This window comes from Rutidosis leptorrhynchoides, chromosome 4, assembly GCF_046630445.1.
Source record: "Rutidosis leptorrhynchoides isolate AG116_Rl617_1_P2 chromosome 4, CSIRO_AGI_Rlap_v1, whole genome shotgun sequence".
Lineage (NCBI taxonomy): Eukaryota > Viridiplantae > Streptophyta > Magnoliopsida > Asterales > Asteraceae > Rutidosis > Rutidosis leptorrhynchoides.
In genome coordinates, this window is record NC_092336.1 from 610,699,639 (window position 1) to 610,771,727 (window position 72,089).

Consider the following 72,089-nt stretch of genomic DNA (forward strand, 5'->3'; position numbering starts at 1 on the left):
CTTGCAATTATTGCATATCTACTTATGTGGACCCATGAGGATTTCTAGTCTTGGTGGCCGGAAACATGTGCTTGTCATTGTTGATGATTATACCCGATTTACATGGATTTTCCTCCTACGAACAAAGTCAGAAACCCCTGCCATTATCACTGAGTTCATTAAAAAGACTCAACGCTCTTTTAACAAACATGTTAAGAGTATTCGAACTGATAATGGGACGGAATTTAAGAATGACCTGCTTGATAGTTATTTGAAAGACCAAGGCATTGAACATCAGTTCTCTGCTACATGAACCCCTCAACATAATGGAGTAGTCGAACGACGTAATCGTACATTGTGTGAAGCAGCTCGAACGATGCTTGCTTACTCCAAACTACCTCCAAAAATGTGGGGGGAAGCCATTTCTACTGCATGTTATACCCAAAATTGCTGCATCATTAATAAACGTTTTGATAAAACTCCTTATGAGTTACTATATGGTAGACGCCCGAATGTCAAATATTTCTGTGTCTTTAGTTGTATATGCTATGTGCTTAACGATTTTGACAGCCTCAGAAAGTTTGATCCTCATGGTGATCAGGCCATATTTCTTGGCTATTCTTCGAACAAATTTTCCTATCGTGTGTATCATAAATGGACAAAGATGATCATGGAAAGCATTAATGTAAGGTTCGATGAATTATCGGGAATGGCTTTTGAACAACTCATTTCAAAACTCGATCCTAACCTGGCTATTACTTTTTCCGCGCAAAACTCAATTTTCTTGAAGAAGGGTGTTCCTACGGTAACAACAAAGGAACTGGATGTCTTGTTTGATAGTCTTTATGCTCCTCAACGGCATATAAATGTTCAAACTGTACCAGTTACACCATCACAGTCAACTACTGTGGAGACTCAATCAAGTCTTTTTAATGAAGGTACAACACCAACTGATTCACCCGTTGCTTCTTCATCCTCCCTCCCACCTCTAGATACAGATAATCTTGAACCAATTCAAGATTCATCAGTTGATACAACTCCAGTTGTTTCTCCAGATACTCAATTGAATCCATTATATGGTGTTACATTAGATCAAACAGATCAAGGCTCAACGTCAATGACGGTTGATGTTTCAATGGATACCACTGATGTACAACCTCTTCCACATAACAATCGATGGACTAAAAGTCATCCAATTGATCTTATCATTGTTGATGCATCTGCTCCAGTCTCAACTCGAAGGGCGACTCGGAATATGTGTCTATACACTGCCTTTCTTAGTAAGATTGAACCAACAACGGTTGCTTAAGCTTTACTAGATCCGAACTGGGTAGTAGCAATGCAAGAAGAGATCAGTCAATTTAATCGTTTGAAAGTATGGCGATTAGTTCCAAGACCAACGGGTCAACGACCAATAGGGGTTAAGTGGATTTTTAAGAACAAGAAGGATTCTGATGGAATTGTGGTTCGAAACAAGGCACGTCTTGTGGCCAAGGGATATCGACAACAAGATGGTATTGATTATGACGAAACATTTGCTCCGGTTGCTAGGATTGAGGCTATTCATCTTTTCCTTGCATTTTCTTCTCATATGAAGTTCACGGTGTTTCAAATGAATGTCAAAACTGCTTTTCTGAACGGTCATCTTCAAGAGGAAGTTTATGTTGATCAACCAGAAGGCTTTGTCGATCCCATTCATCCAAACCATGTCTACTACTTGGAGAAAGCTTTATATGGTCTGAAGCAAGCACCGTGTGCATGGTACGAGACCTTAACAAAGTATTTGCTGGACAATGGCTTCTCTCGTGGAACTATTGATACAATGCTATTCATCCGTAAAAACCACGGTCACATTCTCTTGGTTCAAATTTACGTTGATGATATTATTTTTGGTTCCACATCCCCGACCATATGCAAAGAATTTGGTGACCTTATGGCCAACAAATTCTAAATGAGCACGCTTGACCAGTTAAATTTCTTCTTGGGGTTACAAGTAAAACAATTACCAAATGTGATTTTTATTAGTCAAATAAAGTATATCAATGATATGCTAAAACGTTTTAAAATGACTAATTTAAAACCAATGACAACCTCAATGAGGACTTTACTGGATACTGATGTTAATGGGGAACCCTTTGACGTTACGCTTTATCGAAGCATGGTTGGTTCTTTAAAGTATCTTACTACAAGTCGACAAGACATTACACATGCTGTAACTGTCTGTGCCCGCTTTCAGTCCAACCCTAAGAAATCTCACTCCAAAGCGGTTGTTAGGATTTTTCAGTACCTTAAAGGTACACCTAACCTTGGGATCTGGTATCCTCATGGATCCGATTTCAATCTCACTGCTTATACGGATGCGGATTATGGCGGTTGCCATGTTGATAGAAAAAGCACATCTGGATCAATTCAGATGTTGGGGAATATGCTAGTTGGTTGGTCTTCCAAAAAGCAGAACTGTGTGTCTTTATCAACAGCTGAGTCTGAGTACATTGCTGCAGCTCACTATTGTTCACAAGTTTTGTGGGTGCAAACTCAACTTTTGGACTATGGCTTTAAGATTTCTAAGACCCCAATTTACTGTGATTCACAAAGTGCTTTTGCAATTACGAGCAACCCGGTCCAGCATTCTAAGACTAAACACATTGATATTCGTTATCATTTCATTAAGGACCATGTAGAAAAAGGGGATGTAGAGTTATACTTTGTGCCTACCAAAGTGTAATTAGCTGACATGTTCACTAAGCCCTTAGATGAACTTCGGCTAAAGTTCTTGATCAAAGAGACTGGCATGGTAGAGTATAGTGCTTGACATTCCTTAGATCTGTTGGGAATTATACTTAGGATCTTGTGTTTAGGGGGAGTAGATACATTCTAGAGGGAGCAACTACTTCTTATGCTTTAGATAACATCTTTCAAGGGGGAGCCTTACTTTTAGAATTCTGTTAACTTCCTGGGATTAAATTTTAATGGTTACGAAAGGGGGAGGTAACTCATTGATATCATATTTCAAGGGGGAGTTAACTCATTTTCTTGGGAATATATCAAAATGGTGATTTACTTTCTTGTATATCACATTTTGAGGGGGAGAAAAAAAGGGAGAAAAAGAAAAGAAAACTGTTTTTCAAAAGTGAATTTCATAAATTCCTCGTTTTTATCTGAAATAATTCATTAAGGCTTGTATACATCTCAGTATGCAACCTGTTTTAGCAATTGGTATCACTGAAGATTTGTACTTTGTACATAATTCAAAATTTTCTAAAGTACAAATCTTGTTTTGATAAAATTCATAAAAATTGGAAAAGATAAAATCCAAAAAGATTTGAATTTAAATGAATAAATGCTAATTTTAGCATTATTCCGAATCTGACAACCAACAGTACAGATTCAGTAAGTTTAAAATTTTCAACAATTGTCTCAAAAATGTTTTTCATCAAAAATGTGATAATCTTAAATGATTTTTGATAAAGATTTGTCAAAGTTTGAAGTGCAATGTGTCTAAAAAATGAAAATGGACTGCATTCGGTACTTAAGGCCTATTCGGTAAAGCCCATGTCTTCAAAACATTCGGTATCTATAAATAGCAGGGTCAAAGTCAAACTTTCTTTTTACTTTTACCTAATTGCATACCGAATCTGATCTAAACTACCGAGTCTGCCTAATCTACCGAATCCGTCTCTCTGTATCTTCAAATCTTTGGTATATTCTTATTTTAATTGAATTTAAGTATCACATGTTGTAGATATGAGATAATTGAACATTTATAAACCAGAAAATCAAGCAAATAACATGATTGTGACACTTAATTTTGAAAAATGTTGCTTATACCGAATCTGAGTTGTATTTCTTAATTCTTTGATTAAACTCATCTGATTTGGTTGATTAACATGAAATCTTGTCAAATCCATGTTAAATTAGTTCATCTATCAATTGACCGAGTCCGATTACATGTTTAATTGAGTATTTGATAGATTCTGTACATACCGAATGTGTTCTTGCTACAGTATCGAGTCTGTTCAAGTCATTAACATGTTTTTCTAATTTGTTTGAGTTGTTAATTGATTGTAACTATATTTTTGCATGATATAAGACTGAATATGCATGTTTGGGTGATAATATGTGATTTTTGAAGATACCGAATCTGTTCTTGGCATTATACCGAGTCTGCTATTTGGTACTTTCAAAATTTGAGATTTTCAACTTGATAAATCTTGCATGCTTTATTTAAGTCTTTGGTATGAAAACTCAAGCTTATTTGGTTTCAGAATATCAAGTTTTCATGACTACCGAATCTGCTTGATTTGTGCTTAAAATTGACTAAGTGTTGTTTTGATTCTTTGTGTTATATAATTGACTTTGCATGATGACTTTATACTGTGATGAATATCATATGTATGTCATGTTTGTCAATTACTTGTTCATATTTGGAATAAATGATGTTTTTAACTTAGAAAAATCATAAAAATTATAAAATTTGAAAAATACAAAGGATTTCATAGGCAAATAAGAATAGAGATATGTGCTTTATGTTAAATATCTTGTGGTCTTCTATTTCTTATTTATACAGCTAAATAGCGAACAATCACTTCATCAATTCTGAAACCAACATTCCTTGCAATTACTGGACTGCAATTCTAGAGAGGCATACACTATGGCCTGCTCTAAGCTCAACTGTCAGTGTACCTGTGACAGATCTGGAGCTACTCAATAGAACCATTAGGTTTGTGGAAGCTATACAACCTACTGCTGCAAATCCAGAGGGTACACAAGCTCGATTTGAGTTTGAGCTAAGAGGAGTTCAAGGGATGAGGAGTATCACTAAGGCTGATTTTAGGAGGATCTTTAGGCTTCCTCTTGTACAGAATGCTCCTGCTTTTCCTGCTACTCAGCAGATGATGTCATCAATCTTTGATCTTGGTTATGTTAGAGCAAACAATGTTCCACCGGCTAAGTTTCAGAAGAAATACCTGCACTCAAGGTGGTATGTGATCTTCTCAATCATCAACAGATGCTTGCTGATGACCAGGAGTAGATCCGACATCCTAACTGTGCCAATGCTGAGATTGTTCTACTCTTTCACAAGAGTAGAGACTCCTGATTATGCAGAACTATTATGGGATTTGGTTTAGGAACAAGTTGATAAGCCAAGGGGTTCATACATCCCTTGTGAAAGGTTTTTCTGTATCTTTATCCATGATGCTATCACTGCTTGCAGAAATGCAAATATATTTATTCCAGGTACACATGGATTACAGATGAAAAGATTTGGAGAGCTGAAGATGAATAACCCAATGGTATCTAATAATCAATTCACTGCGCCGATTCTAAATTGGCTTGTGGGGCTAGCTGCACCCCAAGACGTTCGGATGCGTTCTTATTTTGAGGCTGTAGGAATACCTCTTCCGAACCCGGCACAACAAGAACAAGTTGAACCCGCCGCGGTTCCAGCCCCAGAGGTTGTAGAGGAACCTGTTGTACAACCACCCGGTCCAGCTAATCCTCCACTTAGGGTGAACCTCAAATGTTCTAGGGCAGCACAGCAAGCTCAACCCGTGAGGATCAAGGAACCTATTCACCTAGGATTGAACCAACCCTTTCAACAACACCCGAAGTGAGCAGTGACACTGATTCTTCAGCAACTGAGTTATCTCCTGAACATTTTCCTAAGAGAACTTGATTTATACCTGATGAGATGATTCAGACTCCGCCAACCCAACGAGTAACTAGATCTAGGGCTTCGACACCCATCGTCCGCCAAACAGTGACTCCAACCGTTGGTGATACGGATCAAGACCTAGAGCCAATTAGGTCACCCTCACCCATCTCTGTATCACATCCAATAATAACAGTAAGCCCTACACTAAATGAAGCGTAAGCTTCGGTAGGCAAGAGAGCTAAATGCAAGGATGGTAAAAAGACCACTAAGCCCATCCAATCTAAACAGGACTTAATAATAAATCTTACACAGCAAGATGCTTCGGCATCTAAGGAAGTAAAGTCTTCCTCTGCAGTAAATTCTGCGTTGACTCAATTGATTAAGGAAACTCAATCATTGAAGTCCAGAATGGCCGAAGGGGAGGCGAAAAGTCTTGAAAAGGAACCCTGCGTATCGGCTGGAAATCCTCCTGTGCCTCAACGTACAACAGGGTCTCGAGGTACGGCTTATCTTGATGAAGGAGATCTGCCGCGTCTCATGGAAACGAGTCAGCATGACAATCCTTCGGGATATTTATCAGACTTCTAGCAGACTGATCTCTTGGTTCATGAAAGTGATCCATTGGTTCAAACCACTTCTCTTCTAGATTCTGAATCTCAGGGTCTGGAGGAAGAGTCATTAACTGAAAGAGATAAACCACCTCATGGTATATTAATGATTTTAGGAGTCGGAAATAGCAATATCTCTGTGAGATCAAAACCGACGGGTAGTTCTACTACTTTATCAGAGTCCCATGAGACTAAAGTCATGGAGGTGGATGCTTCGAAAGAAACTTCGCCGGTGACAACTCCGGTTGTTGCCCAACCTCCATCAGAAGGGGATATCACGAATCTGACTAGTAGTATGTACAGCCCTATATATAAGAATAATACCGCACGTATATCCTCACCTGTACTCACGACAAATCAAACACTTCCATCAACATCGCCTTCAACAGTTGCTGCTGATGCTGATGTTGTTCATGGTTACACCGTTGTTTCACCAACTGGGTCACCTTCTCAGATTTCAAATAGATATGGATTGCAATATCTCTCTGACAATGAGGTGGAGGAACTATATCTTGCTGAATTTGCTAAATGAAATGATCTTGATGAAGTTTGCGAGACTATGATAATTTATCTTGAGCAAGCAAGGATAGTATATCCTTTATCTCCATGCAAGTCACCTGGACCAATTCACATGCCTGATCATGATGATTTCGATCCCGACAATCTTCATGAGGGGGAGAATAGACAAGGTGGTTATCGGTCCAGTGGTTTTCAAAGATCAACGAATGAAGTTGGTACATCTAGTTAACATAAGGATCAAGATGTTGTTGATATATCTGATTCTGAAAGCAATGAAATTGAGGAAATTCAGTGTGAAAGTTTTCTAGATGAATCAGAAGGTCAGAGAGAAGGTGACTCGGGGATGCTTATGATTATGGATTCAGCTGATCAAGTAGAGAATAAGTCAGCTCAAGAGGATAATCAAAACTTCGATAATATTGAAGATATTTTGAAGGGGTCGTCGAGTGTCGCCAATGAATTCAATAATCATCTATTTGTTAACTTGTCATCTCCAACTGATGAATTTGGGATACACTTTGAGAAGGAGATTTTCTCTAATGGCGAGGAAGATAGTAAGACTCCTCCTGATCTGAATGTTCTATTTCAAATTGCAGAGATTGTTCTTGAGCATGATGCTGATTTTCAATTAAGTGAGGAAGAAGAGAAGATGATTCTTCATTCACCATTCATTGAACAACAAGCGTATAGAATCTATGGTGATTCTGATCTCGTCCTTTCTACATCAATGAGTGTTCTGGGTGCATGGAAATATCATAAGAAACCAGAATATCTCAAAGCTTATCTGAGTGTTCGTGACAAATATAAATTGAAGAATGAAGAGAAACTTCAAGTTCAGCGAAATTCAGAGATCAAAAGCATAAATAAGATTTTGATGATTAACATGGATGGAGTGAATATGCCATTGTTTCAGGTAACAAGAATGGATGATGAAGATTATCAATTCTCTGAAGCAGATTTTGATAGATTGAAGATGGATGACATTATTTTCATTTACAACTACTTGATTAACTTGAATGAATCTGCAACAATTTATCATGCTACTGCAATGAAGGCAGTCTACATATTTATTCTTGACTCGATGAGATGGATGTCCGTTCATGATTTTCAGATGGGGTTAGAATCTGGACACCAAAAGCTCAGAATCAAACCGCCAAATCAAGTAATCGAAGAGCTAAGATATATGTCCTTACTTGAAGTAAGTGACAGTCCTTATGGGTTTATGTTTGTCAATTCTCACTATACAAAGATCTTCATCAGAGTCTCAGATTTCAGAAGATACTCAAACGCAACTTTGATGTATGCTTTCAAATATTTGAGATGGAGACTGATCAGTAACTGCTATTCAACTGAAGATAATGAGATTGTCAAATACATTCTCACAAGATTGAAAAGTCGTCTAAAGACAAGAGTGAACATATGAAGATATGAGAATCTCAAGGGATTCAAATCCAAAGTTCACTTCAGAGGAACAAAGTTCCTTTAGATGTTTTCAATAGGATTATATTGTAAAAGTTCACATTTAACACTAAGGGGGAGATTGTTAGGACCCCGAAGTTGTATAGTGTTAATGTGAAATAAGCTTAATTGATGGTTTCTTAGAAGAGGGCTATATAAGGAACCTAAGTAGTCCTAATTAGATAGCCATTGCATTGTAACTGAGTTCTAGAAGATGTGGAATGTAAATCTTGTTAATTCTCTCTAATACCGAATCTCCTTCATACTTACCGAATCTCATTCTAACTTGTCTTTTCTTCTAATCTCAACATGATCTAACCTATCAGCATCTAAACTGTTTTGAATGGGGGAAAGCCTTAAGGAAGTCTTGCTCGTAGCACTGTTTTCTAGTTATCTTGCAAAAATGGGCCTAATCTGTAATTGAAAATTTTTCGAAAAATTCTCCACAAAATTTTGTCCGATTTTGTGGGGAATGTAGTGACTTAAAATATGTGTTTTGCGGCCATTAATTATCATCAAAATGAAACTAAACTCTCATATATTTGCATTCAATATGAAATTTAGAAACAAAAACAAAAATAAGGTTATGAATCTAGAGAAATAAAAAAGCGATTAAAAATACTCAAACATTAAAACCAAGACGTTATAAAAGTAGCAACGTTTTGTAGCTAGTGGTGAGATAGAAGCCCAAACATGATTTCCGATGTTCCAAAATACAATATTAAATAAAAATAAGTATCATAGTGATATTTAAACAGGCACAACAATTCACATTTGTAAGTATTACTTATCGTAAGATCTAAAAGTGCAAAATTCACATTCAAAAATAGGAAAATGTCATTTTCGGCATCTAAACTGCTTCGAATGGGGGAAAGCCTTAAGGAAGTCTTGCTCGTAGCACCGTTGTCTAATTATCTTGCGAAAATGGTCCTACTATGCAATTAAAAAAAATTTCAGAAAAATCTCCACAAAATTTTGCCCGATTTTGTCGGGAATGTAGTGACTTCAAATATATATTTTGCGGCCATTAATTATCATTAAAACGAAACTACACTCTCACACTCAATATGAAATTTAGAAACAAAAATAAAAATAAGTTATGAATCTAGAGAAATAAAAAAGCGGCTAAAAATACTCGAACAATAAAATCAAGACGTTATAAAAGCAGCAACATTTTGTAGCTAGTGGTGAGATAGTAGCCCCAACATGATTTTCGATGTACCAAAATACAATATTAAATAAAAACAGGCATCATAGTGGTATTTAAACAGGCACAACAATTCACATGTGAAAGTATTACTTATCGTAAGATCTAAAAGTGCAAAAGTCACATTTAAAAAAGTAAAATGTCATTTTCGGCAACTAAACTGCTTCGAACGGGAGAAAACCTTAATGAAGTCTTGCTCGTAGCGCCGTTTTCTAGGCATCTTGCGAAAATGAGCCTAATCTTCAATTGAAAATTTTTCGAAAAATTCTACACAAAATTTTGCCCGATTTTGTGGGGAATGTAGTGACTTCAAATATATGTTTTGCGGCCATTAATTATCATCAAAACGAAACTACACTCTCTTATATTCGCATTCAATATGAAATTTAGAAACCAAAACTAAAATAAGATTATCAATCTAGAGAAACAAAAAAGCGGCTAAAAATACTCGAACAATAAAACCAAGACGTTATAAAAGCAGCAACGTTTTTGTAGCTAGTGGTGAGATAGTAGCCCCAACATGATCGATGTCCCTAAATACAATATAAAATAAAAAAGGTATCATACTGGTATTTAAATATGCACAACAATTCACATGTGAAAGCATTATTTATCGTAAGATCTAAAAGTGCAAAATTCACCTTTAAAAATTATAAAATGTTATTTTCGGCATCTAAACTACTTCGAACGGGGGAAAGCCTTAAGGAAGTCTTGCTCGTAGCGCCGTTTTCTAGCTATCTTGCGAAAATGGGTCTAATCTGCAATTGAAAATTTTTTGGAAAATTCTCCACAAAATTTTGCCCGATTTTGTGGGGAATGTAGTGACTTCAAATATGTGTTTTGCAGCCATTAGTTATCATCACAACGAAGCTACACTCTCATATATTCGCATTCAATATGAAATTTAGAAACAAAAACTAAAATTAGGTTATCAATCCAGAGAAATAAAAAAGCGGCTAAAAATACTCGAACAATAAAACCAAGAGGTTATAAAAGCAGCAACGTTTTTGTAGTTAGTGGTGAGATAGTAGCCCCAACATGATCGATGTACCTAAATACAATATTAAATAAAAAAAAGTATCATACTGGTATTTAAACATGCACAACAATTCACATGTGAAAGCATTACTTATCGTAAGATATAAAAGTGCAAAATTCACCTTTAAAAATTATAAAATGTCATTTTCAGCATCTAAACTACTTAGAACGGGGAAAAGCCTCAAGAAAGTCTTGCTCGTAGCACCGTTTTCTAGTTATCTTACGAAAATGGGCCTAATCTGCAATTGAAAATTTTTCTGAAAATTCTCCACAAATTTTTTCCCGATTTTGTGGAAAATGTAGTGACTTCAAATATGTGTTTTGCGGCCATTAATTATCATCAAAACGAAACTACACTCTCATATTCTAGTATTCAATGTGAAATTTAGAAACAAAAAACAAAAATAAGATTATAAATCTAGAGAAATAAAAAAGCGGCTAAAAATACTCTAACAATAAAACCAAAACGTTATAAAAGCTGCAACGTTTTATAGCTAGTGGTGAGATAGTAGCCCCAACATGATTTTTGATGTATCTAAATACAATATTAAATAAAAAAACAAGTATCATAGTGGTATTTAAACAGGCACAATAATTCACATGTAAAAGTATTACATATCGTAAGATCTAAAAGTGCAAAATTCACCTTTAAAAATAGAAAAATGTCATTCTCGGCATCTAAACTGCTTCGAATGGGGGAAAGCCTTAAGGAAGTCTTGCTTGTAGCGTCATTTTCTAGCTTTCTTGCGAAAATGGGCCTAATCTACAATTGAAAATTTTTCGAAAAATTCTCCACAAAATTTTGCCTGATTTTGTGGGGAATGTTGTGACTTCAAATATGTGTTTTGCGGCCATTAATTATCATCAAAATGAAGCTACACTCTCTTATATTCGCATTCAGTATGAAATTTAGAAACAAAAACTTAAATAAGGTTATCAATCTAGAGAAATAAAAAAACGGCTAAAAATACTCGAACAATAAAACCAAGACGTTATAAAAGCAGCAATGTTTTTGTAGCTAGTGGTGAGATAGTAGCTGAAAGGACCCGTCCTAATCCATCCGGACGAATAAATTACAATTGGTTATATCGCGAGGTACTTGACCTATATATGATACATTTTACAAACATTGCATTCGTTTTTAAAAGACAAACTTTCATTACATCGAAAGTTGACGGCATGCATACCATTTCATAATATATCCAACTATAATTAACTTAATAATAATCTTGATGAACTCGACGACTCGAATACAACGTCTTTTGAAATATGTCATGAATGACTCCAAGTAATATCTCTAATATGAGCAAATGCACAGCGGAAGATTTCTTTCATACCTGAGAATAAACATGCTTTCAAGTGTCAACTAAAAGGTTGGTGAGTTCATTAGTTTATCATAAACAATCATTTCCATTATTTTAATAGATCACAAGATTTTCATTTCATCTCTCATAAACATCATCTCATATCAGGCATTTCTTAAACTGCATAGAGATAAAAATCATTAATATGGTGAACGCTTGATAACCGAACTAACAGGATGCATATAGAATATCCCCATCATTCTGGGACTCTCATCGGACATGATAATCAAAGTACTAAAGCATTCGTAACCCGAATGGGACTTGTCAAGGTCCATAGATCTATCTTTAGGATTCACGTCAATTAGGGGCCATTTCCCTAATTCTTAGGCTACCAAGCTAAAAAGGGGCATATTCGATTTCGATAATCCAACCATAGAATGTAGTTTCGATTTCTTGTGTCTATTTCATAAAACATTTATAAAAGCAGCGCATGTATTCTCAGTCCCAAAAATATATATTGCAAAAGCATTTAAAAAGGGAGCAAATGAAACTCACCATACTGTATTTTGTAGTAAAAATACATATGACGACATTGAACAACTAATCAATGTAGGGTTGGCCTTGGATTCACGAACCTATATCATTTGTATATTTATTAACATACGTAATTGTAATCGAACTAATATATGTATCATTATTTGTGAAGTGATTTATATATGATAATTTAACAAGTTTCATTATATATATTTTCATTTTATCTATAGTAATATTACTGTAGTTAAGTTATATGTGTTAAATATATATTTATATATAAAAATCTTTATCTCTATGCTTATAACTTTAATTGCGTCATTAAAACTCTAATTTTTTTTATATTCATCATTATTAATAATAATGATATAAATAATAATGTTAACCATAAAAATGATAGTTTTAGTGATAACAAAATATTAATTTTAGTAGAAATGATAATAATAATAATAATAATAATAATAATAATAATAATAATAATAATAATAATAATAATTCTAATATTTATATAATAATAATAATACTAATGATAATAATAATAATCAATAACTATAACTATAATACTTATATCCATAACAATAATAGTAATAATCATAATAATTAATAATATTAATAATATTAATAATAAAAATAAGATAATTGTGTATACCCTTAAAAGCTTCCTCTAAAAAGAATATTCTCAAGACAGGGATCGAACCCGAGACCTCCCGCTAACCCAACACTTGCCCAAACCACTGCTCCATTTTTCTACTTTCTGATTTAAATCACTCATTACATCCTTTTAAACATTACTTAATTGTTCTCTTCTTCTTCAAATCAAACAACCAGGGTAATAACATTTATAATCTAATACATCATCGTCATTACTTTCATTCATCATCGTACATCGTCGAAGCATCATCATCATACATCATCTCTATCATCTTCGTGACCATCATCGTACAACATCATTAAGGCTTATCACCATCATACATGAATCATAAACCATTATCATAACAACTATCTTATTCGTCATCATGGAACTCGCCATCTTCATATCATGATCATCATCTCATATTCGTATTATCATAACCATGATTTCCTATCATCATCATGACATACTCACGATCATCATCTTATCCTCATCCGAAATTTTGTCCCGAAATTTGATTGGGATGGTCATTGCTAACAATAAATATGTTTTTATGACGCATATGAGTTGAAAATTAGAGTTTTATCACCATTGAGTAATAAATATAAAATAATTCGATTATTCAAAGAGTACGAGTGAAACTATCACAAAAGATTGAGATATATTTAACTTTTGACGTAGTCACTGTTGAATTTAGAAAATAAGGTGCGTCTTAACTTTTGACGTTGTCTTGGTTGAATTCCGGAATTCAAGGGATTTAAAAGAAAATCTTGGAAATTTATAAGATCTGCTTCTTCGAAATTTATGGAAATTAAGATCTCTTTAATTAAATGCGATCATCTATCCCGATTGCTTTGTCTGGTATTTCCACTATAAATGAACTTCTTCCGTTCCATTATTTTCATCATTCCTATACTTTCATTCTTAATTCTTACTTCTAAAAGATTGTGAAAATGCTTCATCCAGTTCTAATCATTGACATTTTCCTAATTATCCTTTCTGTCATCCTTCTTTTTAATCTTCCACCAGAAGAATCTGTTTACTTCTACTATTACCTTGGGGTGATACAATTATTAATTCTACCGTGTCTTTATATTGCTATTCGTATTAATATCCACGGGTTGTAATCTCCGTGTTTGTTATTGGACATTATACAACAACAACAACAACAACAACAACAACAACAACAACAACAACAACATACCCAATCCCACATGTGTGGGGTATGGGGGCGGTGAGACGTAGACAATCCTTCTTTTATTCCAGAATAAAGAGAAATTATTTCTCCACCCCGAGTGAAACACTCACAAGAGTAGAGAAAGTCCTCCCTCTCTATGTTCGACGGATAAAGAGATTGCTTCCAAGAGGACCTCCGGCCCAAAAGAAGAAAAATAATAATAATAATAATAATAATAATAATAATAATAATAATAATAATAATAATAATAATAATAATAATAATAATAATAATAATAATAATAATAATAATAATAATAATAATAATAATAATAATAATAATAATAATAATAATAATAATAATAATAATAAATAGAACAAAATAAAACAAAATAAAAATAAATAAAGTAAAAAATAATAATTTAAATAAAAAATAAAATAGATACATACATGATAGAAAAAGTAATAGAAAAGAGACGCTATGAAAATGGTAGAAGCAAATTTTCATGGATTTTAAATCAAGCCTGGAGTTCAATTTAGCCACTAAGCGGCAGTCAAGTCGCCAATAAATCGACGCTTGCTGTTGCCTCAAGTAATAGGGCCATACATATATACAACAACAACAACAGTCCCAATCCCACATATGTGAGAAATAATAATAATAATAATAATAATAATAATAATAATAATAATAGGTATAGACTATATATATATATATATATATATATATATATATATATATATATATATATATACAGTTGAGCGGGGCTCAAGACATATCGAGAAAAGCAACACTAAAAGAACAAAAAACATATATGACCACATACCAATAACCAGAAACACACCTAAACAATAACTACAAAACATGGCCCTATATACTTCCTCCAAACATCCACACAAGCATACATACATACATACATACATACATACATACATACATACATAAATCCGTACCTAAACGAAACATAAAGCAAACATACATGAAACATACGCATAGGAAACATAAACGCACATATACACGCTAACATATACGCGTACATAGCTACATACACACTAACATACCTACATCGCTAAACATACAAAACATAGATACAAGCATAAGCATACTTACAAACGTGTACATACATCCAAACAAAAACATACTTACAAACATCCATAAACATACATCAAGCAAATATATATGCACACATAAAAACAACCATAAACATACATACCCAAAAACATCCAAACCTAAACATGCAAACAACCATACTCGACACCCTAAACACGCGTATTTGGAATCAAATCCAACATCGTCTTACCGCATGTCCACCTAAGCATCCTCATCTCTGCCACGTCCATCCTTCTCTCTTGCGCCTTCGTCATTGGCCAACATTCTGATCCGTATAGCATGGCAGGTCTAATTGCCAACTTGAAGAATTTCCCTTTCAGCTTTAGGGGGATCTTCCTGTCGCATAAGACTCCAGTCGCTGCTCTCCACTTCACCCATCCTACTTTAATACGGTAAGACACGTCTTCATCTATCCTCCCCGACTTGTGGACCATCGAACCTAGGTATCTAAACGAGGTTTGTGGATGCAAGATCTGGTCTCCAATGCAGATGTTCACTCCATCATCTTGTTCATCATTGTTTCTATCGAAATCACATCTGAGATATTCCGTCTTTTGTCTACTAATTTGTAGACCATTACCTTCTAAGGCCACCCTCCATTGCTCCAGTCTTCTATTAAGCTCCTCCTTAGATTCGGAAACAAGCACAATATCATCGGCAAAGATTAAGCACCAAGGGATACACTCTTGTATCCCTCTCGAAAGCTCATCAAGAATCAATGCGAAAAGAAAAGGGCTAAGGGCCGATCCCTGATGCAGGCCTACTTTTATTGGGAAAACTTCGGTATTTCCCACTGGCGTTCGAACGCAAGACTTCGCCCCTTCATACATATCCCTAATAACACTAATATATCTACTCGGGATACTTCTACCTTTAAGGGTCTTCCAAATCAAATTTCGTGGGACGCAATCGTAGGCCTTTTCCAAGTCTAAGAAAACCATCTCAAGGTTCTTTTGCTTTTCTCTATACTTCTCCATAAGGTTCCTAATAATATGGATTTCCTCTATCGAAGAGCGCCCTGGCATGAAACCAAATTGGTTTTCCGACACATTTGTTACGCGTCGAAGTCTAGTCTCGATCACTCTCTCCCAAAGCTTCATAGTATGACTAAGTAATTTTATGCCTCTATAGTTACCGCATGTTTGATCATCCCCCTTGTTCTTATAGATGGGAATAATCTCGCTCTCTTTCCATTCCATAGGCATTTTAGAGCTTCGATACGTCTTGTTGAAAAGGCAAGTCAACCACCTAACACCATCGTCGTCGAGGCACCGCCACGCCTCGATGGGGATCTGGTCCGGTCCCGCAGATTTATTTCTCCCCATCTTTCGTAGTACCGATCTTACTTCCTCTTGGTTGATCCTCCCACCATAAATGATGTTCTGAGATTATTCTATATCAGAAACTTACGAATCTTCATGACATTCAGGTCTTCCTCCAATGAAAAGGGATGAGAAATACCCTTCTCATCTTTTCCGAATTTCATCTTCCTTTACTAAGGTTTGACTAGCTTCATTTTTAATAAACTTGGTGCTATCTAGGTCCTTGCGCCTTCGTTCCCTAGCTTTGGCTATCCTATAGATATCATTTGCTCCTTCTTTGGAGTCTAGTTTCCTATATAAATCTTCATATGCCTTATCTTTTGCACGGAATACAGCCTTCTTCGCTTCTCTTTTGGCTTCTTTATATCTCTCTTCAACCCTAGTTCTACCAGCCAGAGTCCCCTCCTAACAAGTGATGAGCCCCCTAAACCTTAGGTGCTAAAGCGCGACTTTGCTTTGAACCTCGTCACTAAGCCACCATTATTCTCTATCCGACCTATGTCCACTCAATGTTCCTACTGCCACACCTAAGGCTTCCTTTGCTGCCTCTCTAATGGTGGACGCTAGAAAAGTCCACATCTTTTCTACATCATCATGAGATATCATTTCCACATCTGCCTTAACTCTTTCAACAACCAAAGTTTTGAAAGTCTCTGCCTTTTCTCCGTTCAACTTCTTCCATAGGATTTTAGGTTGGACGGGCCTTACGCTCTTGGTGACCCGTCTCTTGAGAACCAAATCCATGACCAACAATCTGTGCTGGGAGGAGCATGTCAAGTCAGTCAGGGCCTTACGGTCCCTACATGTCCTAAGATCCCCTTTGCGAAGTAACAAATAGTCAATCTGGGTACTATTACCCCCACTATGAAAAGTTGCTAACTGAGCATTCGTCTTCTTGAAGAACGAATTCGCAACAACCAAATCGTGAGCAACAGCAAAATCGAGAATAGAAGGCCCTTCCTCATTTCTTACTCCGTACCCAAAGCCCCCATGGGCACTCGGATAACCCTCGACATTCGTTCCTATATGACCATTTAGATATCCACCAATAAGTAATCGATGGTCCAGAGGGCACATCCTCACAACCTCGTCTAACGATTCCCAAAAGTGTCTCTTTTCAGCTGCGTCAAGGCCTGCATGAGGTGCGTAAGAGCAAATGACCGTGTATGTCACCTCCTGGATTACTAACCTAACCTAACCAACACCGTTTCTAGCTACTCTCGATCCCGAGAACCACAACTTGTAATCCTTGATCTTAACCGCCCCTCGACCCTTCCATCTAGTCTCTTTGACACACAAAATATCCACTTTACGTTTACGTAAAGTCTCCACTAGTTCATAACATTTGCCGGTCAAAGTACCCACATTCCAACTACCAGCTCTAATCATAACCAGCTTCGCTAACCTATTGCTGCTTCTAGATCCTACAAACCTACCCGCCCCGGAGCTCGAAGGACATGACCTCAAGTAACCATGAGAACGACTAAAGTCTATCTTCCCCTATGAACTGAGTATGATAAATGAAAGAAAAAATTAAGAATAAAAATACAACAAGTATTAACAGGTTGTAAAAATAATTAATTAATATAAATATAGACTAAAAACACACAGTGGGTTGTAAAAGACTATTAGGGCTGTCTTACATACAAATAGGCAGCAGACAGAGTAGAACGTTCCCAAATTACCAGAACACATAGTAGGTTGTAAAAGACTATTGGACTTTATATTTTCTCTTATATTTCGGAGCTCTTTGCCTTTTTATTCTCTTCTCGACCTCTAGTAAAGCGAGTAATGGTCCAGAATTCATAAGTATGGAGTTTCGAATGAACTTAATGTTCTAAACAAGAAAGAACTTAATAGCACGATTTGATTTGTCAAATTACCAGAATCACTGAGAATAGAACTATCAAGAATATACTTTCTTGATATGTTCAGAAGTTAAGCAGAATGAAATAGTTATGTAACATGACATATGATGACATTATGATCTGTAAATCATCATGTCCCATTAGAAACTCAGCATGACTTATTGTAATATAATCACGTTGATCAAGTGTCATTATATTATACTAACTCATGCTTCAGTCCCCAACATTACTTCAAAAACATTCCTAATTTAAACTTGAATTTTTCAGAATTTAGAAACTAAAACAGTTTCCTTTATGGTGTAATATAGATAACGTGAAAAGATAACTGATTTTAGATAAGGATAGTTATGAAAATATCTTCAGAAATATCGAAGATATTTATGACGATATTTTAGAATTTCGATTCTAAGGTTGATGAATAAAATCCTTTCGCAAGGATTTAGAATAAATAAGGAGCAAGATATTCGTTGAAGAGATCATCAGATACAGAATCATCAGGATTCTTTGAAGGCAGATTTATTCTCTGTGATTTGTCTACAGCTCCTTCTTAATTTGCTCAATCCATTTTCCAGTTTCAACTTTTCTGTGCTTTGCCAACATACTATTCTTTATCATCAAACTCCCGACTATTAAAGTCGTGTACATTTTTTTCTGCTGTATTCAGCTTTTTCAGAATTTGAAGTATTGATTTGTAGACTGGGTGCTTTTAAGAATTTCAGAATAGAAGATCATAATTCTAAGAGATAAAGGTTATATATATACATATAACTGCTGATGTAAACATGCTGCGAGATTTTAAAATACTGATTGTAAATTCCGGGTAATTGGTATGGTCATTCTCGTTATACTCGAAGATAAATGAGGTAGAATGATACGTAGAACAAAGATCATACTCGAAGTACATATGGTGATATTGAGGTGTGTGATGTTGAGGCTTATGTTATTAGTGGTACTGGTGCCGATCTTGGTGGTACTGTTGGTGCCGGTGATGTTGATGTTGATGTTGCTGAAGCTGGTATGTTTTGCACCATATTCTCCAAATTGATTACTCGAGCGCAAAGTTCGTTGACTTCTTCTATTATTCTGGGGTGATTGTCGGTCGGAACGAGCAGATAAATTAAATCTAGAATTTGATGTAGTATATAATCGTGACGAGATACTCTGGAAATGAGAGAGAAAATGGTGTTTTGGATAGGTTCGCCGGTAAGTGCTTCAGGTTCTTCGCCAAGAGGGCAATTTGGTTGGTGGAAAGGATCGCCTTCTTCGCGTCTCCATTGATTATGTCGACTACGAACCCATCAGATGAATTGGAGATTAATGATTGGTTGATTCATTCTAGTGACGCATGCTTTCGGAGCTCGGGTGGATATCCATATCGGAATAGCTGTCGGAATCCGAGGAATTCGAACTTGTTGAGGGATCCATCTCGTACGATCTGATGGAGGATTTTCGATATGAATAAGATTATAGGATGTAGATTAGTATCCTGCAATACATAATTACATATGCATATATAATACTAAAATTCCATAAGTTACGGAGGAATCTACGGAAGCTGTCAGGCAGAGTTTACAGTAACAGATACGCTAAGATACGAATTTATCTATACACTATCTATGCAATAGAGGCAGTAAGACGTGTCTAGACTTTAAGGATGATAAGCAAGTAATTTTCTAAGGATGATAAGTATGTAATTTTCGACATGAAATGATAAGCAAAACTTTTGACATGCAGACACGGTCAAAAATGGGCCTAATTTGCATTTGAAAATTTTTCGGAAAATTCTCCACAAAATTTTGCCCGATTTTGTGGGAAATGTAGTGACTTCAAATATGTGTTTTGCGGCCATTAATTATCATCAAAATGAAGCTACACCCTCATATATTCGCATTCAATATGAAATTTAGAAACAAAAACTAAAATAAGGTTATCAATCTAGAGAAATCAAAAAGCGGCTAAAAATACTCGAATAATAAAACCAAGATGTTATAAAAGCTGCAACGTTTTTGTAGCTAGTGGTGAGATAGTAGCCCCAACATGATTTTCGATGTACCTAAATACAATATTAAATAAAAACAAGTATCATAGTGGTATTTAAACATGCACAACAATTCACATGTGAAAGTATTACTTATCGTAAGATCTAAAAGTGCAAAATTCGCCTTTAAAAATAGAAAAATGTCACTTTCGGCATATAAACTTCTTCAAACGGGGGAAAGCCTTAAGGAAGTCTTGCTCATAGCATCGTTTTCTAGCTATCTTGCGAAAATGAGCCTAATCTTCAATTGAAATATTTCAGAAAATTTTCCACTAAATTTTGCCCATTTTTTGGGAAATTTAGTGACTTCAAATATGTGTTTTGCTGCCATTAGTTATAATCAAAACGAAGCTACACTCTCATATATTCGCATTAAATATGAAATTTAGAAACAAAAACTTAAATAAGGTTATCAATCTAGAGAAATAAAAAAGCGGTTAAAAATACTCGAACAATAAAACCAAGACGTTATAAAAGCAGCAACGTTTTTGTAGCTAGTGGTGAGATAGTAGCCCCAACATGATTTTTGATGTACCTAAATACAATATTAAATAAAAACAAGTATCATACTGGTATTTAAATATGCATAACAATTCAAATGTGAAAGCCTTACTTATCGTAAGATCTAAAAGTGCAAAATTCACCTTTAAAAATAGAAAAATATCATTTTCGGCATCTAAACTACTTCGAACGGGAGAAAGCCTTAAGGAAGTCGTGCTCTTTGCCATGTTTTCTAGTTATCTTGCGAAAATGGGCCTAATTTGAAATTGAAAATTTTTCGAAAAATTCTCCACGAATTTTTTTTCGATTTTGTGGGAAATGTAGTGACTTCAAATATGTATTTTGCGGCCATTAATTATCATCAAAACGAAGCTACACACTCATATATTCGCATTCAATATGAAATTTAGAAACAAAAACTAAAATAAGGTTATTAATCTAAAGAAATAAAAAAGCGACTACAAATACTCGAACAATAAAACCAAGAAGTTATAAAAGCAGCAACGTTTTTGTAGCTAGTGGTGAGATAGTAGCCCCAACATGATTTTCGATGTACCTAAATACAATATTAAATAAAAACAAGTATCATAGTTGTATTTAAACAGGCACAACAATTCACATGTGAAATCATTACTTATCGTAAGATCTAAAAATGCAAATTTCACCTTTAAAAATAGAAAAATGTCATTTTCGGCATCTAAACTGCTTCGAACGGGAGAAAACCTTAATGAAGTCTTATTCGTAGCATCGTTTTCTAGTTATCTTGCGAAAATGGGCCTAATCTTCAATTGAAAATTTTTCAGAAAATTCCCCACAAAATTTTGCCCGATTTTGTGGGGAATGTGGTGACTTCAAATATGTGTTTTGCAGCTATTAATTATCATCAAAACAAAACTACACTCTCATATATTCGCATTTAATATGAAATTTAGAATCAAAAACTAAAATAAGGTTATCAATCTAGAAAAATAAAAAAGCGGCTAAAAATACTCGAACAATAAAACCAAGACGTTATAAAAGCAGCAACGTTTTTGTAGCTATTGGTGAGATAGTAAGCCTAACATGATTTTCGATGTACGTAAATACAATATTAAATAAAACAAGTATAATACTGTTACTTAAACATGCACAACAATTCACATGTGAAAGCATTACTTATCGTAAGATCCAAAAGTTCAAAATTCACCTTTAAAAATAGAAAAATGTCATCTTCGGCATCTAAACTGCTTCGAATGGGGGAAAGCCTTAAGGAAGTCTTGCTCGTTGCGCCGTTTTCTAGTTATCTTGCGAAAATGGGCCTAATCTGCAATTAAAAATTTTTCAGAAAATTCTCCACAAAATTTTGCCCGATTTTGTGAGAAATGTAGTGACTTCAAATATGTGTTTTGCGGCCATTAATTATCATCAAAACGAATCTACACTCTCATATATTCGCATTCAATAAGAAATTTAGAAACAAAAACTAAAATAAGGTTATCAATCTAGAGAAATAAAAAAGCGGCTAAAAATACTCGAACAATAAAACCAAGACGTTATAAAACTGCAACGTTTTTGTAGCTAGTGGTGAGATAGTAGCCCCAACATGATTTTCGATGTACTTAAATACAATATTAAATAAAAACAAGTATCATAGTGGTATTTAAACAGGCACAACAATTCACATGTGAAAGCATTACTTATCGTAAGATCTAAAAGTGCAAATTTCAGCTTTAAAAATAAAATATGTCATTTTCAGCATCTAAACTGCTTCGAACGAGAGAAAATCTTAATGAAGTCTTAATCGTAGCGATGTTTTCTAGTTATCTTGCGAAAATGGGCCTAATCTTCAACTGAAATTTTTTCTGAAAATTCCCCACAAAATTTTGCCCGATTTTGTGGGGAATGTGGTGGCTTCAAATATGTGTTTTGCGGCCATTAATTATCATCAAAACAAAACTACACTCTCTTATATTCGCAATTAATATGAAATTTAGAAACAAAAACTAAAATAAGGTTATTAATCTTGAGAAATAAAAAAACGGCTAAAAATACTCGAACAATAAAACCAAGACGTTTTAAAAGTAGCAACGTTTTTGTAGCTAGTGGTGAGATATTAGCCCCAACATGATTTTCGATGTACCTAAATAAAAATTAAATAAAAACAAGTATCATACTGGTATTTAAACATGCACAACAATTCATATGTGAAAACATTACATATCGTAAGATATAAAAGTTCAAAATTCACCTTTAAAAATAGAAAAATGTCATTTTCGGCATCTAAACTGCTTCGAACGGGGGAAAGTCTTAAGGAAGTCTTGCTCGTTGCATCGTTTTCTAGTTAGCTTGCGAAAATGGGCCTAATCTGCAATTGAAAATTTTTCGGAAAATTCTCCACAAAATTTTGCCCGATTTTGTGGGAAATGTAGTGACTTCAAATATGTGTTTTGCGGCCGTTAATTATCGTCAAAACGAAGCTAAACTCTCATATATTCGCATTCAATACGAAATTTAGAAACAAAAACTAAAATAAGGTTATCAATCTAGAGAAATAAAAAAGCAGCAAAAAATACTCGAACAATAAAACCAAGACGTTATAAAAGCTGCAACGTTTTTGTAGCTAGTGTAGAGATAGTAGCCTCAACATGATTTTTGATGTACCTAAATACATTATTAAATAAAAACAAGTATCATAGTGGTATTTAAACATGCACAACAATTCACATGTGAAAGTATTACTTATAGTAAGATCTAAAAGTGCAAAATTCACCTTTAAAAATAGAAAAATGTCACTTTCGGCATCTAAACTTCTTCGAACAGGGGAAAGCCTTAATGAAGTCTTGCTCGTAGCACCGTTTTCTAGCTATCTTGCGAAAATGGACGTAATCTGCAATTGAAAATATTTCGGAAAATTCTGCACAAAATTTTTCCCGATTTTGTGGGAAATGTAGAGATTTCAAATTTGTGTTTTGCAGCCATTAATTATCATCAAAATGAAGCTACACTCTCATATATTCTCATTCAATATGAAATTTAGAAATAAAAACTAAAATAAGGTTATCAATCTAGAGAAATAAAAAAGCGGCTAAAAATACCCGAACAATAGAACCAAGACGTTATAAAAGCAGCAAGGTTTTTATAGCTAGTGGTGAGATAGTAGCCTCAACATGATCGATGTACCTAAATACAATAGTAAATAAAAACAAGTATCATACTAGTATTTAAACATCCACAACAATTCACATGTGAAAGCATTACTTATCGTAAGATCTAAAAGTGCAAAATTCAACTTTAAAAATTATAAAATGTCATTTTCGTCATCTAAACTGCTTCGAACGGGGGAAAACCTTTAGAAGACTTGCTCGTAGCGCCGTTTTCTAGTTATCTTGCGAAAATGGGCGTAATCTGCAATTGAAAATTTTTCTAAAAATTCTCCACAAAATTTTGCTCGATTTTGTGGAGAATGTAGTGACTTCAAATATGTGTTTTGCGACCATTAATTATCATCAAAATGAAACTACACTCTCATATATTCGCATTCAATATGAAATTTAGAAACAAAAACAAAAATAACGTTATAAATCTAGAGAAATAAAAAAAGGCTAAAAATACTCGAACAATAAAACCAAGACGTTATAAAAGCAGCAACGTTTTTATAGTTAGTGGTGAGATAGTAGCCCAACATGATTTTTAATGTACCTAAATACAATATTAAATAAAAACAAGTATCATAGTGGTATTTAAACATGCACAACAATTCACATGTGAAAGTATTACTTATCGTAAGCCCTAAAAGTGCAAAATTCGCCTTTAAAATTAGAAAAATGTCACTTTCGGCATCTAAACTTCTTCGAACGGGGGAAAGCCTTTAGGAGACTTGCTCGTAGCACCGTTTTCTATCTATCTTGCGAAAATGGGCCTAATCTGCAATTGAAAATATTTCGAAAAATTCTCCACAAATTTTTTTCCGATTTTGTGGGAAATGTAGTGACTTCAAATATGTGTTTTGCTACCATTAATTATCATCAAAACGAAGCTACACTCTCATATATTCGCATTCAATATGAAATTTAGAAACAAAAACTAAAATAAGGTTATCAATCTAGAGAAATAAAAAAGCGGCTAAAAATACGCGAACAATAAAACCAAATCATTATAAAAGCATCAACGTTTTTGCAGCTAGTGGTGAGATAGTAGCCCCAACATGATTTTCAATGTACCTAAATACAATATTAAATAAAAACAAGTATCATACTAGTATTTAAACATGCACAACAATTCACATGTGAAAGGATTACTTATCTTAAGATCTAAAAGTGCAAAATTCACCTTTAAAAATAGAAAAATGTCATTTTCGGCATCTAAACTACTTCGAATGGGAAATGTCATGCTCGTTGCCATGTTTTCTAGTTATCTTGCGAAAATGGGCCTAATCTGCAATTGAAAATTTTTCGAAAAATTCTCCATAATTTTTTTTTTGATTTTGTGGGAAATATAGTGACTTCAAATATGTGTTTTGCGGCCATTAATTATCATCAAAACGAAGCTACACTCTCATATATTTGCATTCAATATGAAATTTAGAAACAAAAACTAAAATAAGGTTATCTATCTAGAGAAATAAAAAAGCGGCAACAAATACTCGAACAATAAAACCAAGACGTTATAAATGCTGCAACGTTTTTGTAGATAGTGGTGAGATAGTAGCCCCAACATGATTTTCGATGTACCTAAATACAATATTAAATAAAAACAAGTATCATAGTAGTATTTAAACAGGCACAACAATTCACATGTGAAAGCATTACTTATCGTAAGATCTAAAAGTGCAAATTTCAGCTTTAAAAATAAAAAATGTTATTTTCGGCATCTAAACTGCTTCGAACGGGAGAAAACCTTAACGAAGTCTTAATCGTAGCGCCATTTTCTAGTTATCTTGAGGAAATGGGCCTAATCTTCAATTGAAATTTGTTCAGAAAATTCCCCACAAAATTTTGCCCGATTTTGTGGGGAATGTGGTGACTTCAAATATGTGTTTTGCGGCCATTAATTATCATCAAAACAAAACTACACTCTCATATATTCGCATTTAATATGAAATTTAGAAACAAAAACTAATATAAGGTTATCAATCTAGAGAAATAAAAAAGCGGCTAAAAATACTCTAACAATAAAACCAAGACGTTATAAAAGCAGCAACGTTTTTGTAGCTAGTGGTGAGATAGTAGCCCCAACATGATTTTAGATGTACCTAAATACAATATTAAATAAAAACAAGTATCATAGTGGTATTTAAACATGCACAACAATTCACATGTGAAAACATTACTTATCGTAAGATCTAAAAGTGCAAAATTCACCTTTAAAAATAGAAAAATGTCATTTTCGACATCTAAACTGCTACTAACGGGGGAAAGTCTTAAGGAAGTCTTGCTCGTTGCGCCGTTTTCTAGTTATCTTGTGAAAATGGGCGTAATCTGCAATTGAAAATTTTTTGGAAAATTCTCCACAAAATTTTGCCCGATTTTGTGGGAAATGTAGTGACTTCAAATATGTGTTTTGCGGCCGTTAATTATCATCAAAACGAAGCTACACTCTCATATATTCGCATTCAATATGAAATTTAGAAACAAAAACTAAAATAAGGTTATCAATATAGAGAAATAAAAAAGCGGCTAAAAATACTCGAACAATAAAACCAAGACGTTATAAAAGCAACAACGTTTTTTATTAATACGGAAGAAGTGCAGGAAGACCCGGAGCTTGTTACGGGTACGTTTCTTATTGACAATAAATCTGCTTATGTTTTATTTGATTCGGGTGTGGATAGAAGCTATATAAGTAGAGATTTTTGTGCTAAACTAAGTTGCCCACCGACGCCCTTGGATAATAAATTTTTACTCGAATTAGCAAACGGTAAATTAATTACAGCAGATAATATATGTCGGAATCGAGAAATTAAACTGGTTAGTGAAACATTTAAGATTGACTTGATACCAGTAGAGTTAGGGAGTTTTGATGTGATAATCGGTATGGACTGGTTGAAAGAAGTGAAAGCAGAGATCGTTTGTTACAAAAATACAATTCACATTATACGAGAAAAAGGAAAACCCTTAATGGTGTACGGAGAAAAGAGCAACTCGAAGTTAAATCTTATTAGTAACCTGAAGGCACAAATACTAATAAGAAAAGGTTGCTATGCTGTACTAGCACACGTCGAGAAAGTCAATTTTGAAGAAAAGAACATCAATGATGTTCCCGTCGCAAAAGAAATTCCCGATGTATTTTCGAAAGAATTACCGGGACTACCTCAACACCGATCCGTTGAATTTCAAATAGACCTTGTGCCTGGAGTGTAGAGACCCGTCCTAATCCATCCAGACGAAGTCCATATCAATTATAAATGATTCACAACAGTTGATTACATCGCGAGGTACTTGACCTTTATATGATACATTTTACAAACATTGCATTCGTTTTTGAAAAGACAATCTTTCATTACATCGAAAATTGACGGCATGCATACCATTTCATAATACATCTAACTATAATTGACTTAATAATAATCTTGATGAACTCAACGACTCGAAAGCAACGTCTTTTGAAATATGCCATGAATGACTCCAAGTAATGTCTCTAATATGAGCTAATGCACAGCGGAAGATTTCTTTCATACCTGAGAATAAACATGCTTTAAAGTGTCAACCAAAAGGTTGGTGAGTTCATTAGTTTAACATAAATAATCATTTTCATCATTTTAATAGACCACAAGATTTTCATTTCTCATAAATATACGTCCCATGCATAGAGACAAAAATAATCATTCATATGGAATGAACACCTGGTAACCGACATTCACAATATGCATATAAGAATATCCCCATCATTCCGGGATCCTCCTTCAGACAAGATATAAATTTCGAAGTACTAAAGCATCCGGTACTTTGGATGGGGCTTGTTGGGCCCGATAGATCTATCTTTAGGATTCGCGTCAATTAGGTTGTCTGTTCCCTAATTCTTAGATTACCAGACTTAATAAAAAGGGGCATATTCGATTTCGATAATTCAACCATAGAATGTAGTTTCAATTACTTGCGTCTATTTTGTAAAACATTTATAAAAACAGCGCATGTATTCTCAGTCCCAAAAATATATATTGCAAAAGCATTTAAAAGGGGATTAATGAAACTCACCATACTGTATTTTGTAGTAAAAATACATATGACGACATTGAACAAGTGTAGAGTTGGCCTCGGATTCACGAACCTATATCATTTGTATATCTATTAAAGCATATATGATATATTAAAGTTTATATATAAAGTTATATTAAAATATATTTATATCTTATATGTAATTTAATCAATAATAAATAATAATATTTTATTTTGAAAACAAAATAGTTTGTAAGCTTAACATAGATATTATATATGTGTTAGATACATTTTTCGTAAGTAAGATATGTTGTAATAATAGTAATGATAATAATAATAGTAATAAATAATAATAATAATAATAATAATAATAATAATAATAATAATAATAATAATAATAATAATAATAATAATAATAATAATAATAATACTTTACTAAATGATATTTATAAAAATAATATTTTTTAACAATAATGTTAACAACAATAATATCAATAATAATAATAATAATAATAATAATAATAATAATAATAATAATAATAATAATAATAATAATAATAACAATAACAATAACAATAATAATAATAATAATAATAATAATAATAATAATAATAATAATAATAATAATAATAATAATAATAATAATAATAATAATAATAATAATAATAATAATAATAATAATAATAATAATAATAATAATAATAATAATAATAATAATTGTGATAATAGTATTAATAATAATAGAGTTCTACCTTAAAAGCTCCAAAAATAAATAAATTGTCTTTGCCAGGACTCGAACCGCAACCTCCCGCTCAACTCCTAACACTCTAAACCCCTCATCAAATTCTGTTTTTCTAATATATTATGAAACCCATTTAATTCAAATCCTCATTATCATCATGGATTTCCATCTCCATCATGTTACATCATCTTATCATCATCGATAAGCACCATCATCATGTACGGCATCATCACTATATCATTTCGATCATCATCTTTATTATACTCGTTCATCATCGATCTTTAAAATCATACCATCATCATCAATCATCGTGTATTAGTTCATCATATTTATCATTATTTATGTACATCTTCACTCATTATCAAACTATCAAAAAAAAAAATATGTTCGGTCCCCTTAATGTTCCATTATGGTCGGCCCCCTCTCACCCACTATGTATCCTCTATATTTTAATATATACAATAATAGGATCAAAGTGATAATAGCTGTATATGTCGACTAAACAACAACATGATTTAACTTTATGCTCGATAGTGGATGGTGGGCTATTCTCAAAGTGATTTTTATGATCGGTTTAAATGGAGACAGAATAGATACGACAGAAAGTAGAAGCAACAACAACTGCAAATTTTAAGTTGAAGTAGAAATCGTAAGTACAGTAGTAGTAACAGCTACAGAATAACCGTTACATGGTTATTGGTTTATTTTGACAGCAAACAGAAAGACGTACAGTAATAGTAGCAGTTAGAGTGTGGACTGTTGTGGTGGTTCAATCGATGGTGTTTGTCAAATAGGAACCAATACAGACCGTAACAGTAGTAGAATTTTCTATATATTTGGTACGGTTTTGAGAGGTTTTCGATGGTGTATTGTAGCCATTGAAAGGTGGTGTGGTGAGGGTGCCGGAGGTGAAGTGGGTTTTGTGTATATATCACCATATACATATGTACCGTATATATACGTATAACCTTGGGGAGAGAGAAGAGGGAGATGGTAGTGATGAGAGTGGTGGTCGTGGCAGCGGTGTATGGTGCTAGTGATCAAGGTGATGATCAAATGGGTTTAAGGTGGTGGTAGACGGTGTTAGGGAGTGGTGGCTCTCGGTGGTCTTTAATGGTGGTGCAAGGTAAAGATGGTGAATGCCAAAAGTGTGATGAAGGTGTTGTTTGTAGTGATTATTTAATTGAGATTGATCCCTAAATCAAAGATGGTCGACAATATATCTAAGGCAGGAGGAAAAAATACAAGAGAAAACAAAATACATAGGTCAGAAAGAAGAAAAAAATATTTGACAGATAGAGATGGGAAACCAACTTCGTACGATTAATATCTCATGTAATATATTTAATATTAATAATAAACAAAAATATATAAATAATAATCTTGTTAATATTATTAATAATAATAAATAGTAATATTAATAATATAAATAATAATGATAATAACAATTATGAATAATATTGTTAATAATGTTAATGTCAATGATAATAATTTCAAATAAAATTGCTAATTGTTAGTAATCTTCTTAATAATAATAATAACTAATAATAATTAATTTTATAACTTAAGTTGAAATTTTAATCCGTTTTATAATAATATTTATATTTAAAAATCTTTATTTTGATAATCATAATCTAAAAATTATTATAATTTTTAATATTTATAACTTTTATATAAATATTCCAATATACAAATAATAATAATTATTACCTAAATCATGTATATATCTGTACATAGATTTATTTTTAATAACAACTTTCTTGTCTTGTATTATATTTTACATGTTTAATTCTGATGATTAAATTTATATTTATTATTTCTCATTATTATATCTATACTTATTTATGTTTATATATATATATATATATATATATATATATATATATATATATATATATATATATATATATATATATATATATATATATATATATACATATACATACATTTATACATAACTAATTACACACAATTGTTCGTGAATCGTCGGGAATCGTCAAAGGGTAATTTGCATATATGAAAACAATTCAAAAATTTTGAGACTCAACATTACATACTTTGCTTATCGTGTCGAAATCATATAAGATTAAGTTTAAATTTGGTCGGAAATTCCCGGGTCATCACAGTACCTACCCGTTAAAGAAATTTTGTCCCGAAATTTGAATGAGGTGGTCATGGCTAACAATAAAAATGTTTTTATGACGAATATGAGTTGATAAATTGAGTTTTATCATCATTGAGTACTACGAATAAAAAAAATAATTCGATTATTCGAAGAGTACGAATGAAGCTATCACAAAGAGTGAAATAAAGAAGTAAAGATTTGTCTTAGTTTTTGACGTAGCCAGGTTGAATTTAGAAAATAAGATTCGTCTTAACTTTTGACGTGGAGGGTTGAATTTAGAAAAATGAGGTGCATCTTAACTTTTGACGTTGTCTTGGTTGAATTCCGGAATTCAAGGGATTTAAAGAAAATCTTCGTAATCCATAAAAGATCTGATTCTTCGGTAAAAGAGGAAACTCGGATCTCTTTAATTAAATGTGATGATCTGCCTCGATTGCTCTATCAAGTAATTTCATTATAAATTAAGCTTCTTCCGTTCCATTATTCTCACCATTCCTATACTTTCCTTCTTAGTTCATACATCCAAAGATTGCGAAAATGTTTAATCCAGTTCTAATCCTTGATATTTTTCTAATTATCATTTCTGTCATCCTTCTTTTCAATCTTCCACCAGAAGAATCTGTTTACTTTTCCTATTACCTTGGGGTGATACTATTCTTAATTCTACTGTGTCTCTATATTGCTATTCGTATTAATATCCACGGTTTGTAACTTTCGTGTTGTTATCGAGTTTTATATCTTCCCTTATGTTTCGGAGCTCTTTGCCTTTTTACTCTCTTCTAGACTCCTAGTAAAGCGAGTAATGGTCCAGAATTTGTAGATGTTAAATTCGGAATGAACATAGTTAATGTTCTAAGAAGGAAATTGTAATAGCACGATATTGATTAGCTGAATTACCAGAATTCAAAAGAAAAGATAGAACTATCAGGAAGATAAATTCTTGATATGTTTGGAAATTAGATAGAATGTAAGAGTCGTGTAACATGGCACATGATGACGTTATAATTTGTGAATCTTCACGTTCCATTTAGAAACTCTGCATGACTTATTGTAATATAATCACGTTGATCAAGTGTCATTATATTATACTAACTTATGCATCAGTTCCCAACATTACTTCAATAACATTCATATTTTAAACTCGAAAGTTTACAGAATATAGAACTAACAGTTTCTATATGATGTAACACTGATAGCACTAGGCCGTAACAATAGAGAGAATGGGTGAGAGAGAGTGTAGAGAGAGAAACTTCACAGAAAGAGAGAGATTCTAGAGGGCGAGCAAGGCAAGAGCTGGGGAGAAGTACAACGACGACAAAGGGCAACGAAACAAGTGGTCAAATCAAAACCATCTAACATCATATATGTTCTTCAACTTCCCGGAGGAGTGGAAGGTGGTAGATCTTTGAAAGTGTTTCAAACCTTATGGGGCAGTCCGGGACGTGTACATCGCTACCAAAAGACTTCGTAACGGCTGCAAATTCGCTTTTGTTAGGTTTGCGGAGGTAGTGGATTGTGATAGGATGTTGAAGAGGTTGGAAGAGATCAAATTCAATGGAACTTACATCAAAATCTTTAAGGCTACTCAAAGAAACCCTAAACCGATGGAGAGAACACAAGCGAATAGCATGGGGCCTGAGAACAGCAGAAATACGGCAAACATGGGTGGGTGGAATCTCAATGATGGTAGGATTTTTGCAGATGTCGTTGGGAACAGAAAAGGGGAAGATCTAAGGCAGAGATTGAATGAGAATAGAAAGGATGAAGATCTAAGGCAGAAGTTGAATGAGATTAAATTTAAAGGTGATAATAACTCCAAGAAGGTGGAGGAGACATCGGGGAATATCAAGGCAAAGACAATTGTGGTAGACGAAAAAGATAACAACGAAGAGCTGCTCAAACAGGCAATTGTGTGTGAAGCACCCAATATGGGTATTTTGAAGAATTTCGAGTTAATTGCCCAGGAGGAAGGTTTCATTGATATCCAGGTGAAGTTATTGGGAGGTCTCAGTTTACTGATTATATTCAAGACCATTGATGAGGCAAATAGTGTGATAGAAAGTGAGAACTACCCACTTCGAAGGTGGTTACTTAAAATCTCAAAATGGGACTCGGCAAGTTGGCCAGACGGAAGGGTTGCATGGATTAGAATTACGGGTGTTCCAGTGCACTGCTGGAATAGTACTACTTTTTGCTCGATAGCCGAATGGTGGGGGACACCGTACGATCTAGATAATTGCTCATTAAACGGAAATCAAATGTTGAATTATGGACGGGTATTAATCAAGTTATTCGAGCCAGGCGTGGTGGATGATTGGGTCAATCGCAAACATAAATCAGATACCTTCTTTGTCAGTGTGAAGGAAGAGGAGAAATACTTCCCCAAGTGGGGAATGTTGGATGATCCAAGCGAGGTGGAGAGTGAATGGTCAGAAGATACTACACAAACATTGGATTCGGATGAATACTCTGGGAGTAAAGGCGAGGGAGACAAAGTTGATAGTGATTCACCTTCAGATAGTGATTTTGATGTTACAAAAGAGAAGGGCTCCAAAAACTGGAACATGGGTGAAAAAGATGAAGGATTGAGTGTTGTCCCGATCAATATTCCGGTAGCAAAAAAATTAGGCAAGGTCACCGGAAATGCATCTTCAGGCGACGCGTTGGTAGAGGAAGATCAAGAGTCTAGGTGTCTGGGGATTAAGGTTCTTTTTGGGGAATGCGAAGAGGTGGTGGCAGAAACATGTGGGGGAAAATAAGGCTAACCCTAGTCCCGATATTAATAATAATTATCCTGGAAATAATAATTTGGCTGGCATGTACAAGGATAATGAATGGGTGTCGGGTAACAGAAACGATGTTACAAATGTTGGGGCCAAATACGATAAGCCCAATAATAATTCTGTGGGGAATAAGGCCCATTCGTGTATTGAAAAATCCATTGGGCCTGATGACAACACTGGATTAGGTAACGGGGATGTCAGCTGTGATGGGCACATGAAAATAAAAAAGAAAAAAACAACAAAAGTGAAAAAGGGAGGTTTTAATCAGAATGATGGTGATTCGAGGGAGATAGCTTCTGATGCAGTTTCTTTCTGTAACACTTGCTACTGGGATGCAATTAGAAACTGGAGGGCTTCATCTAGATTAATGAAAATGAAGGAGATGGCCAAAGGTGGGGTGGATTTCGCGAAAGATAACCGATATAAGTGTAAGAGATGCAGCAAAAAGGGTAAAACAAAATCCAAATCCAGATCGCAACAAGAAAATTCACAAAGGAATCCTGTGGAATTGGAATCAACGGGTGCACAATCGTTCGACAATTCAGAATTGAAGGACTTCGGGAAGAAGATTGGGTTGAGGTGGCCGAACCTTAACCCTCAGTAAGTTGTTTCTTGTCAATTCGTCTGATTTTGTTTAATTATGAAGATCATGTCTTTAAATATTCGTGGGTTTGGGGTTAAAGGCAAATTCGGATGGGTGAAGGATCTTTGCTTTAAGGAGAAACCAAACATTGCGGTTTTCCAGGAAACCAAGTGTAGGAATTTAAAGGAGTTTTGGGTACAATCCTTATGGGGTGATAGTAACTGTGGTTTTGTGCAAAAGGATGCGGTTGGTAGTTCGGGTGGACTTCTTATTGTTTGGGACTTGGCTTGTTTTAATGTGGATGGTGCGGTTAGCAATGAGTTTTTTGTCGCGATTAGGGGGAAATGGGTCGGGTCGGGGCACGAATCAATAATTCTAAATGCTTATGGACCCCATTGTGATGATAAAAAAGCTAGTTTTGGGCTTCGTTAGATGAGATCATAAATAAGATAGACTCGGCATGGGTTATATGTGGGGATTTCAATGAGGTAAGATGGCATATGGAGCGATTAAATTGTGTTTTTCATCAATCAAGAGCGTCTCGTTTCAATAGGTTCATTGCTAATAATAATCTTGTTGAGATCCCGATCAATGGGAAAAGGTTCACGCGTATTAGTGACGATGGCACAAAGTTTAGTAAACTTGATCGTTTCTTTGTAAATGATAAGTTTATGAGACTTTGGGCCAATCTCTCGGTTGTTCCACTTGATCGTAGAGACTCGGACCATTGCCCACTTTTACTAAGGGATCGTATTATTGATTTCGGACCGAAACCCTTTAAAATATTCGATGAATGGTTCAACAAGGAAGGTGTGGATAAGGTAATTATTGAGGCTTGGGGTAAAGGTATAGAGAGTACTAGAGGTGATTGTGTCTTTAGAGATAAGCTCAAAAATGTGAAGCGAGATTTGAGGATGTGGAGTAAAAAGGAATTTGGAAATTTAGATGCGGAAATAAATGAGCTAAAACAAGAGGCGACAAGATTGGAACTGTTGGCCGAATCCGGGTGCATTAGTGATAGTGATCGTGTGGTTTGGTTAGACACTCGTAAAAGATGGGTTGATAAAGAAAGAATTAAAATGAGTATGTTGAAACAAAAAGCCCGTATCCGGTGGATCTTGGAAGGCAATGAAAATTCGAAATATTTCCATTCCACGATTCGAAGAAAACTAAACAAATCCAACATCCGCGGTTTAAACATTAATGGGTCTTGGGTCGAGGATCCGAAGGTGGTTAAGGACACTGTTTTTGTACACTTCAAAAATATCTTCAGTAAGAAAAATATTACCAGGCCATCTTTATGGACTACTGATCAAAACTCCATGGTGGGTCGTAATATGCAGTCTGGTTCATAATGGCCTGCTGGGCCGTGTTCTGCTGTTGGGCCTGACTTGAATTTTTTTAATAGTCCAGTGGGTCAGGAGGGGTCTGGTAACACTATTTTCTCAAGGAGGGATGGTACCGATCTTACAGAAATCTTTAAGTTGTCGAGGTCTGAAACAGTGGCATTGGAAGATAAATTTTGTGAGTCGGAAATTTAGGAAGCGATCAAGGGCTGCGGTAGTTCAAAGGCACCCGGGCCGGACAGTTTTAACATGGGTTTCTACAAAAAGTTTTGGTACGTCATCAAGGATGATTTAATTAATGCGGTCAACCTATTTTGGGAAAAGGGGAAATTTTCTAAAGGGTGCAACACCTCGTTCGTTACGTTGATTCCTAAGAAGACTGATCCTCTTTGCCTTAGTGACTACCGACCTATCAGTTTAATCGGGAGCTATTATAAGGTAATCGTGAAGATACTTTCGAACCGCCTAAAAAAGGTTGTTCCTAACCTCGTGGGACCTGAACAAAGTGCGTTTATAAAAGGGAGGAATATTTTAGATGGTGTCCTTATCGCTAATGAAACTCTTTCTTTTTTAAAACGCAAAAGGTTAAAAAGCTTTATATTTAAGGTGGATTTTGAAAAAGCCTTCGATTCTCTAGACTGGGATTTTCTAATTGAAATAATGGGCATAATGGGGTTCGGGACTAGATGGAGGAAGTGGATAATTTTGTGTTTTAAGTCGGCGTCTATCTCAATTCTTATTAACGGGTCACTAACTAAAGAGTTTAGGCTTGAAAGAGGGGATAGACAAGGAGATCCGCTCTCACCCTTTCTTTTTATCTTGGCTACGGAAGGCTTGAATGTATTAGCAAAAAATGCGATTGAGACGAAGGTTCTTTCCGGGGTTGAGGTAGGAGAGGACAAGGTTACCGTCTCTCACCTTCAATACGCGGACGGCACCATTTTTTTTTATACTTGGAATATGGAGAACATACGATGCCTAATGAAACTTCTTAAGTGCTTTGAGCTTACTTCGGGTCTTAAGGTTAATTACCATAAAAGTAGTCTAATCGGGGTGGGGATTGATAAAGTTGAAGTCGAGAACATGGCTAGACTTTTCGGGTGTAAAGTTGGTACGATTTCGTTCATGTATCTTGGGTTACCGGTGGGGGGGAATATGAAGAGATCCAAATCTTGGAAGCCGGTGGTGGAGAAATTTGAAAAAAGGCTCTCGGAGTGGAGGGCGCGTTCGGTGTCATTTGGTGGGAGTTTGACACTTGTGAAATCGGTGCTTAATAGTCTCCCGTTGTACTTCTTCTTACTCTTTCGTGCTCCGCCATGTGTGATCAAACAACTTAAGAGTGTAAGGCGTTCCTTTTTTTGGGGGGGATCAGGTAATAAATCAAAAATTTTGTGGGTGAAATGGGAAGATGCTATCTTACCATATTGTGAGGGCGGGTTAAATGTGGGTTCTCTTAAATGTAAGAATATGGCTTTGATTGGCAAATGGTGGTGGAGGTTCAAAACCGAAACTAACTCTTTGTGGGTCAAAGTTATATCGAGCATATACGGGTCTTCGGGGGGGCTTTCACTTGATGATTCATCACATCTTGATTCTTTTAAATCAATTTGTAATGACATCATTAAATGCGGTTTTGAAATTGAAGGTTCTAATATTCCTTTTAGGAAACTTTTTGTCAAGATTATAGGTGATGGTGCCTCTACATCCTTTTGGAACGACATTTGGCTTGGAGAAGAGACACTTACCAAAAGATTCAAGAGATTGGCGAGGCTCGAAATCGACTCTAATGCTATGGTTAAAGATCGGCTTGTTTGGGATGGTATTAATTGCACGGGTAATTGGTCTTGGGTAAGAAGTCCTTCCGGGCGTACAAGTAGCGAACTTCATTACCTTAATGAGCTACTTGTAGGCGCGGTTATGGACCCTCTTAATCAAGACTCTTGGAGATGGAGAGGCGGCAACAATGGGTGTTTTTCATCAAAGTCATTAACGGATCTTCTTGTGGAGAGGATAATTCCTAGAGGTAATAACAACGGCGAGACTCTTCGTAACATTTTGGTTCCAAAAAAGATAGAGGTATTTGTTTGGTGTACGAGAAGGAAAAGACTTCCTACAATGGTAGAATTGGATAAAAGAGGGATTGATCTCAACTCGGTGCGATGCCCTCTATGTGATGACGACATTGAATCGGTTGAGCATTGAAAGGACCCGTTCATATACATTATAAACGATTCACAATAGTTGATTACATTGCGAGGTATTTGACCTCTATATGATACATTTTACAAACATTGCATTCGTTTTTAAAAGACTATCTTTCTTTACATCGAAAATTGACAGGCATGCATACCATTTCATAATATCCACTATCCAACTATAAATTGATTTAATAATAATCTTTGATGAACTCAATGACTCGAATGCAACGTTCTTCGAAATATGCTATGAAAGACTCCAAGTAATATCTTTAAAATGAGCAAATGCACAGCGGAAGATTTCTTTAACACCTGAGAATAAACATGTTTTAAAGTGTCAACCAAAAGGTTGGTGAGTTCATTAGTTTATCATAATCATTTATTTCCATCATTTTAATAGACCACAAGAATTTCATTTCCAGTTCTCATAAATATACGTCCCATGCATAGAGACAAAAATAATCATTCATATGGTGAACAACTGGTAACCGACATTAACTAGATACATATAAGAATATCCCCTATCATTCCGGGATCCTCCTTCGGACATGATATAAATTTCGAAGTACTAAAGCATCCGGTACTTTGGATGGGGTTTGTTAGGCCCAATAGATCTATCTTTAGGATTCGCGTCAATTAGGGTGTCTGTTCCCTAATTCTTAGATTACCAGACTTTAATAAAAAGGGGCATATTCGATTTCGATAATTCAACCATAGAATGTAGTTTCAATTACTTGGGTCTATTTCGTCAAACATTTATAAAAGCGCATGTATTCTCAGTCCCAAAAATATAAAGGGTAAAAAGGCAAATGAAACTCACCATACTGTATTTTGTAGTAAAAATACATATAACGTCATTGAACAAGTGCAAGGTTGACCTCGGATTCACGAACCTAAATTAATTATATATATTTATGTGTTGGTCAATATTTGTCTAACAAATTAGGTTAAGTCATAGTGTACCACAATCCTAATGCTCGAGACTAATATGCAAAAGTCAACAAAAGTAAATTTGACTCAAAATAATTTCCAAAAATCTATACATGATTAATATATAGTTTAAATATCGTCGTTTTATATTTTTAAATATCTTTAAAAGATTTATTAGAGTAAATAATATAATTTATTTATTAATAAATAAAATTTTATATTAAATTTATATAATAAAATATACTTTTATATATATTAAGTAATAAAATTTATAGGGTTCATTTAATATCATAAAGATAATATGATAGGTATTATTAAAGTAAGTTATTACACGTAGTAAAATATGTTTGTATCACATATTTATTTGATAAAATAATATCTATAATGATAGTAAGTAAAAGTTGTATTATTTTGTAATAATAATTATTATTATAAAAATATCAATATTTATAATTACTAAGATGACATTATGATAAAACGATAATTCTAATTATGATAACTTTAATATTTACGATAATTTTTAATATTATCTTTAAAATAATAATTCTTTATAAAATAATAATAATAATGTTATTTTATAGTAACAATGACATTTCTATTAAAATGATAATTTTTGTTAAAATGATAGTTTTAATACTAACGATACTTTTAATAATAATAGTAATGATAAAAATAATAAGAACGATAATTTTATCTAAATCAATATCTTATAATATTTTAATTTCATCATGATACTCTTACTCATTATTTCCTAATCGTTTCGTTTAATAGCTTTTAATCGTCTTTTATATCGTGTTCATAATAATGATAATAATAGTAATCAAAATAATTAGGTGTTACAAATATTTGTTTTAAATACACTAATATTAATAATGATAGTTACTATAACATTATTAACAATAATACTAATAATTATCTTAATGATAATATAGTAATAATAATAATAACAATAACAATAACTATTTTTAAATAATGATATATATATTAATAACGATAATAATAATAATAATAATAATAATAATAATAATAATAATAATAATAATAATAATAATAATAATAATAATAATAATAATTGGATAATAATAATAATACTAATTATAACTTTAACGATAATAACGATAGTAATAATAAAAAAAATAACAATTTTTAATGATAAATCCCTTTTATTGATAAAGATAATAATAATCATAATAATAAGATAAAACTAGAACGACGATAAAAATGACGATAATAATAATCATTTTTAATAAAAATATCGAAAATTCAATTGATTATAACTTCTAATCCGTTCATCGAAGCCATTCGATATCTAAAGGAAAAGTTCTTAATTTTTCGCTAGCTTTCCAAGGACATGCATATCTTATACCTTATCTCAACCGCAAGTGTAACTAATTCAACATTCAACCTAATCTGTCTAAGGGCAATATTAAAAGTACAAGCATGCATAATCCTAAATACTCGAGCACTAGTCAGGGATACACTATTAGTATGTAAAAGTTAAATTATGAGTACTCACGTATCAATATTGAGATTCAATATTGCAGGAAAGGTACGTAGACGCAACGGAAATGATAAACACTATATTGACCTCACGAGCATACCCATGAACCATACTCAATCACCTCCATAGCTATAACCCATAATTTCCTTAATCCTATCCCACTCGAAAAACAATTTCGAAATCACTCGGACAGCACTCCGTCGTAATATTTTATGTATACTAATAATATCTTGAAATAATACGGAGTAAATATATATATGTAAATCGATTGAGAGAGTTTAGAGAAAAATATTTTCAAGTTTCTATGAAATAATGAAACCTATTGAATTCTATTTATAATAGATTTTTGAATTATTAAAGTGAATTATTAAAGTATGAATTATTAAAGTGAATTATTAAAGTATGAATTATTAAAGTGAATTATTAAAGTATGAATTATTAAAGTGAATTATTAAAGTATGAATTACTAAAGTGAATTATTAAAGTATGAATTATTAAAGTGAATTATTAAAGTTAAAGTAAAGTAAAAATAAAGTAAAGGTAAAGTTTAAGTATAGTAAAAGTATAAAACTATGTACGTATAATACACGTATAAATATATATAATATTAATTTAAATCGTTATATATATAAAATAAAATATAAATATCATTATCTTTATCATACTAGTTAAGTAATGAGTTGTCAAAAGTGGTTCTAGATATTTATAAAAGTTATATACGTTTTAATAATAAAGTTCTTTTTAAACTGAAAACGTTTTTGTACGTTTAAAACTAAATAGATCAATCGAGTCTTTATGAGATTCAATCTTCCACTATCCTTTGTCTAGTTCTCAATGATTGACAATTTGTTCTTATTTATAAATCACTTTACCATTTTCCGAATATTGTTAAAATGGAAAGATTTCTCAAATCAACGTGGGCCTTTCAACAGAGACTTGTAATCATAATTCAATATATCTGATAATTCAATCATTTGATCTTATCTTCTAATTCCATTGATAAACATTTTGAAACAGATACAATCATATAAAGTATTTAATCTAATATTTTGTTTATGTTTCAAGTTATAATATATATACACATATACATATATAATCATATTAGTTTAATGGTTCGTGAATCGTTGGAACTTGGTCGAGGTTGAATGAATGTATGAACATAGTTTAAAATTCTTGAAATTTAACTTAACAAATATTGCTTATCGTGTCGGAAACATATAAAGATTAAAGTTTAAATTTGGTTGGAAATTTCCGGGTTGTCACCGTACCTACCCGTTAAAGAAATTTCGTCCCGAAATTTGAGTGAAAAGGTCGTGAATGATAATAAGTATGTTTTTATGATGCATGCGGGCTGAAAATTAGAGTTTTATCATCAGCGAATAATTTGGATAAACAATCCATTTATATGAAGAGTAAGAATGAAGCTAACATAGAAGAGTGAAATGAGTTAGTGTAGATTCATCTTATCATTTGACGTAGATATGATTGATTCCCAGATTTCAAGGGATTTGAAGAAAATCTTCTTAATAAGATTTGACTCTCCGGTAATCAAGGGAATTAGGATCCGCTTTAAATGCGATCGTCCATTTTAATTGTTCTGTCGGAGATTTTCTTATAAATTCACCTCCTTCGTTTCCTTACAACTCACACCTTCTGTTGATGCATTTTATGCAAGTCCCTAGACATCTACCCACGTCCATTGCAGGTACAACAGTTTTACAGGCCACCATGATTGCTCGTTATTATCCTATACGTGTTTGTATATGGTTACAGGAACTGCAGGAACGAGATTTAGATGTTTGACTATGTTAGACTTAGTCAGACGTACGAGTGAAGCCTCACTAGTACAGCTGACAGGCTCATACGTACGGCTGATGCTGAGCTAAGTCACAATTACAACCTAAATAAGAAGACACGAGTGAGTGATCACCCGTACGGCTGATGAAGCTAACTCGTACGTGTGATGAATGAATCGTATGGGTGAGTCAACAACAGGGGTATATAAAGTCTTTTGTTCTTCAATTTTAGGTTAAGCCTCTCATTTGTTACACACACTCAGATCTAGTGAGCTCTTCCAATTTTCTCTCAGTCCAAATCACCCAGGTGGTGAATAATAGCTCTAGGTGTTGATCTAATCACACTTGATTTAGTTGTGGTTTGACTAAATTAATCAAAAAAAAAATTAACCTATTCACTAGAGGGTTTGATTCACTTATTCCGCCATTGTGTGAGTTAAATCTGTTGATTTCTAAGTTCCTAGTCATGTTTCATCACCTTCTATTCTTTCCCCCTCAACTCATATTTTAAAGTATTCATAAATATGCTCCATCCAGTTCTGATTCTTGATATACTTCTAACTTTCATATCGATCATTCTTCTTTTTCATCTACCGCCTGAAGAATCTATTTACTTCTACTATACTCTTGGGTTTATAGTGTTTCTAGTTCTCCCGTGTCTTTATATTGCTATATGCATCGATATATATAGTTTATAATTTCTAGTTTATCGTTGAGCTTTATATGTTCCCTTATATTTCAAAGTCTCTGCGTCTGTCTTCTATAATCATTATCATTAACAGTTAATGCTCTCTTTTATTTGCTGCAATTTATACCCCAATTTTTATTTTGGAGTTTTGTCCTTTTGTTTCTTCTTCTTGCGATTAAGCACCGCTTGTAATGGTCCAGAATTCACAGATATGAATTTCAGAATGAACATTGTTAATGTTCTAGGAAGGAAATTGTGATGGCACGATCTTGACTTGTCAAATTACTAGAATACCTTAGAAAAAGGCCGAATCATCAAGAAATATTTTCTTGATATTTTAGAGGTTAAATAGAATACAAGAGTCGTATAACATGGCACATGATGATATTATGATCTGTGAATCATCACGTTCCATTTAGAAACTCAGCATGACTTACTGTAATATAATCACGTTGATCAAGTGTCATTATATTATACTAATTCATGCTTCAGTTCCCAACACTACTTCAAAATATTCCTATTTTAAACTTGAATGTTTCAGAATTTAGAAACTAAAATAGTTTCTTTTATGATGTAATACAGATAGCGCAAAGAGGTAAATGATTTCAAATAAGAAAAATTAAGAAAATATCTTCAGAAATATGGAGGATATTTATAATGAAAGATATGATGATATTTTAGAATTTCTAATATCAGAGGATGATGAAGAATATTATCCGCAGGGGTTTAGAGTCAGGAGCAAGGTATTCGTTAATGACTTCAGCAGGTACTGAATCATTTGGATCCTTTGAAGTCAGGTTCAGTCTTTGTAATTTGTCCAAAGCCTCCTTCCTACTTTGCTCAATCCGTTTTCCAGTTCCAAAACTTCTCTTTTTCTGCGCTTTGCCAGCACACTTCATCATTATCATTCAGCTTTTACCGTTTAAAGTCGTTTTTAGTTTTTGCTGCTTCATCAGCATTTTTTCCATTTTCGGAGAACCAATTCTTAGTTCGGAGTGTTTTTCAGAAACTTCACATTCAAATTAAGTCCAGAAGATAGACGTTATATATACACATATAACTGTTGGCGTAGACATGCTGCGAGATTTCAAAATACTGATTGCTAATTCCCAATGATTCGTATGGCAATTCTCATTACAAGATGCGAATGAGTAAATGATGGGGTTTCAATAAATAATTATAATGACTTTTTGGAGAGGCTAAAGTCAAAGGGTAATGAAGTTGTTGGTACATCTGCTAATAATGTGTTGGAATGTAAAAGGTTCCCTGGTAACGATGGTGTATATCTCAAGGTTATAATAAGGTTAGTCTGACTGAAAAGTCGAAGTTGACTTGCTGGAGCTGTGACAAAACTGGCTACTTTGAATAGGAGTCGCAAAGTTATTTTTGCTAATAAATGCCAAAGAATCTGACGCGGATACGTTGTTTAAACTTTTACTTTGGTTTCAAGAGTTTTTCGGGTACATAACTGTGGGTAACATGTGGTTGGATCATCATCTCGATTGCTCATCATTCGAAGTGTCTTCAGAAATTTTTGAAGGGTTTGAACACAGATTGTAATCGTTAACATACATTTGATGTTCTAACACAGTTTTGAAGTCAAAATATAGCTTGTGAAAGATGTAAGGATCTAAGAGTGATGATTTTGGTCATATCTCGAGTTGAATTTTGAGATTTCAACATCAGAATATGTAATTAAATTTTGAATGAGTATGGTTGTTTTGATTTCTATAAAAGAATGTATATTGTTGTGAAAGTAGGGAGTATAATGGATAATTTGCTGAATCAGATTCGAAGAATGTAACATATTAATTGTGAATTTATATATCTCTCGGGTATTACCTACCCGTTAAAAAAAATTTCACAATTAATATTTTGTACAAAGGAATTTTATTACAGTCTTTATGAAAATATATATATGTATATTTTCTTCAGATGTAACATAGATTTAATGAGTTAATGTTAAATTAAACTCATTTGATTTACGGTTGAAACTAGAATTTAATAATCCCTAAAGTCTTTAAAAAATACATAACTTTTACGCAGTATTTCTTTAATGACATTGAAATTATGAATCAATACTTCGTTATTTGTTGATGTATGATGTTCGGTTCGTGGAATTCTTGTGAATTTCGCAAAGTACGAATGATGTTATCTGAAAAGTTTCGGGTACATCGATGATGAAAGTGTAAAATCAAATATATACTTGATTTATTATGAATTGGAATTTGTTGAATTGCGATAGAGATTGTAGTTAACGCTGGTTAAGTTGCGGCCGAAGGACGTACATTATTGCATATTTGTAATATGAATTAACCTAGTAGTTAAGATTCACACACAATAGTTTAGCACGGAAAGATTTATTTCAAAATATATATATATATATATATATATATATATATATATATATATATATATATATATATATATATATATATATATATATATATATATATATATATACATATAATTTCTTGAGAGGGAATGAGTTAATTCTTCATAACTCGTTGATACAATATACACGTTATTGATTCGTAATGATGTCCACAGTGATTCTTGAACTGACAGAGTTTGTGATGTTATCTGTGTTGTTGATTCGGATGTTGACTGTACTGACGATGCTGGTAACGCTGACGGTACTGTTGATGCTGTTGGTAAAGCAAGTTTAGCTTGTTAATCACACATCATTTTTGTCAGGGTTTATACTCTTCCTTCTATCATTTTGGTTCACTTAACTGATTTATGGTTAGGGCTAGATTAGATAATCTCTAAGACTTTAGAGATTACATAATCGCTGCAGAATGTTTCTCCAATCAAGTTATGAATTAATACTTCGTCAGTTATTGTTGTTGGTACTCCTTGGTATCTATGGTGCGTATGACATTGATGCTCGTGGGACAGATTGTGAAGTTGAGGTTTACGACGCGGTTGTGGTTGGAGGTGGTAATGGTACTATTGGCGTTGATGATGGTGGTACTGGTTATGCTGCTGATGCTGCTGCTGGTGTTTGTAATCTCTGCACCATATTCTCCAAAGCCACTACCCGAGCGCGAAGCTCGTTGACTTCTTCTATTACACTGGGGTGATTGTCGGTTCGGACGAGCGGATAAATAAAATCTAAAATTTGATGTAATATATAATCGTGATGAGATACTCTGGAAATGAGCGAGAAAATGGTGTTTCGGACAGGTTCGTCGGTAAGTGCTTCAGGTTCTTCGTCAAGAGGGCAATGTGGTGGATGGAAGGGATCACCTTCTTCTTGTTTCCAATGATTGAGGAGGCTACGAACCCATCCCCAATTCATCCAGAATAGGTGATGACTGATTGGTTGATCTATTCCGGTCACACTGCTTTCGGAGCTTGAATGGGATTCCATTTCGGAATCTGAGTGTCTTGAACTGATGACGAATTCCATTTCGTACGATTGGATAAAGGATTTTTTTTTTCGATATGAAATGATTTTGGCTAACGGATGGTATTCTAATTACACACACACACACACACACACACACACACACACACACACACACATATATATATATATATATATATATATATATATATATATATATATATATATATATATATATATATATATATATATATATATATATATATATATATATATATATATATATATATATATATATATATATATATATATATATATATAGATCAAAAGATTTCGTAGATTACTGAGGACTTTGCGTGATATGTCAGGCAAAGTTTAAAGTAACAGATACGATAAGATATGATTTAGCAGATATGCTAAGATATGAATTTTTGTCTATACACTATTCATGCAATCAATGCAATAAGACGTGTCTTAGACTAAAAATGATAAGCAGGTAATTTCCTGAGGATGATAAGTAGTTAATTTTCGACACAAAATGATAAGCAAAACTTTTGACATGCAGACACGGTCGAAGTCCAGACTCACTAATGCATCCTATCGACTTATCAGTTAGACGCACTAATGCAAACCTGGTTCGCTAAGACCACCGCTCTGATACCAACTGAAAGGACCCGTTCATATACATTATAAACGATTCACAATAGTTGATTACATTGCGAGGTATTTGACCTCTATATGATACATTTTACAAACATTGAATTCGTTTTTAAAAGACAATCTTTCTTTACATCGAAAATTGACAGGAATGCATACCATTTCATAATATCCACTATCCAACTATAAATTGATTTAATAATAATCTTTGATGAACTCAATGACTCGAATGCAACGTTCTTCGAAATATGCTATGAAAGACTCCAAGTAATATCTTTAAAATGAGCAAATGCACAGCGGAAGATTTCTTTAACACCTGAGAATAAACATGTTTTAAAGTGTCAACCAAAAGGTTGGTGAGTTCATTAGTTTATCATAATCATTTATTTCCATCATTTTAATAGACCACAAGAATTTCATTTCCAGTTCTCATAAATATACGTCCCATGCATAGAGACAAAAATAATCATTCATATGGTGAACAACTGGTAACCGACATTAACTAGATACATATAAGAATATCCCCTATCATTCCGGGATCCTCCTTCGGACATGATATAAATTTCGAAGTACTAAAGCATCCGGTACTTTGGATGGGGTTTGTTAGGCCCAATAGATCTATCTTTAGGATTCGCGTCAATTAGGGTGTCTGTTCCCTAATTCTTATATTACCAGACTTTAATAAAAAGGGGCATATTCGATTTCGATAATTCAACCATAGAATGTAGTTTCAATTACTTGTGTCTATTTCGTCAAACATTTATAAAAGTGCATGTATTCTCATTCCCAAAAATATAAAGGGTAAAAAGGCAAATGAAACTCACCATACTGTATTTCGTAGTAAAAATACATATAACGTCATTGAACAAGTGCAAGGTTGACCTCGGATTCACGAACCTAAATTAATTATATATATTTATGTGTTGGTCAATATTTGTCTAACAAATTAGGTTAAGTCATAGTGTACCACAATCCTAATGCTCGAGACTAATATGCAAAAGTCAACAAAAGTAAATTTGACTCAAAATAATTTCCAAAAATCTATACATGATTAATATATAGTTTAAATATCGTCATTTTATATTTTTAAATATTTTTAAAAGATTTATTAGAGTAAATAATATAATTTATTTATTAATAAATAAAATTTTATATTAAATTTATATAATAAAATATACTTTTATATATATTAAGTAATAAAATTTATAGGGTTCATTTAATATCATAAAGATAATATGATAGGTATTATTAAAGTAAGTTATTACACGTAGTAAAATATGTTTGTATCACATATTTATTTGATAAAATAACATCTATAATGATAGTAAGTAAAAGTTGTATTATTTTGTAATAATAATTATTATTATAAAAATATCAATATTTATAATTACTAAGATGACATTATGATAAAACTATAATTCTAATTATGATAACTTTAATATTTACGATAATTTTTAATATTATCTTTAAAATAATAATTCTATTTAAAATAATAATAATAATAATGATATTTTATAGTAACAATGACATTTCTATTAAAATGATAATTTTTGTTAAAATGATAGTTTTAATACTAACGATACTTTTAATAATAATAGTAATGATAAAAATAATAAGAACGATAATTTTATCTAAATCAATATCTTATAATATTTTAATTTCATCATGATACTCTTACTCATTATTTCCTAATCGTTTTGTTTAATAGCTTTTAATCGTCCTTTATATCGTGTTCATAATAATGATAATAATAGTAATCAAAATAATTAGGTGTTACAAATATTTGTTTTAAATACACTAATATTAATAATGATAGTTACTATAACATTATTAACGATAATACTAATAATTATCTTAATGATAATATAGTAATAATAATAATAACAATAACAATAACCATTTTTAAATAATGATATATATATTAATAACGATAATAATAATAATAATAATACTAATAATAATAATAATAATAATAATAATAATAATAATAATAATTGGATAATAATAATAATACTAATTATAACTTTAACGATAATAACGATAGTAATAATAAAAAAAATAACAATTTTTAATGATAAATCCCTTTTATTGATAAAGATAATAATAATCATAATAATAAGATAAAACTAGAACGACGATAAAAACGACGATAATAATAATTATTTTTAATAAAAATATCGAAAATTCAATTGATTATAACTTCTAATCCGTTCATTGAAACCATTCGATATCTAAAGGAAAAGTTCTTAATTTTTCGCTAGCTTTCCAAGGACATGCATATCTTATACCTTATCTCAACCGCAAGTGTAACTAATTCAACATTCAACCTAACCTGTCTAAGGGCAATATTAAAAGTACAAGCATGCATAATCCTAAATACTCGAGCACTAGTCAGGGATACACTATTAGTATGTAAAAGTTAAATTATGAGTACTCACGTATCAATATTGAGATTCAATATTGCAGGAAAGGTACGTAGACGCAACGGAAATGATAAACACTATATTGACCTCACGAGCATACCCATGAACCATACTCAATCACCTCCATAGCTATAACCCATAATTTCCTTAATCCTATCCCACTCGAAAAACAATTTCGAAATCACTCGGACAGCAATCCGTCGTAATATTTTATGTATACTAATAATATCTTGAAATAATACGGAGTAAATATATATATGTAAATCGATTGAGAGAGTTTAGAGAAAAATATTTTCAAGTTTCTATGAAATAATGAAACCTATTGAATTCTATTTATAATAGATTTTTGAATTATTAAAGTGAATTATTAAAGTATGAATTATTAAAGTGAATTATTAAAGTATGAATTATTAAAGTGAATTATTAAAGTATGAATTATTAAAGTGAATTATTAAAGTATGAATTATTAAAGTGAATTATTAAATTATGAATTATTAAAGTGAATTATTAAAGTATGAATTATTAAAGTTAAAGTAAAGTAAAAATAAAGTAAAGGTAAAGTTTAAGTATAGTAAAAGTATAAAACTATGTACATATAATACGCGTAAAATATATATAATATTAATTTAAATCGTTATATATATAAAATAAAATATAAATATCGTTATCTTTATCATACTAGTTAAGTAATGAGTTGTCAAAAGTGGTTCTAGATATTTATAAAAGTTATATACGTTTTAATAATAAAGTTCTTTTTAAACTGAAAAGGTTTTTGTACGTTTAAAACTAAATAGATCAATCGAGTCTTTATGAGATTCAATCTTCCACTATCCTTTGTCTAGTTCTCAATGATTGACAATTTGTTCTTATTTATAAATCACTTTACCATTTTCCGAATATTGTTAAAATGGAAAGATTTCTCAAATCAACGTGGGCCTTTCAACAGAGACTTGTAATCATAATTCAATATATCTGATAATTCAATCATTTGATCTTATCTTCTAATTCCATTGATAAACATTTTGAAACAGATACAATCATATAAAGTATTTAATCTAATATTTTGTTTACGTTTCAAGTTATAATATATATACACATATACATATATAATCATATTCGTTTAATGGTTCGTAAATCGTTGGAACTTGGTCGAGGTTGAATGAATGTATGAACATAGTTTAAAATTCTTGAAATTTAACTTAACAAATATTGCTTATCGTGTCGGAAACATATAAAGATTAAAGTTTAAATTTGGTTGGAAATTTCCGGGTTGTCACAAGCATTCTCTTCTTTTTTGCAATCATGCCATTGTTGTGTGGAGAAAGGTATTTGATTGGTGGGGACGTGGGAACTTCAATTTTCATAACATAAATGAGCTTCTAAAAGATGTGGGAAATGCAAGCTCGGATCTTGGGAAGCTTATATGGCAAGCGGTGTTATGGTCAAGTTGCTACCTAATATGGAAAAACCGCAATCAAAAGGTTTTTGCTAATAAAGCTTGGAATGCACCGGTTGCCTTAAACGAGATTTAAGTTAAAAGCTTTGAGTGGATCGCGAAGAGGAGCAAAGACAAAACTATCGACTGGCATAATCGGATACATCATCCACATACTTTCTTATAGATTTAGTGTGTTGTATGGTTAAGATGCCACCTTATCATCATAGCCAAGCTTGATTGTATTATATTTTTCGTGTAATATGTTGCTCGAGAACGATCTGTATTTGTGATTTTGTGATGAATAAAACTTACTGTTTTTCAAAAAAAAAAACACTGATAGCACTAATAGATTAATGATTTCAGATAAGAATAGTTATGAAAATATCTTCAGAAATATGGAGGATATTTATAATTAAAGATACGATAATACCTTTGAATATCTAAGATCAGAGGATGATGGAAACTATTGTCCGCAAAGGTTTAGAGTAAGGAGCAAGATATTCGCTAAAGACTTCAGCAGGCATTGAATCATTTGGATTCTTTAAAGTCAAACTTATTCTTTGTGATTTGTCCACGGCTTCCTTCATAGTTTCACATAATCCGCTTTTCGGTACTAAATTTTCTATTGGGTGTTTCCAATACTCCATTCTTTATCATCAAACTTTCGACGGTTAAGGTCGTTTACGGTTGTCTACGGTTTCTGCTGCTTCATTCAGCTTCCTCAAAATTTGGAGTATTGATTCGTAGACTAGGTGCTTTTTCAGAATTTCAGAATAAAAGATCATAATTCTAAGATATAAATGTTATATGTATTCATATATCTGTTGATGTAGACATGCTACGAGATTTCAAAATACTGATTGCTGATTCCCAGTAATTGGTATGGCAATTTTCGTTATAAGATGCCGATGAGTATATGATAGGGTTTCGATAATAAAAATGATTTTTCGAAAAATCAAAGTTTAACGAAGTTGTTGGTAAGTTACTGCTAATATGGTGAGATATAAATAGTTCTTCGGTAACGATGACGAAAAGACAACGTATATATCAAGGTTATAATAAAATTGGTTCTAACGAAAAATCGAAGTTGACTTGTTGGAGCTGTGACAAAATTTGATACTTTGAAAATGAATAGCAAAGTTATTTTCGATAATAACAACGACAAAAGAGCTAGCACAGAAACGTTTTAAGCGTTTACTCAGGTTCCGAGTGTTTTCAGGTGCATAACTAAATGCATAAATCTTTTCCTCCATAGATGAAGTGCGGTTGGTTCATTCTCTTGATTGAGGTGTTTTCAGAATTATGAAAGGTTTGAACACAGATTGTAATCAGCAAGATACAATTGAGGTTTAAGATGAGATCAAGTGGCAAACTTGAAGAATTGTTTAGTTTCATATGTTATAGTCAATATTTTAATTCATTTTAATTGTCCAATGTCATTAGTCCACAGTCGGTAGTCCATAGTTAGCTATTCAATAATTCATATATAGTTTAATATATAATATTCGAATTAATTAATACGTATCGTGACCCGTATTCGTCTCAGACTCGATCACAACTCAAAGTATATATATTATTATAGAATCAACCTCAACCCTGTATAGAGAACTCGATCATTACTGCATATAGAGTGTCTATGGTTATTCCAAATAATATATATATATGCGTCGATATGATATGTCAAAACCTTGTATACGTGTCCCGATATTTAAAGTGCGTAAAAATAAATAACAGAAATTTAAATGACGTTAAATAAAGTGCGTAAAGTAAATAACAGAAATTAAATGACGATAAATAAAATTGCAAGAATGTAAATTGCGATAATTAAATTGCGATAAATAAAATGTAATCAGTTAGCTAGGAACAATTAGCGTGGATTCTTAACAAAATTTCTCATAGTTAATTTGTTTGTTTCTAACAAATTTTATTTTATCAAATGTTTTCTTCATTATGCCACTTGTTGGATTCTGATAAATCAAAATCCAAATATTAAATTGGATGAATATGGTTATTCTGTGGTGAACGGATTTGTATATCGGTGGATGTAAGTAGGATAGTAAACGACTGTTGAATCAGCTTCGAAGAATGTACAGTGTAACTTATTAATGTGAAATCTGAATATTCCTCGGGTATTACCTACCCGTTAAAATATTTTCACCATTAACAGTTTGTACGAAAGAATTTTAATTACGATCTTTATGAAAATATATATACATATATATTTTCTTCAGATGTAATTATGGATTTAATAAGTCAATGTGATATTAAACTCATTAGATTTACGGCTAGAACTAGAGTACATAATCTCTAAAACATTAGAGATTACATAATCGCCATGAAGGACGAAGATAGTTTATGTAGAACGATTCGTAGAACGATGATTATGCTTGAGGTATAGATTGCGAGGTTGAGACGTGTGATGATGTTGCTGTTGTTGGTACTGGTTATGCTGCTGGTGCTGCTGATGGTGGTACTGTTGCTGTCGGTGCTACAAGTGTTGTTGGTGCTGAGGTTGGTGATGATATTGGTGTAGTAAGTATAGCTTGTAGATCACGCACCATTCTTGTCAGAGTTTCTACCCTACCCTCTATCATTTCTATCCATCCACTCATCATATTCGATAAATCTTGATTATCAATTCGAAGTTCCCTAACTTCTTCTAATATTCCCCTTCGATTGGTATTCGGAAGTAGAGGTTGAATATTTTCTGAGATTGCAGTAACGCGACCTTCGAGGTGGATAACTTTAGCAAGAAGGGTGAATACAGTGTTGCGCATAGGTTCACCGGTGAGTACATCGTTTTCTCCGATGTTAGGACGTAAGTTTGGTTCGCGGTAGGGCTCGCCTTCTTCATTTCTCCATCGAGTGAGTAAGTCTCGGACCCACCCCCATCTCCTCCAGAAAGAAAAATAACTAAATGGTTGAGGCACTTCTGGTTCATTGACTTCGGAGTCTGCTTCAATATACATCTCGAAATCGCTTCCGGAACTAATGGAATCCAAGCTAGGTGTAGGATCCATATCTCACGATCAGTAAAAGGGTTTTGATATGAAATGATTTTTTTCGAATATCGAATGATATTCTAATTATATATAGAATATCTATACATACTTCCAAAGATCCCTTGAATTACGGAGAAAATTAAGGAAATGTGTCAGATAAAGTCTACAGTAATAGATACGCTAAGATATGAATTTTTTGTTTATACTTATTCATGCAATCATTGCAGTAAGATGTTTCTAGACTAAGAATAATGAGCAGGTAATTTCCTAAGGATGATAAGCAGATGATTTCAGACAAAAATGATAAGCAAAACTTTTGACATGCAGACACGGTCGAAGTCCAGACTCACTAATGCATCTAAACAACTATCAGTTAGACATACTAATGCAAGACCTGGTTCGCTAAGACCACCGCTCTGATACCAACTATAGAGACCCATCCTAATCCATCCGGACGAAGTCTATATCGATTATAAATGATTCACAACAGTTGATTACATCGCGAGGTACTTGACCTTTATATGATACATTTTACAAACATTGCATTCGTTTTTGAAAAGACAATCTTTCATTACATCGAAAATTGACGGCATGCATACCATTTCATAATACATCTAACTATAATTGACTTAATAATAATCTTGATGAACTCAACGACTCGAATGCAACGTCTTTTGAAATATGCCATGAATGACTCCAAGTAATGTCTCTAATATGAGCTAATGCACAGCGGAAGATTTCTTTCATACCTGAGAATAAACATGCTTTAAAGTGTCAACCAAAAGGTTGGTGAGTTCATTAGTTTAACATAAATAATTATTTTCATCATTTTAATAGACCACAAGATTTTCATTTCTCATAAATATACGTCTCATGCATAGAGACAAAAATAATCATTCATATGGATTGAACACCTGGTAACTGACATTCACAATATGCATATAAGAATATCCCCATCATTCCGGGATCCTCCTTCGGACATGATATAAATTTCGAAGTACTAAAGCATCTGGTACTTTGGATGGGGCTTGTTGGGCACGATAGATCTATCTTTAGGATTCGCGTCAATTAGGGTGTCTGTTTCCTAATTCTTAGATTACCAGACTTAATAAAAAGGGGCATATTCGATTTCGATAATTCAACCATAGAATGTAGTTTCGATTACTTGCGTCTATTTCGTAAAACATTTATAAAAACAGTGCATTTATTCTCAGTCCTAAAAATATATATTGCAAAAGCATTTAAAAAGGGATTAATGAAACTCACCATACTGTATTTTGTAGTAAAAATACATATGATGACATTGAACAAGTGTAGGTTTGGCCTCGGATTCACGAACCTATATCATTTGTATATCTATTAAAGCATATATGATATATTAAAGTTTATATATAAAATTATATTAAAATATATTTATATCTTATATGTAATTTAATCAATAATAAATAATAATATTTTATTTTGAAAACAAAATAGTTTGTAAGCTTAACATAGATATTATATATGTGTTAGATACATTTTTCGTAAGTAAGATATGTTGTAATAATAGTACTGATAATAATAATAGTAATAAATAATAATAATAATAATAATAATAATAATAATAATAATAATAATAATAATAATAATAATAATAATAATAATAATAATAATAATAATAATAATACTTTACTAAATGATATTTATAAAAATAATATTTTTTAACAATAATGTTAACAACAATAATATCAATGATATTAATAATAATAATAATAATAATAATAATAATAATAATAATAATAATAATAATAATAATAATAACAATAACAATAATAATAATAATAATAATAATAATAATAATAATAATAATAATAATAATAATAATAATAATAATAATAATAATAATTGTGATAATAGTATTAATAATAATAGAGTTCTACTTTAAAAGCTCCAAAAATAAATAAACTGTCTTTGCCAGGACTCGAACCCGCAACCTCCCGCTCAACTCCTAACACTCTAAACCCCTCATCAAATTCTGTTTTTCTAATATATTATGAAACCCATTTAATTCAAATCTTCATTATCATCATGGATTTCCATCTCCATCATGTTACATCATCTTATCATCATCGATAAGCACCATCATCATGTACGGCATCATCACTATATCATTTCGATCATCATCTTTATTATACTCGTTCATCATCGATCTTTAAAATCATACCATCATCATCAATCATCGTGTATAAGTTCATCATATTTATCATTATTTATGTACATCTTCACTCATTATCAAACTATCAAAAAAAAAATATGTTCGGTCCCCTTAATGTTCCATTATGGTCGGCCCCCTCTCACCCACTATGTATCCTCTATATTTTAATATATACAATAATAGGATCAAAGTGATAATAGCTGTATATGTCGACTAAACAACAACATGATTTAACTTTATGCTCGATAGTGGATGGTGGGCTATTCTCATAGTGATTTTTATGATCGGTTTAAATGGAGACAGAATAGATACGACAGAAAGTAGAAGCAACAACAACTGCAAATTTTAAGTTGAAGTAGAAACCGTACGTACAGTAGTAGTAACAGCTACAGAATAACCGTTACATGGTTATTGGTTTATTTTGACAGCAAACAGAAAGACGTACAGTAACAGTAGCAGTTAGAGTGTGGACTGTTGTGGTGGTTCAATCGATGGTGTTTGTCAAACAGGAACCAATACAGACCGTAAGAGTAGTAGAATTTTCTATATATTTGGTACGGTTTTGAGAGTTTTGGATTGTGTATTGTAGCCGTTGAAAGGTGGTGTGGTGAGGGTGCCGGAGGTGAAGTGGGTTTTGTGTATATATCATCATATACATATGTACCGTATACATATGTATAACCTTGAGGAGAGAGAAGAGAGAGATGGTAGTGATGAGAGTGGTGGTTGTAGCAGCGGTGTATGGTGCTAGTGATCAAGGTGATGATCAAATGGGTTTAAGGTGGTGGTAGACGGTGTTAGGGAGTGGTGGCTCTCGGTAATCTTTAATGGTGGTGCAAGGTAAAGATGGTGAATGCCAAAAGTGTGATGAAGGTGTTGTTTGTAGTGATTATTTAATTGAGATTGATCCCTAAATCAAAGATGGTCGACAATATATCTAAGGCAGGAGGAAAAAATACGAGAGAAAACAAAATACATAGGTCAGAAAGAAGAAAAAAATATTTGACAGATAGAGATGAGAAACCAACTTCGTACGATTAATATCTCATGTAATATATTTAATATTAATAATAAACATAAATATATAAATAATAATCTTGTTAATATTATTAATAATAATAAATAGTAATATTAATAATATAAATAATAATGATAATAACAATTATGAATAATATTGTTAATAATGTTAATGTCAATGATAATAATTTCAAATAAAATTGCTAATTGTTAGTAATCTTCTTAATAATAATAATAACTAATAATAATTAATTTTATAACTTAAGTTGAAATTTTAATCCATTTTATAATAATATTTATATTTAAAAATCTTTATTTTGATAATCATAATCTAAAAATTATTATAATTTTTAATATTTATAACTTTTATATAAATATTCCAATATACAAATAATAATAATTATTACCTAAATCATGTATATATCTGTACATAGATTTATTTTTAATAACAACTTTCTTGTCTTGTATTATATTTTACATGTTTAATTCTGATGATTAAATTTGTATTTATTATTTCTCATTATTATATCTATAATTATTTATGTTTATATATATATATATATACATACATTTATACACAACTAATTACACACAATTGTTCGTGAATCGTCGGGAATCGTCAAAGGGTAATTTGCATATATGAAAACAATTCAAACATTTTGAGACTCAACATTACAGACTTTGCTTATCGTGTCGAAATCATATAAGATTAAGTTTAAATTTGGTCGAAAATTCCCTGGTCGTCACATGGAGCTGCACCAATAGCTCGTGCTCCATACAGACTCGCACCCAGCGAAATGAAGGAACTTCAGAGCCAATTACAAGAACTTTTAGAGCGTGGTTTCATTCGACCAAGCACATCACCGTGGGGAGCTCCTGTTTTGTTTGTCAAAAAGAAAGATGGTACATTTAGATTATGTATCGACTATAGAGAGTTGAACAAACTTACCATCATGAACCGTTATCCACTACTGAGAATTGACGATTTAATTGATCAGTTGCAAGGTTCGTCAGTGTACTCAAAGATTGATTTACGTTCTGGATATCATCAAATGCGGGTGAAGGAGGATGATATTCCAAAAAATGCTTTTAGGACGCGTTACGGTCATTACGAGTTTATGGTTATGCCGTTTGGTTTGACTAACGTACCAGCTGTGTTCATGGGCCTTATGAACCGAGTGTCATACCTTGACAATTTTGTCATTGTTTTCATCGATGACATACTTATTTACTCAAAGAATGATCAAGAACACGAAGAACATTTGAGAAAAGTGCTAGATTTGTTGAGGAAAGAAAAACTGTACGCTAAGTTTTCAAAGTGTACATTTTGGTTGGAAGAAGTTCAATTCCTCGGACACATAGTGAACAAAGAAGGTATTCAGGTGGATCCAGCAAAGATTGAAACCGTTGAAAAGTGGGAAACCCTAAAAACTCCGAAGCGTATACGCCAATTTTTGGGACTGGCTGGTTACTACAGAAGGTTCATCCAAGATTTTTCCAAAATAGCAAAACCTTTGACTGCATTAACGCATAAAGGGAAGAAATTTGAATGGAAGGATTAGCACGAGAAAGCGTTTCAATTGTTGAAGAAAAAGTTAACTACGGCACCTATATTGTCATTGCCTGAAGGGAATGATGATTTTGTGATATATTGTGATGCCTCAAAGCAAGGTCTCGACTGTGTATTAATGCAACGAACGAAGTTAATTGCTTATGCGTCCAGACAATTGAAGATTCACGAGCAAAATTATACTACTCACGATTTGGAATTGGGCGCTGTTGTTTTACATTAAAGACTTGGAGGTACTACTTATATGGGGTCAAAAGTATTATATATACCGACCACAAAAGTCTCTAACATATATTTAATCAGAAACAACTGAACATGAGACAACGTAGGTGGATTGAACTGTTGAATGATTACGACTTTGAGATTCGTTACCACCCAGGGAAGGCAAATGTGGTAGCCGACGCCTTGTGTAGAAAGGATAGAGAACCTATACGAGTAAAAGCTATGAATATAATTATTCATACTAACCTTACTACTCAAATAAAGGAGGCGCAACAGGGAGTTTTAAAAGAGGAAAATTTGAAGAATGAAATACCCAAAGGATCGGAGAAACATCTTAATATTCGGGAAGACGGAACCCGGTATAGGGCTGAAAGAATTTGGGTACCAAAGTTTGGAGATGTGAGAAAAATGGTACTTAAGGAAGCACATAAAACCAGATACTCAATACATCCCAGAGTGGGAAAGATATACAAAGAACTCAAGAAGCACTTTTGGTGGCCGGGCATGAAAGCCGATATTGCTAGATATGTGGGAGAATGTTTGACGTGTTCTAAGGTCAAAGTGGAACATCAAAAACCATCAGGTCTACATCAACAACCTGAAATCCCTGAATGAAAATGGGAAAACATTACCATGGATTTTATTACTAAATTGCCAAGGACTGCAAGTGGTTATGATACTATTTGGGTAATAGTCGATCGTCTCACCAAGTCAGCACACTTTCTGCCAATGAGAGAAGATGATAAAATGGAGAAGTCGGCGAGATTATACTTGAAGGAAGTTGTTTCTAGACATGGAATACCAATCTCTATTATCTCTGATAGAGATGGCAGATTTGTTTCAAGGTTTTGGTAGACATTACAACAAGCATTGGGAACTCGTCTAGACATGAGTACTGCCTATCATCCACAAACCGATGGGCAGAGCGAAAGGACGATACAGACTCTTGAAGACATGCTACGAGCATGTGTTATTGATTTTGGAAACGGTTGGGATCAACATTTACCATTAGCAGAATTTTCCTACAAAAACAGTTACCACTCGAGTATCGAAATGGCACCGTTCGAAGCCACTTTATGGTAGAAAGTGCAGATCTCCAATTTGTTGGAATGAACTGGGGGATAGACAGATTACGGGTCCGGAGATAATCCAAGAAACTACAGAGAAAATCATCCAAATTCAACAACGGTTGAAAACTGCTCAGAGTCGACAAAAGAGCTACGCGGACCTTAAAAGGAAAGATATAGAATTTGAAATTGGAGAGATGGTGTCATAACCCTAGCTTTTCGACTTAGGATATCTAGTTTTACTTCTTTAAAAATTTCAATTTCTGACTTGACGAGTAAACTTAATGATTTATGTCTTGATTGATCTAGGAATATCACGAAATTACATAATTTCGAGAAACTCAAGTTTATCACCATAAATTCTAAGACTTGGAAATTTCACTTATAAAAGTAAAAAAAAAAAAAAAAAAAAACATAAAATGATCAAGTATTAGGATTAATAAACCATCCTTAATCAATATAAGAAATAAACTAATACAAGATTAAATACTAATTAAACCTTAATCAAGATCATGTACACTAAACCATACACTTACACTTAAACTAAAACTAACCTAGGATTAATTATTAAGATAATACTAATTATCACATATAATTAACCCTTAATTGCATGCAAACATGCATGGACACATGTCTAAACCATTCATAAGTTCATGCTTAGTCATCAAATTGCCTTAACACTTGTCTACATCATGCATGATCTTAAGATTAGTCACCACCACCTTTCCTATATAAACCCTCTCTAGTTCATCTCTAGTCATTTGACCATCTCTTTCACTCACATACACTTAAAGTTCCAGATCTAAAACACTCTCTTTATCATTCTCTTGAAGCTATAATATCAAATCTCTTCAAGGTATAACAAACTACTTAATTCTATTCATCTTGTCTAGCTATATTCAAGAGTATTCATGGTGTAATTGCTTGATCTAGAGTGTTTAATCACTCAATGATGACTATATAGCTAACCATGATCTTGATTATGGATGAGTAACCTTAAGTTTCCTACATGTCCTATGTTTTAAAATGAACTTTAAACATGAATTTTGTTGACTAAAATACACAAAACAGTTTCATCAGGATTCTGTCCAAAACAGCCCTGAAATGTTCGTAGGTTAAAAAGTTACTTAGACTCTGAATTTGAACCTAATAAATTAACCACATGTCCACATATATGTTGTAAGCTTCCTGTAAATTTTCCATGATTTTTCCTAAAGTAAAAGGTTTTTTTATTTTTATTTACTCACTAAGTGTCTAGACTTTCTTGAATCTGACCTAAGTCTAGTGTGACTTGAATAAATCAAAAACTATATAGTTTATTAAGATATATCCTTCTATACTTAAAAGGGTACTAATAGAGGAACAAAACAAGACTTGAGTCACTAAAATCCATGTAGTAGTTTAGGAGAAAAGGCTATATAGATTTAATAAAGAAAACTGTTGTAGTCTGATTTTGGTCTAAAGTATGGTCTTGAAAAACTAACCAAATAAATAGCTGGAAGTTAATCCTTTTTACCACGTGTTATTTTATATCTTTTTAGTGTTTTGTAAAATCCACAAGTCAAACAAAGGTGATTTACTAATTATAAGTATGCATGGAAGCTTATAGTATAAATCTGGACAGAATTGCACACTTGTAGGAAATCATAAATTTGACCAATTTATACTTTGAATCCAGAAGCTAACCTTACATGGTTAGATTAGGGACTCAATAACCTTTCCAGAGGTGGTAATCTCACCTTAAATGGATATCTAGATTGGTAGAAACACATAATATAATGTGAAGGTAAAACTGGACAGAATTGCTGAAACTTAAAACTACGAATTATATAATGTTTCCAATCAAAAATCGAAATGGACATATAAGAATACTTGGGGACTGATCTTAGACTCATTCTAAATAATATATGGGATAGTATGACCTCTGACCTCATAATATTCATTAGGTCTCAAGCCCGGATCACCGCACACTATTTAAACCGACTACCGTGTATACCTTACACCGCATCAAGTGAGTTCGTAGTCCCATTTTTAATCAATATTTTATACTTATGGGATGAGATAATATTTGTTTACTGTTTTACATATTGGAACCAAGTACTTGCAACTATATTCTATGTTGAGTAACAAAGGTCGATTTATAAATCCCGATTTTGATATCGTTAATTACCGGTTTGGTAAACGCGAATATTATGAATAGATCTATTTGAGGATGACTCCTCACATCAGGATAGGCCTAATAAGCTATCGGATGCATAACCTTCGACCACTTGCACTTAGACCTTAAGTGACGCTTGTTTTCGGGTACTTTTACGTTAACGTTCGATATCGAAAGCTCATGAACTAGAATAACTTTTCAACTGTTTTGTACATGAAATCTTGATGTCCATTAAATATGCATTGTAACTAAACCTATGAACTCACCAATATTTATATTGACGTTTTAAGTATTTATCTCAGGTACTTAGCTTTTGGAGCATTTTCAGGTCGGGCATCGTGGAAGTTTAAAAATGTCTTTTGTGAAATCTAGTATTGATAAGCTAGATTAGGATATATTTGTATTTGTACTATGTCTGTACTTGTATTTTGTAACCACGATGTACCAAAACTAAAAACAGAGACCGTGATGTAATAATATTTATGTTTCCGCTGCTACGTTGACTATAACCTGGGACACTATGTTAAAGTTCACACCACGTCTTGGGAAATCGAGACGGGGGTCGTGACAGATGGTCATGCTTAAGGTTTCGCCTTGGAAAGGCGTTGTTCGATTTTGTAAACGGGGGAAATTAAATCCAAGATACATTGGACCATTCAAGATTTTAGATCGTGTCGGACCAGTAGCCTACCGACTTGAATTACCTCAACAACTCGCCAATGTACATAATACCTTTCACGTCTCGTATCTAAAGAAGTGCTTAGCTAAAGAAGATCTCACTATTCCTTTAGACGAAATTAAAATCAATGAAAAACTACAATTCATTGAAGAACCCGTCGAGATAATGGATCGTGAGGTTAAAAGGCTCAAGCAAAACAAGATACCAATCATCAAGGTTTGATGGAATGCTCGTAGGGGACCCGAGTTCACCTGGGATCGTGAATATCAAATGAAGCTAAAATACCCGTACCTATTTCCAGAAGATTCGTCAACACCTTCAACAGCTTAAAATTTCTGGACGAAATTTATTTAACGGGTAGGTACTGTAGTGACCCGAACTTTTCCATGTTTATATATATATATATATATATATATATATATATATATATATAATGAAATTGGTATATTTACATGATTAAATGTTTTCAACATGTTAAGCAATCAAACTTGTTAAGACTTGATTATTTGAAATGAGTTTCATGTAGACAATTGATCACCCAAGTTGACCGGCGATTCACGAATGTTAAAACTTGTAAAAACAATATGTTGATATATATATATGGACATATCTATAGTTAAGAAGATTTTATGATAGGTAAGTATCTCACTAGTTATATTAACAATGAGTTATATACATAAAATGAGACTATTGAATTAAGAAACTCGAAACGATATATATAACGATTATCGTTATGACAACGTCTTACCAAGTACATATGTATCATATTAAGATATTGTTATACTATATTTAACATGATAAAATGATAATTATTTATATCATTAAGTATGTTAACAATGAACTACATATGTAAAACGAGACTACTAACTTAAGGATTTCAAAACGAGTTATATATATAATTTAACATCTCACTAAATATAATAAACAATGGGTTAACTACATTAAATAAGATCGTTATCTTAAAGGTTTCAAAAACAACACTTACATGTAACGACTAACGATGACTTAAGGACTCAGTTAAAATGTATATACATGTAGTATATTAAGATGTATTAATACACTTTTGGAAGACTTCAAGACACATATCAAAACACTCATACTTATCAAAGTTGGTCACAATTACACTCTCATTCGTTTTCATCAACAATTCTACTCGTATGCACCCGTATTCGTACTCGTACAATACACAGCTTCTAGATGTATTTACTATTAGTATATACACTCCAATGATCAGCTCTTAGCAGCCCTTGTGAGTCACCAACACATGTGGGAACCATCATTTGGCAACTAGCATGACTTATGAGCAAGGAAACAAAACAAGAACTCCTTTTAACCCCACTCACCCTTCACCACTCACCACCCACTCCATTTCACTTCCAATTCTCTTTCTAATTCTCTCTCAACACCTCTACACACTTATGAACGAATTTTTCCAGTAACTAATCATCATCTTCATAAAAAATTACTTCAAGAATCAAGCTATAATCATCATAGGAAGAACACTTCAAGAATACTTCAAAAATCCTTTCAAGTTTACTAGTTTACTTTCAAGCTTTCTAATCCATTCCAAGTAATCACCTAAGATCAAGAAACCTTTGTTATTTACAGTAGGTTATATTTCTTATTCAAGATAATATTCATATTCAAACTTTGATTCAATTTCTATAACTATAAACTATCTTAATTCGAGTAAAAATCTTACTTGAACTTGTTTTTGTGTCATGATCCTACTTTAAGAATTTTCAAGCCATCCAAGATCCTTTGAAGCTAGATCATTTCTTGTCACTTCCAGTAGGTTTACCTACTAAACTTGAGGTAGTAATGATGTTCATAACATCATTCGATTCATATATATATAACTATCTTATTCGAAGATTTAAACTTGTAATCACGAGAACATAGTTTAGTATATTCTAAACTTGTTTGCAAACAAAGTTAATCCTTCTAACTTAACTTTTAAAATCAACTAAACACATGTTCTATATCTATATTATATGCTAACTTAATGATTTAAAACGTGGAAACACAAAGAACACCATAAAACCGGATATACGTCGTCGTAGTAAAACCGGGGGCTGTTTTGGTTTGGATAATTAAAAACTATGATAAACTTTGATTTAAAAGCTATTCTTCTGGGAAAATGATTTTTCTATGAACATGAAACTATATCCAAAAATCATGGTTAAACTCAAAGTGGAAGTATGTTTTGCAAAATGGTCATTAAGACGTCGTCCTTTCGACTGAAATGACTACCTTTACAAAAATGACTTGTAACCTGTATTTTCGACTATAAATTTATAATTTTTCTGTTTAGATTCGTAAAATTAAGTTCAATATGAAACCATAGCAACTTGAATCACTCAAAACGGATTTAAAACGAAGAAGTTATGGGTAAAACAAGATTGAATAATTTTGCTTGTTGTAGCTACGTGAAAATTGTAACAAATCTATACAAATCATAACTTAACTAACTTATATTGTATTATACATGTATTCTAACATATATTATGTAATCTTGGGATACCATAGACACGAATACAATGTTTTGACATATCATATTGACCCATCTATATATATTATTTGGAACAACCATAGACACTCTATATGCAGTAATGCTGGAGTTAGCTATACAGGGTTGAGGTTGATTCCAAAAATATATATACTTTGAGTTGTGATCGAGTCTGAGACTTGTAGACACTGGGTCGTGGATTGATTCGAGATAATATATATCGCTTTATTTCTGTACATCTAACTGTGGACAACTAGTTGTAGGTTACTAACGAGGACTGCTGACTTAACAAACTCAAATCATTAAAACGCAATAAAAATGTTGTAAATATATTTTAATCATACTTTGATATATATGTACATATTTGTAATAGGTTCGTGAATCAACCCGTGGCCAAGTCTTACTTCCGGACGAAGTAAATATCTGTGAAAGTGAATTATAGTCCCACTTTTAAAATCTAATATTTTTGGGATGAGAATACATGCAGCTTTATAAATGTTTTACAAAATAGACACAAGTACATGAAACTACTTTCTATGATTGAATGATCGAAGCCGAATATGCCCCTTTTTGCTTGGTAACCTAAGAATTAGTAAACCAATCTACTAATTGACGCGAATCCTAAATATAGATCTATTGTGCCCAACAAACCCCATCCGTTATAGCGGATGCTTTAGTACTTCGATGAAAGGACCCGTCCTAATCCATCCGGACGAAGTCCATATCGATTATAAATGATTCACAATAGTTGATTACATCACGAGGTACTTGACCTCTATATGATACATTTTACAAACATTGCATTCGTTTTTAAAAGACAAACTTTCATTACATCTAAAGTTGACAGGCATGCATTTCATTTCATAATATATCAAACTATAATTGACTTGATATTAATCTTGATGAACCCAACGACTCAAATGCAACGTCTTTTGAAATATGTCATGAATGACTCCAAGTAATATCTCTAAGATGAGCAAATACACAGCGGAAGATTTCTTTCGTACCTGAGAATAGACATGCTTTCAAGTGTCAATCAAAAGGTTGGTGAGTTCATTAGTTTAACATAAATAATCATTTCCATCATTTTAATAGACCACGAGATTTGCATTTCTCATAAATATACGTCCAATGCATAGAGACAAAAATATCATTCATATGGATTGAACACCTGGTAACCGACATTAACAAGATGCATATAAGAATATCCCCTATCATCCCGGGAAATCCTTCGGACATGATAAAAACGAAATCGAAGTACTAAAGCATCCGGTACTTTGGATGGGGTTTGTTAGGCCCAATAGATCTATCTTTAGGATTCGCGTCAATTAGTGGATCGGTTTACTAATTCTTAGGCTACCAAGCAAAAAGGGGCATATTCGACTTCGATCATTCAACCATATAATGTAGTTTCGATTACTTGTGTCTATTTCATAAAACATTTATAAAAGTAGCGCATGTATTCTCAGTTCCAAAAATATATATTGCAAAAACATTTAAAAAGGGAGTAATGAAACTCACCTATTGTATTTTGTAGTAAAAATACATATGACGTCATTTAACAAGTATAGGGTTGACCTCGGATTCACGAACCTATATCATTCATATGTATATTAATACATATATTCATAAACAAATAAATTTATATATTATATCTTAAATTAAATATATTAAATATTAAATTTGTATATATTTAAAATAGTTTAATATTTATATAGTTTAAAATTATATTAAAAATAAATAATTTGTAATATGTAAATATTTATATAAATAATCTTAATATATATACTTATATGAACTATTAGGGTAGTTGTAACAAATATACTCTTATATGGAAAATATTTATTTGTTATGATAATATTGTAAATAATGATAATAATAATAATAATAACTTTAATACTAATACTTATGTTCATGTTAAATATAATAATACTAATAATATTTATTTTAATTATAATAATATAATCTAAATTAGTACAAATATGATGATAATGATGATAATAATAATAATAATAATAATAATAATAATAATAATAATAATAATAATAATAATAATAATAATAATAATAATAATAATAATAATAATAATAAATATAGTAATAATAATAATAACAATAATAATAATAATAATACTACCTTAAATGAAAAGATTCCAAAAAAACAAATGTCTATGCCCGGGCTCGAACCTGCGACCCCTCGTTCACCCACCAGCACCTTAACCCTTCCTCCATTTCTTTTTATCTGATTAATTTATCTGTTATACTTATTTAAACTATACTATTCGTTTTGCCTTCTTTTATTTCCATCGTCAACTATCATTTTCCTGTTTTCTTATCAAATCCACAATGGCTCAATCAAAGTAATGACCCAACAACACTTCCACGGCCCAACATGTAACCCCAATATATAAAAGGATGATACGGCCCAAGATTTAATTTATGGATTTGATCGAATTTTTAACGGGATAAAAAGGGTTTCGTGATATATACAGAATCCAGATATATATACCGAATCGAAATATGATGTCCCCAAGCTGTCACTCATACGAATATTATTATTATTTTATTTATTATATATTTTTTTAATTTTTTTTATATGTTAGTGGATATGGTGGACGTCAGCCTTAATACTATAAAAAAAATATATCAACAACAAAAGTATCTTTTGATGTATTAACATGTGAAGTGGGGTTTATTGTTTATGGCATTGTCGGCCATTAGAAAAAAAAAGGGAGAACACGCAAGCCATTTAAAACCGAGATATACTATCATCGTCCCTTCTTTCTTCGAGTTTTAAATTCTTAATCATAACTTCAAGTAGCAGTAGCGATAGGAAAAGCTTATTGGGTGATTATAGTGGCATTTTAAAAGGGAAACGGAAAGGTAGTAGCAGGTGGTTGGAATACTTGTTAACAACTGCATCCGTAACAAACCAAACCGAAAGGGTTTGGTTCTTGATCTTGATCGAACCATCAGATAGTAAACAACAGTTTCAAGAAGCATTCTCGTGGTTTTGTGGATTAAAACGATGATGGTGATGATAAAAAAAAATAGCAGTAGCAATTTAAGATGGGGTTGGCTTTGGTTTGGTTGTTACCGTTTATGGAAGCAGAAAATAGAAACAAAATAGTTACATGGATTCAAAGTGGAACTGCAGTAGTGGTAACGAAGAAAATACACAAATAGTGGTGGTTGGTGGTTTACAAATAAGAAGAAGAAAAGAGAGAGAGTAGAGAGAGAGTATGTGAATGAGTTAAGGTGATTCAATTTCAAATAGGGATGGTTCATGCTGTGGGTAGCCGGAGATCGAACAATAGCAAGGTGACGTTGGTTTGATGGTGGAGCTACGGTGGTGGTTTTTGGAACCGTTAACAAGATGGCAACAGTAAGAGTGACAAGTGGTGTAAGGTTGATAATAGAAGGTGGCACTCGATAGGTGTGGTTTATTGTGATGGTCATGGTGGTGGTGGATGGAAGTCCGGCGGTTCTAGCTTGATGGTGGTGAGTGGTAGGTACCATAAACAGAAAAAAAATAAGTGTAGCATCGGTTGTAAATGGTGGGTTGTGATGGATTAGTAATCGAAGAAAGATAGCCAACTAGCAGCACATATATGGCAAGACTCTTGGTGCCTTTTGGACAGAAAATAATAAACAGAAAATGAACAACAATGCCAGTTAGTGGAGGTGGTTGTATAGAGTATAAATGACATCTTTACAGCTCACTTGATTCGATTGGTGTTTGTCTGATAGTTTCATCGAATCCACAACTTATCACGTAGATACAGAAAAGATATATAAAACATAAAAGGAGAAAGAGATTGGTAACTACTTTGTACAATATTCGATCTTGATAATTGACAAAAACAGACAGGAACAAGATTAAGCACAGTTGATTTTTTTTTATACGTAATAGATGGGATTCTGAAACTTTGATTTCATGTATTATATATATATATATATATATATATATATATATATATATATATATATATATATATATATATATATATATATATATATATATATATATATATATATATATATATATATATATATATATATATATATAAATATAATTAATTAGTAAATATTAATAATAATACTAATAATACTTTTAATAATAATAATAATAAATAATACCGATAATAATAATAATAATTTTGATAATAATAGTTATAAAGATGATAATAATATTATTTATAATAATAATAATATATATTGTTTCTTTTGTAATAATAGCGATAATTATAAAATAATGATTTTCAATGATAATGGAAATCATAATCTCTACAATAATATTAATAATAATACAACTTAAACATCTCAATTTTTATTTATATATATATTTTATATTAGAAGTAATAATATTACAAATGTTAATATTAATATTAACAACAAATATAATAATGAAAGTAATGAAAAATAATAATATTAATATATCAATTATATTCAAGCTTGTAATTTGATATAATACTATTTTTATTTATGTAATTTTATATTATGTGATGTCATTTACTGAATAGTTAATATTCATATATTTTATGTATTTATTTACTAGAAATTTTATATAGATTCATAATAACATATATTTATATTTTTATTATTTTCAATATTCTCATTTATTTAATATATATATATATATATATATATATATATATATATATATATATATATATATATATATATATATATAATTACAACACTTGTTAGTGAATCGTCGGGAATAGTCAAAGGTCAATTGAATATATAAACATAGTTTCAAAATTTTCGAGACTCAACATTACAGACCTTGCTTATCGTATCGAAATCATATGAAGATTAAGTTTAAATTTGGTCGGAAATTTCCGGGTCATCACATTTGAGTTTTTATATCATGTCCGATGAATGTCCCAGAATGATGGGGATATTCTTATATGCATCTTGTTAATGTCGGTTACCAGGTGTTCACCATATGAATGATTTTTACAGTGGTGTAAAAGTCGGCCAACGCGTCGGCCGATGCGTCATTTTTTTGGGTTCTCCGTCCCGTTTTTTCTAAAAACGACTTAAAAAACGGCCAAAGATAAAAGTTCGGTCAAAGTCTGTCAAAGACGGTGAAAGTTGGTCAAAAATGGTCAAAATCAGTCAAATTTTCGTCAAGATGTGATATGTTTTAAAATTAGGGTTTGTTTTCATTTTTTGGGCCGCCCTTTTCTCTGTGTCCTTACTAATTATGTACTCGGTAACATTAATTGAGTTTGTAGTTTGATTGTATTTAAATTCAAGTTCTTATTTAAGAAATTTATGGTACAGAATCAACTATTTTATACATATATAAATATATATTTAAGAAATTATTAATAAAGGCAACGTTGGTCAACGATCGATGCGTCCCCGACGCGTCCCCGACTCGGCCGACGCGTCTTTTTTAGGTCTCGACCGATGCGTCCCCGACTCGCGACTTTTACAACCTTGGATTTTTATCTCTATGTATGGGATGATGTTTACGAAAAATGAAAATATGAAATCTTGTGGTTTATTATTACGATTGATAAATATATAGGTTAAACCTATAACTCGCCAACAGTTTTGTTGACATTTTAAGCATGTTTATTCTCAGGTAATTGTTAAGAGCTTCCGCTGTTGCATACTAAATTAAGGATAAGATTTGGAGTCCATGCTTGTATAATATTGTTTGAAAACTGCATTCGAAGACATATATTGTTGTGTAATATTATTGTAAACCATTATATAATGGGCGTGTGTGAACGCTATATTTTGATTATCATTATTTGATAATCGTAGTAATATTTTAAACCTTTATCAATAAAATAAAGGTTATGGTTGTTTTAAAAATCGAATGCAGTCTTTGAAAAACGTCTCATATAGAGGTCAAAACCTCGCAACGAAATCAACTAATATGAAATGTTTATAATCAATATGAACGGGACATTTCAGTTTGTATCCGAGCGTTGGTCTTAGAGAACCAAAAAATTGCATTAGTGTGTCTTACCGAGTTTGTTATGATGCATTACTGAGTCTGGACTTCGACCGTGTTTTCTTTAAAAATGATTGCTTAACATTTTTTTTGTTAGAAACTATATATTATTAACATGTAAAATTATGTGATATATTAATCTCTTAATGTGTTTGATATTGTGCGATAGATGTCTACCACTAGTACAAATTCCATCGACTCAACTAATAATAATGAGGAGTCGAATATATTTTGGGAAGATTCACAAATTTCCGAGGAAGAACCGGAAGAGGAGGAACCGGAAGAGGAGGAACCGGAAGAGGAGGAACCGAAAGAAGAGGAACCGGAAGAAGAAGAGGTTTCGGAGGATGAAATATTAATTCCTACAGTAAAACGATTAAATAAAATAAAATCCTCAACCAATGGACCAAAGTTAAAAATGGTCAATGGTGTTTCGCCAAGGAAGCAAAATATTGGGAAAATTACCAATTTTTTTATGAATCGGATCCCGACGAGGATTTCGATGATGTTATAGATATTATCCCAACTCAGTTTAATAAGGCAAAAGAGAATAATAAGGGAAAAGGCATCAAAATAGAGAAACCTGATTCCGACCCCGATGAACTTTATATGTATCGTAAACACCCGTATTTCTTAGATTTTAACAATAATCCGGGAACATCTAGGCCACCAGGTTTTTCTAAACCATTTGTTGAAATGACGGCTCGTATTATAGGATCACCATGTATCCCTAGAAAATTAGCCAAACGAACTAAGTCCGAAGAAGAAGAAACGAGTGAGTCGGAATAAAGAGTTATAATCATGCTGTGTAATATATATTGTTGTATGCTTGTACTTTTAAGATATATGTAAAAATTGTCTGTATTATTTGTTAATTATCTTTTACGAATCTAATCCTTGTTTATTTTACAGTATAAAAACAAAAATGGACGTTAAGGATAGACAACCAAAAATTTTAGAAGACCTACCAGGGGATATGATTGATGAAATCTTGTCTAGAGTCAGGCAGAATTCATCAGTACAATTATTTACTGCAAAATTAGTTTGTCGAACGTT

General features: G+C 32.5%; 2 protein-coding genes across 2 annotated transcripts; one reads left to right on the plus strand and one right to left on the minus strand.

Moving 5' to 3' along the window:
• Positions 1 to 16,684: 16,684 nt before the first annotated feature.
• On the minus strand, positions 16,685 to 17,929 carry LOC139843014 (uncharacterized). Its single transcript, XM_071833102.1, has 3 exons — positions 17,740 to 17,929; positions 17,060 to 17,673; positions 16,685 to 16,945 (listed from the first exon to the last, which is right to left on the minus strand). The coding sequence occupies exons 1-3, from the start codon at positions 17,927 to 17,929 to the stop codon at positions 16,685 to 16,687; spliced, it is 1,065 nt and encodes a 354-aa protein (XP_071689203.1).
• A 16,884-nt stretch (positions 17,930 to 34,813) lies between these two features.
• Positions 34,814 to 35,668, plus strand: LOC139843015 (uncharacterized). Its single transcript, XM_071833103.1, has one exon. The coding sequence runs from the start codon at positions 34,814 to 34,816 to the stop codon at positions 35,666 to 35,668; it is 855 nt and encodes a 284-aa protein (XP_071689204.1).
• Positions 35,669 to 72,089: the final 36,421 nt, after the last annotated feature.

What these genes read in the sequence shown, in the direction of transcription:
- LOC139843015 (XM_071833103.1), top strand. Translation starts at nt 34,814, where the DNA reads ATGGAGCGATTAAATTGTGTTTTTCATCAATCAAGAGCGTCTCGTTTC.
- LOC139843014 (XM_071833102.1), bottom strand. Translation starts at nt 17,929, where the DNA reads ATGATTAGAGCTGGTAGTTGGAATGTGGGTACTTTGACCGGCAAATGT. An exon ending in AGTAGCTAGAAACGGTGTTG is followed by an intron (nt 17,674 to 17,739) that starts GTTAGGTTAGGT and finishes CACCTCATGCAG; the next exon opens with GCCTTGACGCAGCTGAAAAG. An exon ending in AGGAAGCCTTAGGTGTGGCA is followed by an intron (nt 16,946 to 17,059) that starts GTAGGAACATTG and finishes ATCACTTGTTAG; the next exon opens with GAGGGGACTCTGGCTGGTAG.